This window comes from Sander lucioperca, chromosome 14 (genome assembly GCF_008315115.2).
Source record: "Sander lucioperca isolate FBNREF2018 chromosome 14, SLUC_FBN_1.2, whole genome shotgun sequence".
NCBI lineage: Eukaryota > Metazoa > Chordata > Actinopteri > Perciformes > Percidae > Sander > Sander lucioperca.
This window is the reverse complement of record NC_050186.1, coordinates 31,923,178-31,994,911: the sequence shown is the minus strand read 5'-3', so window position 1 is coordinate 31,994,911 and position 71,734 is coordinate 31,923,178. Positions and strand designations below refer to the sequence as shown.

Below are 71,734 nucleotides of genomic sequence, written 5' to 3'. Positions count from 1 at the left end.
CCTACACTCTGTCAAGGTCAAGTCATATTGGAAAAACAAGGTAAGGATGAGAGAAATGACAGAGCACTGCCAGGGGCAAAGACGAACGGGTCAAACTCAGCCACATACATCCAGCCCCAGTGAAATGGAAACTCGGTATGCTGGCTACCAAAGCCTACCACCTAAACAAGGAAGGTGGAGACAGACAGCAGAGCGTTTCAGAAATTAAAAAGGAAACATCCTGTGAGAGAAGCCCGTTGTCACTGAGTTAATGAATACATGGTGAGAAAACACGAGGGTGGGAAAGACCCAGTTTCACTGTGTGACAAATGTGAAGACAAAGAGCGACAATATTGTCTCGAAATGACGGTGGATCTGTAAAACGGTCTCAGGAAGGAACTTGTTTTGGTGGAACCTTTGCACCTCACTAAAGAAAACGCCACATACAATATTGAATGAAGGCAACAGTTCACACGATACAGTAACGTGAGCTATATAAATTAGCTGGATACATGATTAAATGTAATTTGCTCTTACCAGTGTATCGCCGTGTGTATTTAATTTCAAAGCGACCGGAGTTTAGAACTTAAACACAGAAAGCGGAAGGTGAGGGACATTCGGCGGAACGTCCGGCGGTGCCGGAACTATCCGGTAAATGAACCGTGGACGATCCAGACTAGCCTTATGTTGTCTAACCTATTTGCGACTGGAATTTAAATCACAGTCATTCTATAAATTAAACTATTGGCCTGTATGTGTGGTCTATTAAACAGGTTGTGCTCAATAAAGCATCATCACAAACATATCTTGTTTCTATATGAACAGAATCAAATCAAACGGCTTGTTGTTGACCTCACCAAAATCTTTTTTTTAAACCTTCAGTCCGAGTCCTGTGTTAGCGTACCCTACGCTGTGTGTGTTGTGCGACACCTTCTTCTCAGAAACCCAAAACACTTAAAGGTTTTATATATTTAGAGGTCTGGCCCCGGATATGTCGAGGCAACAGAACACTCCATCTTCACAGCACTCACTGGTAAGTCACGTCTGATAATGTTTTGACATCTGACTGACAGCTGAACGCTGAAGAAATGCTGCTTAAGCTAAAAGTAACAATAGCTTCACAGACTCATGGGAATAGCTGCTCACAGCTCTGAATCCCTTGGGTCCTGATTCAGGGATTCTACAGTGATAAGCTGAAAACAATGATATAACCTTTAATAGGTGATTAACACATCTAACTGTTACGAAGCAACATTATCAGTCATCTGGAATGATCAAGTGTCCGCCCACGTGGCGATGGGAGTTCAATAGTCACTCTCTGCTATCTCTGTTGTTGGTCTCCACCAACTCCTGAGGGAAATATCTGGCTCTTTAGCTGCTAAATGCTCCGCTGTGTTCCCCGGTCTCTAACCGGGTGTGCCTGCTGCTTGGTGCCGAGCAGCTGGTGTACAGTGGGCTTTTTCTCTGAAAACAGCTGCCTGCTGCTGCTGTAAAGGGAGGCTACGAGAGCGGTAAATGTGAACCAAAACAGTGAGGTAAAAAGACAGTCGAAAGTTTCTTTGTTGGTTTTGTTGCATTGCCATCTCACAGAATTGACAGTGATTCCGCTACAGCTGAGGGAATTTGCCCGCGAGAGTTGTCATTATGACAATTTTATTATAACAGTTGTATGTCATTTATGTCGCAAGCTTAAACTTTTAAATGCATTGGTACATTATAATTAAAACTGTCCAACTCTTGCAATTTGAAAACCGCCATCTTTCATATGTGATGTGATGTAATCTGACAGTGTACAATTAAACATTAACACTGTACAAAAACAAGGAGCAATGCATTGTACCCGGTTAATTGCTATTTTTCGCCCGTAGTCCCTATACATACACAATTGTTAATAGTTCAGCCTTGTAAAAGTAAAAAGGATATACCCTTTTAATATGTTTAAAAATGCCAATCTTGGCCCCAAGTACCATAATAACCACTGATTTACTACCACATCTCACCAATAAAGCAGAAATGGTACATCATTTGCATGGGTTTTGGGGAAACATATCCTCTGGATCCAACCACTGTGTCTTGACATGGCAGATGGGCCACTTAACTTACACAGACGCGGGGGGAAAAGAACAGAAACTGAAACAGACACAGTTGAGTTAAAAATGCAAATATAAAAGTGTAGTAAAAGCAGAAGTTACTCAGCTTTATTCAACAGTTCTAATTCTGGCTGCAGCACCTGCACAACAAACTCACATGGGATCAATGATGTAGAAAACGCTTGTGTGACATAAGTATAGGGAGGTTTCGTTCCGAAACCTGCGGTTTGAAGTTTTAAAATGGATTGCAGAAGCTGGTGAATACAGTACTTTTACTGTGATCTCAAGATCCACAGGCGTAGAAAATGTTTGGAATGTATTTTTTTAAGTGATGGAGGTCTGAAGTGAAACACCACTTGAGATGTGAAAATTAGTGAGAAAACACACCCTGAAGAAAACCTGAAGATGTACAGCATTAAAACCTCTGGAAAAAAAAACTGTTTCCGGTTGTCAGGACTGGAATGTAGAGAGGAAAATAGCACCTTTTTACCCCACTCAGAGAAAGAAAATTACACACTGTGCAGAATGAGCACTTAACAACTGAATACACCCACACATTCTTCTCAGAAACCAGCAAAGTCATGATAAGAATGCAACACATGCACTGGGTTTGGTAGGATAACAGTGCAGTGTCCAGACTCCAAGTGCAAAGTCTGAGCCAAGCATTGTTGGACTCCTCTAAGGTGGGGATGGGTGCGTTCCCGAACTCTCTGTTCTCCATCCAGATGTTTCTTGTTGTCTGGCTAAGTGCAGGGGAAGGGAGGAGAGGGGATTACACAACTCTTTCTCTCTCTCTTACTCACTCACTTTCTAACCCACCGAGGGCTTATGCTAAACAGCGAGTGGGAAGCCGTGAATATCCTCGGAAAAAGGGAAGGAAAGAAAGACTAAACAGACCCCAAAAGATTAGTCAACCTGGGATTGCTAATTGCTAAGGGTGTGGCAAGACACCCCAGCTCACGAGACGAGACAGAGATTGGGGGCAAGACGAGGCGAGACGAGATTTTAACACTATTTCAAAGAAAACTTCACTGAAGAAATAAGACTGGAAAAATAGTCCTTTATTCAATCGAAAGTCACAAAATGAAAAACGAGCGCTGAAAGGTTTTGCCACAAATTTAAATGACTGGCTTCTCTCCTGTATAACTAACTGTTACTTATTTCATATGTACGGTGGACTGATATATCGGTGGGCCGATATTATCGGCCGATATTAGGCATTTTCCAAACTATCGGTATCGGCATTTAAAATGGCCGATAAATGAATATTTGAAAAATAAAAACACCCTTCAACCATGTTCTGAGTCTTGGTGTTGCATAGTTTGTCCACCAGAGGGCACTCTACAACGTCCCTGTTGGCAACACTTAAAGGGTTAAACCCCTTTAAGTTTCATATCTTAAGTTTGTATTTTTATAAATTTTATTTATCAGAACTTTAATATATTTTGATGTTCCTCTGTTCTGTTGTGACAATAAAACAAACAAGTTTATTTTTAAACTGCATTATCATATTATTTTAGTGAGGACTCATAAATAACTACAAATAACTAATGTTAGGGAAATCTGTTTGTTTTGTTACGCGACCTCTGGATTTTTTTTTTTTAAATATATATAGGCCGATATATCGGAATATCGGATTTTTAAATCACAGAATATTTTTATCGATATATCGCAATACGTAGTGTACAAAATAATCATTTTGCTCGGTTACTCTGTTTCTGTGATTGTAAGAGCCAAAATCGTTATCGCGATTCACATTCGATTAATTGCACAGCCCTAGTTCTAGCTTGATGGAGTTATACAATCAACACCCCTCTAAAACATGACATTAAAAGGTAGGATTTATTCCAGTAATGTTGCATTAGACCGCATTAGTTTTAGCTAGGTGTAGCCTACCTACTAAACTCAACTTTTTACCATTGAGCACTATTTCTATATAGCAGACCTGTGTGTAAAACTGTTGACAGGACACCTTGATTGGCACGCTAATTATTACTCTTTGTATTGTGAATTAACAAACCATGAGCGTTCAATATTTGTAAAACCTTCTCAAAGAAAAGCGACTTGATGTGGCACCCAGGACTGTGGAAAGAGACACTAACCGGGATGTGTGAGGCGCAATGCAGAAAGCCAACAAAGGAAGAGAAATAACTTTTTGGCCATAACATGCGGGTAAGCAACTTGCGTGGGTGCCATGTCATAATAACACACCCATGATTCAAAACCATGAAACAATCAGGCTAATGTAAAGCCAGGCTAGGTGCGCCCCCGTCTTTTTTGCTAAACAAAGCTAGCCTGCTGGCTCTATAGCTTCATTCTTAGCACACAAAAGCATTATTAATGTTCTTATTCAACTCTGGGCATGAAAGCAAATTCAATTTGATTTCCAAAGGTGAGAATAAGATCAATACTAAACCGTAACCAACTGATCAAAGTTCTTTGGTTATTATTTGAGGAAGTACCAAATGTACCAAATGTAAGAAGGAAATCAATGTGTATAAATAAGTGTATTAATGACTGACTATAACTAACAACAACCTGATCTATATGATTGATAGTTCAGGAGCATCGAAGAGATGTAAGCTCTTCTATCAATCAAATGGAATCTGATCAGATTCAGAATCAGTTTTAATGGCTGAAAAAATAAGTGTGAACAGATACAATGAATTTGACTCTGATGTATTAATTATTGATTATAAGTCACCAAGCACATTATGAAAGTCCATTTTTCAAACAGAAAAAAACCCACCAGGCCTAATGTCTCCAAACAGAAATGAGAGTTCATAAAGAAAGTATAAACAGACAGATTGGTTGACCCAGAGACCACCCCGGCGTCTGTAAATCCTGCTTGTTGTCACCGTCTGGTGTAGTTAAGGCAAATCTATGTGTGCGAATGGAGGGTCCGTTGCAGAGGGCCATATGAGTGGTGCGCGTCAGTGTGAAGGACATGCTCAATTTCACAGGAGAAAGCTCCTAAAAGCTTCCTCAAATCAGATTCTCAGTGACTCCACCTTCTGTCTGTGTTTTTCTCTCTCTTTGTTTTCCCCAGGAGCTTCCATCATTAATTCTAAATTGTTTAGCTCTCGCGTCTTCACACTCCGTTGCTTTCATTATGCTAACACCCAACCGGTGGCAGGTTTTTCTGCACCCTTTTAGATGGGAAATGGGATTGAGGAAGCTCACCTGCCGTCCTCTAGCTGGCACGTATGAGAAATTGTTTTTTTTTAGAAATATCATCAATCACAGACGGCCGGGACAACTTGTCTGTGTTACAGAAAATGCGTAAAGATAGTCAATTCTGTCTGGGGAAAAAAACAAAACACTTTACTTTTCTCACCAGCTGAGTCATATGTCTGAAGTGGGGAGCGTGTTGCCAGATGCTGAAACAAATGCAGTTTTTACATGGAAACTAAATAAGATGGACATGGCTGCGATCAATAATACATCAACTCATAATCTCTTGCATGAACCGAGAGTGCAACCACAATACAACTCTAAATGTGCGACAGAAAAGGCAAACAGGGAAACTCTACAAATGGGCAACGAAAAAGTGCAATGTTGCACTGAGAGACTGCAAGATGAGAGATAACAGGCCATGACACGGTGCTGTATGACAGTAGACTAAATAGAAACCCAACTACACATATACAGTTCTGAGGAATGTTCAGTGTTGCAACACGCTACATCGTCGTAATATAAAAACGTACTTTCTCAGAAATGTCTATTGTCTGATTTCGGTTTCCCGTGTTTTTTTTTTTATTTTTCTCCCCAAAGCTTTTTCTGTCTCATCGCTCCTGTCCGGCAGAAAGGATTTCTTAAAAAACTGCTGTGACAATTCAGCAAGATAACTTCCAAAGCCCATAAATGCTTAAAGTAGGTTTTCCTGGCTTTTGTTAACGGTGGCAATTACAATTCCATTAGTATGCAAGACGACAGTTTATTTCAGGTTAATGGGGGGGAGAGAACTTGGTTTGAAACCTGCAGAATACAAATGAATGTCTGTTAAAGACTGACAGGGTGGTTTGTTTCCTCAGCATTAGGATAGGCCAGTGGTTAAAGTGGCCAACCTTCAACTGCACAGTTTGGGTTTACTCCCTGCTGACAAGACTACGAAGATGCCAAAGTGTCCTTGAGATAGATACTGGAGCTGGTGGTGGTGTTGGGAGGGTATTTTCAACAAGTTACACATCCCATTAAGATGAGATTATTTCACTAAACCCATAATCACTCACTGATTCATTTCATGTACATGGAAACCTGGATTAAATAACCAACAACGAGAGATGTGAAATCACAGGCCGAAGTTCATACTGTACAGTTTATTGGTGCTGAAACAGACTAGTTGATTAGTTGAACAGAAAACTGATCTATTATGATTTTGACTCATCATTTTAGTTAACGGTCGATGAAAATAGCAACACCTGTTGGTTTCAGCTTCAGAAATGCTGAGTTTGACTCGCTTTTCTTTCATTCTTCTGTCATTATGTAATACATACTTTCTTACTTGCACATCAGACTAAAGCCAATTTCACACCTGCACTGCAACCCTGAAATGATCTAGACATTACCTGGCTGATCTGTATGTCAAAAGGCAAATGTCCAAAACTGGACACTAAACGGACTTTACCCTGCCAGCTCCCTAGTACAAAGTCCACGTCATGTCCGAGCGAGCGAGTGGCCGTGTTGATAACATTTGGAAGAAAACAAACGGGTGAAGTCAGTGGCTAAAGAAGATCAGTGATTTAAAAGAAGACGGCAAGGAAAATGTCCAACTGGAGAGACGGCGAGATTCTGGAACCTGAGATTCTGGAGCCGAAATCGTCAGACAAATTCCAGGAACGGCATGAGACTTGGTTGTCTATGACCAAATTACGAACCGGCTAAGTGACCACGGTGTAATCCGCAACACGTCCTGCCTCCTGCGCGCTCTAATCAGGCGCCACCCCTCGCCAGATTTGGAAGTATTTGGGGTATAAGGGACAATCTCCTGTTGTGTGCTCCTACATGCGAAAAAGGTAAACTTCAGACAATGACCGCACCTGATTTGTCGGACATTGTCCAGAGTTCATCAAAAAAAATATTTAAAAAACGGCTTATAAGATACTAAGATAATGGGCGCCCAGATAGCTCAGTTGGTAGAGCGGGTGCCCATATATAGAGGTTTACTCCTCGACGCAGCGGGCCCAGGTTCGACTCCGACCTGCGGCCCTTGGCTGCATGTCATTCCCCCTCTCTCTCCCCTTTCACGTCTTCATCTGTCCTGTCAAAAATAAAAGCCGAAAATGCCCAAAAAATTATCTTTAAAAAAAGATACTAAGATAAAACCGAACGCTTAATTAAAAAAAATGATCAACTGACTCATCAATTAAGTCCAGCATTACATTGTATGAACAGCAAATTATTCTATAACTGAAATAATGCAATGTATTTGAAGACAGTACTGATAAAAACACAGCATGTTTGAATACTGTATTTTGGTACTTTCACAAAACACTACAAAAGACTACAACTGGGAAGAGTTTAAATTACAAATCACAGAGCAGTGCTCCCTGACCTGAAGGTGGAGCATGAGGAAATGATCTCTTCCACCGTCTATAACCCCCAACACACTGTTCCACTTTGTTTGCATGATTAACAAGAGGCTGAGCCGTGGAGAGAATCAATACGTACTGGCCTGAGTCTAACGTCGTAACCCTACCTCTGTGCCCTTCCTATTCCGCAGCCAATTATGTGACATGATCAATACACGTCCGTAATTGGATATCGGAGCTTCTTGTGGCGATTCTGTGGCAAAGGCCTGGAAAATCCATGGCCAGTGCAACATATAAACTCCTCCTATACTGAGCTGCCACCAGGCAGTGCGTCACAGGGGTGCATATTATCTGTTATCTTTGGCAAAGAGATAGAGAAAATATAAAGCTGTTTATCTTGCCCCCAGAAAGAGGCTGCTAATGTATTAGAGTGTGTGTGTGTGTGTGTGTGTGTGTGTGTGTGTGTGTGTGTGTGTGTGTGTGTGTGTGTGTGTGTGTGTGTGTGTGTCCAAAGGGGGGGGGGCTGCTTTGCCTCTCCCCGGAGCTCTATCCGGATCCTAATCTGTTCTCTACCGCAGGAAACAGCCACAATCAGTCTACCACCACAACAACTTGAATTAGACTCCCGGCAGCAGTACTGTTCTGACAACAGCTCACCATGTAACAGTCTAAGTGTCATTTCTGACAGTCGTGGATGAAGCCAGATGCCAATCAAAGCCTGGAAAGGAAAACTGACTACCGATTAACAACTAAAGAGTCAAAATCAATTAAAAAGGAAGGAGAAAAAAAATCAAAACATCTTCTGTGGTCTGGTTTGAGGAGAGCTGCAGGGGAGAGATTCAGCCATCTGGCTTGCCACCACAGAGATGGAACCGTGGCCTCCCTTTTCTCATTTCTCTGTGGAGTGATGGCGCCCAGCAGAGCATAGCTGGCTCCAGAAAGATTCAGGCGCCATTCCACTGCATGCCCATGCTAATCACCCCCAACAACCACTATGCAGATGGAGCCTCTTTAGAAATCAGACAGCGTCCATAAGGCTCAATGATCTCTTTGTCCATCTCTAGTGGAATGGTAAAACTGGCAACATGTTGTCATGGTGGGTCGCTTTCCTCAACGTGCAATGTGTCCCCTGAGGTTAGTTGGGTAAGATAATTGTGAGAGGATACTAACAGAATGAGACTCTTCTCCACTGGATGTTTTCACACAAGCAAGATTTTAAGCTTATTCTACTGTCAAACGCTATTCACTCTTGACAGTGAAATGCTCTTTACTAGATTAGCTATAAGATGCCTATACATGACATCACTTAAATGATCCCTCTCAGTCTGAAAGATTAGGTCAACTCGGACTTCCTGTATAAACTCTGTGCTCGCATTTCTGACTAACACCATTCCCTGAGGAACACCAGGAAGAGAAAGAGGGAAGAGGCAGATGAATGTTCCACAGGCTTTTGGTGGGGGGGGGGGGGGGGTTAAGACACAGGATAAAATGCACAGCTCTGGTTTTCACGGCTGAGTCACATTCAAGCCACTGTAGAATACCAAATGAAAGAGGGTGGGATGATACACAACAATATGATGTTTTGCAATGTGGTTAAAAAAATTGCATAATTGGGCAGAGCTGCTTTGCTGTATCTGCTACAGGCTTCTGATGGTTCTGCTGCCAGAGCTGCTTTGCCTTTTAGATATTAAATAATTAAGAAAAACTCATCTCCAGCCAATAACACAGGAGTGAAATATTCTTTCCATCTTGCCTGGTCCCAAATTAATTTTTTCCCCTCACATGCTGGCACGAGAAATGTTGTCATTTTGTACCAAATCCAACCTGTTCAATTATAGCCGACTGATATTTGAGGCCAATACGGATATTGATATTTGAAAGTTTATCCAATCTGATAATGATATATCGGCCGATACATAAAATCCATCTTAACTGCCATCCATCCATTACGCTTAATTATCCTGTTTATCAGTCCTCTCACGAATCAAAATGGAGCCGTGATATTAATACATGGTCACATCCCTACAATACGCACTCTGTCGATGTTAGAACTCAAAGCCTTGATTGTTCTGCGACAGCCTTTTCCAGCCCGATTGTCACATCATGGCCCACATTCAAATCGGGGGGGGGGCGGTGCAGCTGAGTGCTTTACATTTGGATGCAGACCATTTGGACTTGTGGACTTACGGTTTGGAAGGAAAGAGTTAAGCTGTGCACCAATCAAGAGTAGGGATTTAAAAACTGAATTCAACGGACCAAAAGTCACCAGTTAAGCTGTAGCACTTAGCATTTGATCATTAGTATTCTATGATTATTTAATAATTTATTGAATTTAGTGATTCATAATCCACGCTTGAAGCTGCATTTGCGCTCTTTCTTCAAATGTTGGGTTATTCACAATGCAAACGCTGGAAGGGGGATTTAAGTGTTTGCATTGAGTCTACAATCTGCTTCAGTACCACATCTTGTGGTAGCTGTGGTTTGTGTTACATAAAGCACATACAAAAGTGAGAAATAATGGGGCTTGTTTGAATTCCAGATTCACTTCCTGTTTCTTTCTCCTCTTTCTGTTTCAGCAGCCCCGCAGAATTTGAAGCTGTGTATGTGACCACACATTTACACCTAATGAAGATCAACCTCAACTACCACACGATTCATTTAACGGCTGCATAATACAGCGACCACGTAACTGTTTTCCTATTTATGTCTGTGCTGTGCATTCTTCCAGAGCCGTATGCCTTCACAGGCTCATATTTATTTATTTCATCAGAGCCTATGGCAGACTGTGAGATGCTATCTCACTAATGAATGTGTAGATGAGCTGAAAGCTCGCGCTCTGCTGCATTAAGAGGCAAACCTCTTCGTCTGAAAGAAATAGTTCTCTCTTTGAAATCAAGAATAACAAAGCATTCTTTGTACGGCACTGTAAATAAAAAGTCATTCCATAGCCATATTCCATAGTTTGCTTTCACCTATCTATAATAACTATATAGCAAGTTGTTGTGGTGGTGGTGGGGTCGAGATGTTAACTACTACTTGATCATGTATTAAAAGCAGAAAGCATTTGCGTAAATAAGTAATAAAAAGCAATGCAAAGTCCAACACAATATCAATTTAATCAACAGAAGGTGCTTTTGCTCAAGTCACATTTCCTTGTCTCCACAATAAAATAACCAGGAACCAGGAAGCAGGAAGGCTGAATTTGCAATTAGATATTATATGTTGACCTTTAGTCTCTGCTCTAGTCCTTACTCTCCTTTATGGAAAGTGCTTTTCTGCATGCACTCATCTCATGTTCTCTTCTTGTTTATCAGACGCTGACAGGATTTTTTCTAAAGTGGTTGAACGGCGTCATTTCTCTTTTCAAACTTTTCCAGTTGCTGTCAGAGTTCAGAATTCTTCCACATTTATGACACAGAAATACAATACAGTAATGGTTTTCGGTGTGCGTCATCGTGCTATAGTTTTTCAAATGTCTTAAACTGTTTTAAAATAAGACAGATGTTCACACCTGGATATTAACACTAGACTATGGTTACGGCATAAACCAGGGATTTAGCAGGTGAGGGTAAGGGTTTTTCATAACAATGAAGCACTACAGAGAAGTAAAGGAATTCATGTTTTTAGTCAAGTGCTTAGATGGTGTGACGGTATTACTTTTTTTGAAGAATAGGTAGTAAAGTGAAAATATTTTCTTACACCCCTTGTTCACCCAATCTTTCCATGTGCTGAATGTCATACAACCATTACACTGTGGAAGCAAGCACCACAGAGATACAAACTAACTTTTTAACACCTCTTAGCGGTTCTAACACTGTTCACGTCAGCTCTCAGTTTCTTTTGAGACATTCAGGATATGTAGATGTTCTGTGCAGCTGACCCATGAGGTACATGCCAATTCCTTTATTTGATCGCCCCTCGCGTGACCCGTAAATCATTCTGGTCCGCTACCACGAAGGCCGTTCCAATGCAGCGAGGATCGAGTAGGTATAAAGCAAGGACAAAATTAACCAGCCTTAGCTGAAGTCTTTTACAGGGCCGACACACCCTTTTTTTGGGGAAATCTGTTAGTGATTGATCGCTGCAGCTGATCAGACCGATCTGAAACCGCATCACAGCATCACCGTAGCATTATATCGTATTTAGACGGTGCATTCAAATGCACAAACTCAAAACCAACAAAAGCCACAGAGCTGTAACAACAGACTGACAGCAGATCCAGCTGTGCCGTCGTCATTGGAAACGGACATGGCTTCGTTCAGATGACAAAAGAAAGGACGTCTCATTTCTCTAAAAACAACTTTTTCTGCATCTCTCCTCGTGTCTTCGGTGGGAGGATTCAAGGGGGAAAAAATGCAAGTGAGGGAAACATGGATGCAGTTAAGGGAATTGGCATGGACCCACAGATATACTTTATTTTAAGAGGATACATTCTTATTCGGCAGAAGAAAATGTCATAACTTGAACAGTAGCAGCTGGGCAGAAGCGTCTTAAACCTTAACTGTTGTTTCTAAGCCAGGGATATTTATTTTTTAGGCCAAGTGGATTCCAAGCATGTCCTTCAACTCGACAATGTTCACGCTCCCTCCTGCTGCAAGGCATCCACATCCTCCCTTATCAAGAGACCTTGAACAGGACACTGAATTCCCACCAGCTCCGGGAACACGGCTCTGTACTCTGCTAAGCAAGCTTACCTCAGTGTGAAAAGAGGTATGATCAACCTATTGATCAACACATTGCTTTGCCCTCTGATACATCCCCTGGGATTAAAGGAATAGTATTTATTTATTTTTACAACATAGATCATTTGTTGTATTCCTGTTGGTTATGATATTATCTCGCCATGTTGATTACTGGTCTACGGATGGGGAAACTCAAATAACTGGGGGGGAAAAAAACAGGGTCATATGGCCACACAGGTTGTCAACGAACCTCCACCTTTCTCCATATTTGGAGGTGAAGTGTGTATGATTGTAAATAAAAACTACAGTAAGTACAGCAGGCAGCCTATTTTGAACCAAGAAGGTGGTCTGGATGATCAAGAGGGGGTGTTAATCTCAACCTTTACCTTAGTTTCGTCTGCTAAATGAGTTTGGTAAATTAGGCTACATTTGAAGGAGCAGAAAAAAAGAGACTAAGTTAATGGACTATATATATATATATATATATATATATATATATATATATATATATATATATCCCACAGGTTGAGAATTTACTTGCGGCAATGTGTTGCGCGGGATGTGACGGTGCGGCGCGTAATGGCTGGGTTTAGTAATAATGGGTTCAGTTATAAACTTGTCAAATGAAGGTGAAAACAATGACTACATAACATGATCAGGTAATTTAGAAAGAAATAACTATTTACATATTAAACAAATTAGACTAAACGATGATACAGATGAAAATATTGCGACACTATGCAGCATCTGAAACAATTTCAGGGTAGTTATTAACCCTTGTGTTGTCTTCCTGTCGACCATGCAACTTTTGATTTTTCTGGGTCAAAATTGAAAATGTAAACTTTTTTTTTTTTTGTCACTATTATAGCTTTGGTCGTTTTTGACACTTTTCCTGATGTTTTTGTCACTTTTTTTTTTTTTTTTTTCTCTCGACATTTGTCACTATTCCTAGCATTTTTCAAGCTTTTACGATGTTTTTGTCGCTTTTTTCGATGTCTTTGTTAATTTCTTTTCAAATACTATAAAATTGACTAAAACACCCAAATTCAATGAAAGTAGTGAACTGATGAGGAGCGTTGAATGGAACCATCCATGTTATTTCTTTTGACAATTTGGTTGAAAGAAACCCACATTTTTGATATAGAAACCTTTTAAAAATAGGCCAAATTTGACCCGAGGACAACAGGAGGGTTAAAGCTGCACGATACGAGGAAACTTTGCGATATGCCCTAACGTTGAATATCGCGATAATTATATAACCTGTGATAAATAAACAGATATTAAAGTAAAGCCTACTCAGTTCTGCATTTCTGCTGCTTTCAGTATTTTTGCTAAAATACAACAAATAACTTGTTTTTAGTTTGGAATTGTTAAATACTTAGTTAAAGTTACAGCCAACTGTCCCTGAACTGAACATAAGTCAGAGTGAAAGACACATAGCGTGACACTGGCAAGTTAAGACACAGGATATTCCCATCCCCTTAAGAAAAGACACAGTGTTGGAAATTGCCAGTTGTGGAAATGTCAACACACAAGCCACATGAATATCAAAAGTTACAGTTAAAATGATTTGGTGACCTTAGGAGCAGGATTAGCTCACACAAAAGGTTAGAAAGCCCCTGGCCTATACCCATTCCCTCCTTGTCAATCCCATTAGCTTCCAGTGGCAGCACCGCAGCTGTGCGACCCAGGACGTGTCCCTAACGAGGGCCATTAGCAGTATTACCTGCATCCGGCGCACGCTGGGGTCACCAGGTCAGCAGTAGACCAAACGCTGAGATTAAATTACGCCCGAGGGAGGCCGGGGTGGGTGGTTGTCTACAGTAGTCACCGACCCCCTCCCCACAGTGGTCACAAACAGAGATTTTAGAATAGTAAGTGGGCTGGCATTTACCATGTCGTTTCCTGGTTCATCCACTCGCTCTGATCTCATTTCAAACCCTGCAGAGCTCTTTGAGACAGGGCGGTTTAGTGTTCAGAGGCAGTAGAGATCTAAGGCTTAGCCCTGAAACATTTCAATAAGTCTACCTTGCTGACAGGTAGATAGGGCAATATTTTTTAGGCACCGACCATGCCCTGTGATTCAATAACAAATTTCAATACTGACAATAAATCTTGTCAGCATCAGTGAGCCAATAAAAATGCAGGATGCTTCGACCAAGATCTAAAAAAGCTGCCGATTGGCTGTCCATTACATGTCGTAGAGACACGCAGGAAAAATTCTATGTTACGCACAGAGACTGGGCTCACATAGTAGGATAAGATTAAGATAAGATTTGTGCCGCAATGTGTAACGTTATAATTTGTTTTTTTGTTAAAATGGATTTTTATAAAATTGGTATCTATCTAAAATCGTTCAGGAACCGGTATCGGTACTGGTATTAATTTGTTTTTAACCATACCCAGCCCTACAGGTAGAGCCCTCATATTTTGTTGAGTCAGGAAGGACTCAGCCAGCAAATGTCGCACCAGAGCGCAGCAGCATTACACGCGACTGCTCACTGCATTTACCTTCATTAAATCGTCTGAAAACATAGCCACCTCGGTTATAATTCCACTCAGCCAAACATTTCTCTGTTCTGAGCTGAGATGGGCGGGTATAGCGCTGCAGTGTTTCCGTGTTTACACCATACAGTCTATGGTTTACACTATATAAAATAGCCAGCGGAAATTAAACACCCAAAATTGAACCTACCCAATGAACAATATCTGGATCCAGCCCTACTCTGTACTATGTGAAATATGCCCTACTAAAAAAGTTAAAGGTACAGTAATAGCTGCAGTAAATAGCAGTTACCACCATGTATATTGAAAGAACCAGAAGTATACCAGGATATTTACCATTAACGTCTGTGCACCGTACACCATGATATCAATTTTAGGCCATAATTTAAACAATGCATGAGTAATTGAGTAAAATTAATATGAGTTGATTTCTGTTCCATCAGTGCTTCACTCCAACCATTCGATTTAAAACACATAGGTGATCTGGGTTTATTATAAAACAAAATGCAACAGATGATGAACAGTAAAAGATCCGGGGCTTTGCTGAAAACATTCGGGGCTTAAGCCCCCATAAGTCGCTGCCTATGGTTATAAGCATGACCTACAGAGAACAGTGAGTGAATGCTGTGATCGTGCGACTATGATCAAGACCGTAACTATGATTGGATCAGGGGTCTTAATGCAGCTGTCCAGGAATTACTGTGAGCCTTGCGGAATTTCTGACCTCTATCAAGCCGCTATATTGTGCAGTCGACTCCAACAGAAACAGAAACGTATGTGAAAGAGAACACTGTATGAGTTTATCAGAAAAAAGCTAAATAAGAGATCACAACAGTCTGTCAAAATAGGATTGATTATTTTGTCAACCAAAACAAGATAATAACAATATTAGGACTTGCTTTAATGAATACTTTTGACAATAACATTGGAGACGGCTGTGTTATGTTGTGCCAAAATAACAGAACTGCACCAAACGGTCGCTCCTGGGAGCCTTGTAGCCTGTTTCAGCTCTTTGTTTTGGTTTTACGGTGCATTTATTTTATGGTTCAGTCTCTAATGTCTCAATATTCCCATTTCAAGCAGAAGCAGGTACCTGATTTTGGCAAACAAGCTGTGGTAAACCCACTGTAGTCTACCTACCCAGCATCCAGTAGCAAACAGGAAAGGTTAGCAATTAGCTATTGAAGAAAGTTGAAGAGCTGGCAAGCTAAAGAGACAGATTTTCTCTTTTTTTTCTCAAACGTTGATAGAGACCAAACAACAACCGAAAAAAGTGATGGTTTTCAGAATAAGGCTTAACTTTCCGACGCACGGCTTCCAGCGCGTCCCCGCCGCTGCTGCTGGTCCAAAGAAAGTAGTTGTATTTAAAGAGGAACTAAACACTAAAGTACTTATTATTTTTCACTATAAATACACTTCTTGTTGAGAAAATTCATATTGTGTGTAAAGAAACACTTTTTCTAACCGTGACTAAATAGGCAAGATTTGCTATTGCGTATGTATAACATCACAATCGATTTACAAGCAGCGAATTTCGCCGAAAAGCCGTCAAGTTTGCAAGATATGTACTGTATATAGCCGTTGTAGCAGTATGAATAGCAGAATTTAACAAAAAGTAAAATCCAATTCAAATCAGCTCCTGTTACTTGGCAGCAGCAGCCAATATTTCTGGTGGGAGCTGGACAAAGGAGAAAGGACCTCAATTACTGGGAGTGGAAGCAGCGGGCTCCGTGTGAGATCTGGAGTCCTGTGGAGCGCTGAGACGTTCCGGGAGACCTCTGGGCTCAGCCAGCAGTGATTCAGTCTGAGCACAGGTACTGTAACATCTCTCACTCACACTATATACACACACACACACACACACACACACACACTAACACACAGAAACGAAACAGCAGCACACACATACATATCCGCCTCGTCATCCCAAAGGCATTCACAACCACCTCGCTAACAGGAAGAAAAAAAAAAAAACGAAGAAAAAAAGAGTGAGAAAGGCTGAGTGAAAAAAAAAAACCACACTGCAGAACACACAAAAGGCTTCAGAGTGCACGGCTCAAAGTCTTGTCTTTCAGACGCAGCCTGAGGAGCTGGATTCTGGATATATGTACACTTTGAGCTCCCAAGCACCGGTGCTCATTAAGAATCCATTTACGGCCTTAAGGTAAAGAGGCAAGTCTCGGCATTCTTTAAAAAAAACAACCAGGGATTTATTTGACCATGTAAATGGAGGTCATCTTGACAGCTTCTTTACAAGAGGCACTTCGCCTCCTCCACAATAACGCAGACGCATGTCTGTGAACTCACAGTTACATGAGACAACCACTTCTCACAATGTTTTTCGAGATGTTCACTGTCCACACTGAAACATAAAAAAAATGTGTGAAAAGCCAAATCTCCTCCTTTTCAGCTAGCAATTCTAAGTAGGGTCTTTTTGCGAATGTACCCGAGTCAAACTTTCGTTTAAAAGCATATTTAGGACGGAAGTGCCACTTTTAAGATGTACCGTATTTTCGTTTTTCGGGCAAATGGCCTTTTGAATGGGAGTCCTAGGGGCACTTTTATGCTAGCCTCAAAATAGCTATTTTTAAAACACTAAGAAGGCTCGACACAACATGAAACTTTGCTCGAAGTATCACCAGGGGCTCTACACATGAACTACACCGGTGCACGAGGGATATACTAAATCTGTGGCTACTTGTTTTGATATTGACTCGTTTTGACTGCCGAGGTAGTAGCGGCCGGAAACAACAAGAGCTACGGTGAGTTGTTCAAAACCTCTCTTTTTAGTAAACTCTGGGTACACAAACAATGTTGTCAATGCTTTCGTTAAGGTGTAGAGCCCCTGGTGATACTTGAGCAAAGTTTCATGTTGTGTCGAGCCTTCTTAGTGTTTTAAAAATAGCTATTTTGAGGCTAGCATAAAAGTGCACCTAGCACTCCCATTCAAAAGGCCATTTGACCGAAAAACGAAAATACGGTACATCTTAAAAGTGGCGCTTCCGTCCTAAATATGCTTTTAAACTAAAGTTTGACTCGGGTACATTCACAAAAAGACCCTAGGTTGCATTTTGGCGAGAGTTACGCTTTAACAGCCACACAAGCGTTCAAAATGAGCCATCACTGGCTGGTTTCTGGACGTGTACCTGGCACTGTCTGCAAAACAAATCTGAGACCAGGGTTTTCAGTTTACTTAGTTTAATTAATGTGGAAAGAAACCAAAATGGAGAGGAGGGGAAAAAAAATGCATTTTCAAATTTAGCCTGCTTAGTTTTGGACGTGGTCTGACACTCACCCCAACATACCATCTGTTACTATTTGTTTTCCATGATATCTACTACTGAAACAGTTTTTGCGCAACACAACACTACTTCAGATGTTCATACACGTTTGGTTGACATGTTTTATGTGCATTTATAGTTCACTGCTTTATAATTTACTTCATGAATATCACAATAAACTGTGCAACTTCCTCACTGTGAACTGGGAAGACGCAAAGGACATTTCCCTTTTGAGCCACATGAATGCACATTGTCAACCGTTATTTATTCAGTAGATTCTGCAGAGTGCTGATTTTGCAGTGCCCTGACTCATTTTCATGCCTATGACATTCCCACCTGAAAGTGAAGCAGAGACTTCAGTAGGTCACCTTTCAGTTTGGCTCAAGTGGCTGCTTATCGGGATTGTGTCTTGCTCAAGGGTACGACAGCGGTGCTGGTGTTTTTGCACAGGCAGTCCAGGAGGTCAAATGTTTTCACTCACTTCCTAATAGCAAACGCTGAGTGTTTTTTAAACTTGTTTGACTTGCTATTGCTGTGGTTTATTCACAGTTACAGGTATCCATCCTTCCACTTTCTATCCTGTTGAACATCACAGGGTAGTGGATGTATCTATCCCAGCATGCACTGGGGGAGAGGCAGGCTACCACAGGGCTAATACATACAGACAACACTCACATTCACACCTATGGGCAATTTATGGGCCAGTCCACCTAACCGACATGTCTTTCAACTGTGGGAGGAAAATTGAGCACCTGGAGGAAACCCACTAGGACAAGTCATTATTTTCAAATGTTTTGTCTATAGAATAGTCTGAAAGGTCATCAATAACTATCATAAAATCCCAGAGTCCCCAGATTTTGCACCTATAACAGTCCATAATCCTCACAATCGAGACGTAGGAAGCAATGTTTTTTCGCTTGATAAATGCCTAGTACATACAATTGGTTATCAAAACTGAAGTCAAGTTAATTTTCTGTTGATCGATCAGCACTAAAACCCAATGCCGACATGAGGAGAACATGTAATCTCACCACAGAAAGCCCCCTTGGTTGTGTTTCAACCCAGGACTTCCTTGAGCCACTGTGCTGGCCAAGTACAGGTACGACAAATCAAACGACTACTCAGAATACTTGCCAAAACATCCACTGTCAAACCATTTCAAATCTCAACTCATAAAACCTATTGCAAAGCTATGGTTGGGTGGGTACACTCAACATGGCATTACAATCACACATTCAGTGAATCTTTATAAGCCATTTTATGGACACTTTGATCAAAACTCCCTTTTTTACAGTGCAGTAACAATACAGTATGGCCTTGTGTTGCCATGATGACTTCCCTATGAGCTCCACAGAATGCACTAAAGCACAATGTTAATGCACTGGAGGACAAACTGGGATCAATGCCAAGCGTTTAAATTGGGATTAGGGTCTGTTAACAGCAGCCACTGAATAGAGTGGGTCAGTAGAAAAAAAAAAGAAAAAGGAGAAGTACATCCCTTTTTGACTGGCCGTTACTCTTTCACCAAAAGCCCCATCCTGATGCAGGTCACACAGCTTATAACACCTACTGCCTGTGTCAAATACATTTGCAGATAGTATTCCATGACTAACTGTTTAACAGCGAGGCATACTGAAGACAAAACTCCATTACAGAAACTATTAATCACCGAGGCAAGTGGATCCTTTGAGGCAGAGGAGAAAGTTTTGTCTCGAGCAAATAATGTGATCACTCCGCTTTCACCTAGTGTTCATCAGGCTAAGCCACGGACTCTGTGTGTTCCCAGTGTTAAAGCACACGCGCTCTGACCTTTTCCTGATCATAAATCATGTACGACTGATCTGCTGCCAGGATTTTGTTTAACCCAATTTGTCACTGAGGACACCCCCTTCCACCCTGACTGCAGATTCACGCAGTGGGACCGGGAGCTTGGGATTAGTGGGCGGATCAAAGTCTCTCTCTCTCTCTCTCTCTCTCTCATCATTGTAGCCTCTGGAGCTGATAAGTCCAGACTAGTGGTGGTTAGTAGGCAAAGCAAGAGACTAGAGCGCCAACTAACATTTATTTCCAATGATCTGTCAAATTTTTTTTTTTTTTAAGCATTTAAATAGAAAAAGATGTTCCCAGAGCCCAGTCCTGGTCCCTTCGGAAAACTCTTGTGTTTAACGTCAAAAAGTCTGGATTAGTCTAATGGCGTCTTTCCATTACATGGTACCTGCTCGACTCGCCTCAACTCTACTCTACTCTACTCTACTCTACTCTACTCTACTCGCCTTTTTTGTTTTTCCATTATGAAAAAAGTACCTGGTACTTTTTTTTTTTAGTACCACCTCTGTCGAGGTTACAAGCAAGCTGAGGCGATACCAAAAGGTGAGGTGAAAACCTGCAGACTACAGATTGGTCAGAGAGAATCGTCACTAATCACTGCGTCATAGTGACTAGCGACAGACAGGGTTGTCCTGAACAAACCCGCTGTTTTTTTAATAGTTTAGCCAGCGGTGGGTTTTTTGCTGCCTCCAGCTTCTTTGGAAACCAAATGTGTCTTCTGGCTGTGGCAACAGCCACATGCCGAGAATCGACACACATGTATATATCGACATGTATATATATGTAGTAGGGGGTCCCTGCTCCGTCTTTCTTTCAGTTAAGGGGTCCTTGGTTTAAAAACCATTGAAGACCCCTGTTCTAAATGATACCGGCACATTTGCAGAAGCATAAACATGACAAAAATGTATGTTTTCGTGCTCTGTGGCGATACAATGTTGAGGCTCTGTGCTTCCAAATGATGTATAATTTGTCAGGGTTGTGTGAATATCCAACTGGAGGCCAATCCAAATACTGGAACAAACCCCGCTCTCAATCATAATAATCATAATCGATTATCAAAATAGCTGTCGACTAATTTTCTGTTGATCGGCTACCTGGATTGAAATATGCAGGAAATGCAAGGAATATTTAATATTAGAAAGAGGCAGCCACCAACCACACAGACTGAAAGCCAGACAGACAGACGCAATACACACACACATACACACATTCACACATTATTATGACAGAAACGGGTCACGGAAGGTGTGCCAAGAATGCCAGACAAATGTGCTGTCAGAGGGCAATTGCTCTGGTGTGATCGCTGTTTCTGCCTCTGCGGGTGTGACAATAAGAATAACTGAAAACATTCTGCATGCGGGCAACCCTGATCTATTCACAGTGCCTATTCCAAGCCTTCTCCCCATACAATAATGAAGGCTCAGTGGTACTTGAGAGCAGACTTCAGGGTGAATAAAAGTCAATAGAAACGTTTGCCACAGCACACTTTTACTCCACTGCTGTGGTCATGTAAACTTCCTGTGGCACCCGATGCTTCCTCCTCATATTGGCTTTGGAAAACATAAATGAGCTCAAGGTTTAGAAGAAGCTTTAAGGAAACTGAGGCGGTGTGACATCTACGATCCAAACCTCTAATCACACCACCATGTAGACTAAAGTTTAGTTTGAGTATATACCAAGATGGTTATTCCTCTTCAAATTTGTCCAGCAAAGGATTTACAGCAATCTTAGATTAGATTTGGATTTTAATTGCTAACACCGTACGGGTGGCGTTAACTAAATCAAGAAGATTGGCGGCTAAATCTGACGACTTTCAAGGATTTTTTATTTATTTATCCAACTCTATAACGAGCTGCCACACCCGCCTGCTACTCCAAAAAGGTCAAATCAAGTAAAAGCAGATGATTATCTTTGGTCGGAGTGGATTATACTCAATTCTCACCCTTCAGTCCAAAGCAAATGTGATGATGGTGAAGCCGTCATTGCATAGCAACTACAAATTACGGGCACATTTCATCTTGACAACCTGACAATGAGCAATCTTACAAAGGTTACAATGCAAAGTGTGCTTAAGTACCGCTACATAGAAACTTGAGAAGTTCTTGTTTGTAGAAAATGAAAAAAAAAACAGCCAACAAAACACAGACCTAGAGACATGATCGACTCGAGGTGGGGCAGTATCTAACCGCCACTTTTGTGCAGGGATGGCATGGCACCTTGCTCCTTCATCACCTGTGCAAACCTGAATGGACCCCTGCATGTGTTAAAGCGTGTAGCCTACTGTATACACCATACACTACTGTTAAACAGCTGTATTATCACAGATATACTGATAGTGGCTCTGCACTGGGCTCTGGCCAAGAAGTAGGCTTGTTGTGACAGGAAGGTTCAAATCTGTGGACCAACTGGAAAAAATCCAGGAATGAGACGCTGTAAAAATTATAATAATAATAATTCAGATTACCAAACAATGCATGGAACATGTTCTCATTCACCCCAAGGTGTGAATAAGAAGCAGATCAATGAATATATGAGTGTGTGTGTGTGTGTGTGTGTGTGTGTGTGTGTGTGTGTGTGTGTGTGTGTGGTGTGTGTGTGTACAGTCACAAAACATAGCCTGGAGGTGTAGTAAATCAAACAACCGAGCGTCTGCTGGCTTGAAGTTTGCAACTCACCTGTGACATCTGGGGTCTGAAATTTATCTCCTTCAGGTCCACTGATCCCGGCGAGAGGTTGTGCAACATCTGGCACAAGAGCACCCCATCTCGAAGGGCCTGTGCCAGGTCGAAGACGGCCGCCGAGGGCCACACGACCCGGTGGTTCGGGGGCAGGACCTTGCAGTCTATCAACCACCGGCCGCATTGTCTCCACTCCTCCATATAGGCTCCGGAGACTCTCCACACAAAGTAACCGAGTCCTCGAACTGGCTCACAGCGGGCTGAAAGCGGCGTTTCACGGCGCACAAGCAGGCACTACAGTCGGTTCCCTACCCGCGCTGGATGTCTTAATCATTCACTATCAGCTCGATCAGGCAATTTCACAACTGTATGTTAGCGCACTATATGTCCATCCCAGACGCATGTCATTTCTCCTGTCTCCACAACATGGAAATGAAGGCTTGGAAAAGACTCCAATAATAACACAGATCCAGTTCAGCGGACGGCGGCGATGGAACCAGACAACAGAGACGTCCTATGGGAATTTTCTTCTCTTCATTCTTAAAAAGTTTGCTTCGCATATCCAATCCAAAAAAGGCGTGAAAAAAGGTTTACAGTAGGCTAGTGGCTAATGAAACAGCTGGATGCAGCAGTTTGTAATGTATCGACTTCACTAGTGTCTCACATTTCAGTGAACCAAACAGCACAGCCTACTAACCTACAATGTGGAGAGAGAAAAAAAAAACGGCGTTTCAAGTCTGTTTAGTTGTTGAAGCCAGCGGCCGGAGTCACCTACCGCATTTGCATTTACCCTTTCCTCGCAAGTTAAACGTCAAAAACAAGAACTTCCCGTAATTTCCACAGCAAACAATAAAGAAAAAAAGAGATAGGCTAATACACAGAGCAGTCTTTCCACAACGCCGGGGGATAACGCTCTTGCCACAACACAGTCTAAACAACGCTCTCCGAGCAGTGGAAACAAGTCCAGGGGGGAAAAAAAGAAATATTAGTGTTTACATTTATCCGCTAAATGTTACTTTGTTTGGCGCCTTACTGCACGCCCAAATAGCGTTGCGTGTGTACCGCTTGGCTTGTCTGTGATTTCTGCCTCCCTTCCGCTCATGTCCTCTCTCTCTCTCTCTCTCTCTCTCTCTCTCTCTCTCTCTCTCTCTCTCTCTCTCTCTCTCTCTCTCTCTCTCTCTCTCTCTCTCTCTCTCTCGCGTCTTCCTCTCCTCGTTTCCCTCCCGGACGGTGATGTTTAGCGTTCCCAACTCCCGACCAGAGCTGCACAAATGTGAGGAGAAAGCGCCCAGGCTGCTCGCGCGGTGTTGACTCAGGGGGTTGAACGAGAGCTCGCACGTGCTGATTATCTCGCGCAAAGGTAAAACTTGAATAGTCCACACTTTCGTTAAAGTGGCTCCATAGCCTGCTCCAAGAATGTGAGTTTCAGGGAATATTGTGTTTTTTGTTTTTTTTTGAGAGTTGTGCACGCGCCCTCTGACGGATGAAGCGCACACTGCACGTGCAACTGAAACAAGGGGATTAAAGGGTCAGTTCAATCAAAAACACAAGTGGAATTATTTGGCAGGTGTTCTCGTGCTTATACATCCCTTAGTACATTCATGTGGATGTTTTATTTAGTATCTTTTCTTTTATTGTACATATTATTCATGTGGATTTGTTATTTTATCATCCTGTTTATGATGTATGTGTCTGTTGTGTGTGATGTATTTAAGATACTGGGAACTTGAATTTCCCCTTTTGGACCAATAAAGTATCTATCTATCTATCTACCTACCTATCTACCTACCTACCTACCTATCTACTTACCTACCTACCTAGCTATCTACCTACCTACCTACCTACCTACCTAGCTATCTACCTACCTACCTACCTAGCTATCTACCTACCTACCTACCTAGCTATCTACCTACCTACATACCTATCTATCTACCTACCTACCTACCTACCTGTATCTATCTTTGGTAGAATGTAGCCAACAGTTTTCAGTGAATCTGCTCACTGTGAAGTGGATTATTGTGAACAATCACCTGAATATATTAAAACAATGATTTTCGATTGTTTATTAAAGGGACAGTCCAACAACTGTATATGTCAAAATCAGTGCATTAGTCTTGGCAAGTAGTACCAGCCAGCCTTTTGGCAGGGCCTAGGGCCAGCCCTACAACCTCAACTCTCTGTTGCTTTGTCACTGAGTGATGAAGTTCCACCATTGGTCAGAGTGAGGTGACATGGGTGTTGCTGTTTCACCATTGGCCATTTACCTTTCAATATGTATAGGCGCTATATCCCCCATCAATCAGCTGATTAACTTCCTCAGTACACAGTTGTTTCTTTGTGGCTGACACCCATTTTAATGCATGGGTTTAGCAGCACGGGCAGAGTAGGCTACATGCAGATGTACGGCCCACCACCGTGTGTGTGTGTGTGTGTGTGTGTGCGCCTGCTCCTATCTGTCGCTTTCTCTTCAAAACACAAATGAATTTGTGTGTGAAACAAGTAGACATATGGAGTTTAGAAAATAAACACTCAATATAATAATAAACCAATATCATTATTAGGATATTTCATCATGTAAAAATCAGAGGAATTAAAACTCCAGGAGAACAGCAGGGAGAGGGGCGTGAAAATCAAATGGGTTGGCAAGCAGGGGATGCATATCTGATCATTTATCAGAATCCGATCATTTATATAATTTATAGTATGTCTATAGAGTTTTTGATGTTGTTGCAAGATTCACTCGTGGATGTAAAAAAAAATGGACAAGACGCCAATGGCTACAGATCTGTGAACGGAGCTCTGTGTCGCAGCGCGTGCTGTGTGAACAGCACAATTGCATGTGGTGACTCTCACCACTCTCATCAGCATCATTTTCAGTCACAGGAGGAGGCAGCTATTTTCAGCAAAAGAAGCTGTGAAAAAAAACCAACGTACACTACCCTCCAAACGCACCAAACAGCAGACAGACAAAGTTAGACACTGGCTGGTGAACACAGTGGAGCATTTAGCAGCTAAAGAGACAGATATTACCCTGAGGTGTTGATGGATGGAAAGCAAGCAAATTGAATATTGGACTTAGATTCATTAGGCAGCAAGAAACACAACTCCAAATGAATGCCAATGTTGCTTCATACCTGCTTGATTTGTAAAAAAAAAAGTTTGACATGTCAATTTAAAAGGTTATGTCAGTGTTGTGTTTACGGGTTGGCTCCGTTGCTCTCAAATGGCCAAATTAACTAATTTGTTAACCAGACATTTCAGCTTTAAGCTAACAGGTCAATATCTTTTCAGGCTTCACTTACTTTAATGGAAGGCAATTTATTTCCCCCCTCTTGTATCTCTCTGGAATGCAATTGTCCGTGTTGTTGTTGAACACTGACCCAATCCCCAGCCAACATCACCCATTACAGTTTTTTTGCTACTCCTTTTTTTCCCTCCTGATTATCTTCTGCCGTTTAGACACTTTTATTTCATTATTCCCTTCTATAATTTTGCACTTCCCCTGTTCCTTCCCCAATCTCTCTCCTCTTCATGAGATTTCCCAATGTCAGCCCTTGTTAGTGAAATAACCACAATTGGTCAATTAATCACTTAATTGTCACGAAAATCAATATGCCACCTGTTTGTTGTTAAACCCTCTTTGTCACGCCTCATTACTTTCGCAACTCAGTCATAATCGTCCCTTCCCACCTTCAGATTTCCACCGGGACATAATAACACATTTGGCTAATTTATCTGAAGGCATAAAATAGAGCAGCACAGCAAAATGTGATGTTCTGAGCGTCTGAGGATTTCACTTTCACGATTGCAAAGCTGGATTTTGCAGACGATGTACAGAAGGACGCATTGAAATCACCACTATACTACATATGGCTTGAGGAAGGATTCAAACGACCACTGTCAGCTCTTTACAGCTGAATATTGTGGACTCTTTGCTTTTCTCAGTCTTCTTTGCTGCTTGGTTTGGGACTTGCCAGTAAAAGAAATGACCCCCCACCTACATATGTTACAACCAAGGGGGTAAGCCAGCTTCCACAAAGCGTAGCTCCTATGGCGCCATTTTGATGCTACCTCGCACTCACCCGCCGTTAGCATCCCATTGACTGCCATTCATTTTGACGTCACTTTGACAGCGAATAACTTTACATCTGAAGCGTTTAAAGACTTTATTTGTCCATTGTTTATTTCTAAAGAAACACGACAATGTATAAAAGGCTCCATTACCTTGTATCTCACGTTATGGCTCTGTAGCAGACGTTTTTATAAAAATAGGCTAACGATTGTGTCATAACCACGCGACTTACTGTCGCATAGTAGAGGAATTACCATACAGTACAGGAGAAGCTCGCAGGCAGTTTCGACTTACATTACTTGTTTAAGTTTAATTACTAATGTTAACTAGCATTTTAGTTAGCAAGAATTAGCCTGTGCCTATGTTATCTCCTTACATATACCTACGCTCTTCGTCTTTGCAAGATTGGGAATGATTGAGATTTCTCTTGGCACAGCTACCAGAAGACTTCCAACTTTCAGACAGGTTGCTCACGTCACATTTACGTAGTCAAGCTCAGTTGGAGGCTGCGCAGTAACGCTCAGCCCTCACTGGAAAAGTGCTTCTAATATCCTTCGCTGGTCTCTGTCGAAAACAATGGCGTCACATTGTCCATTTCATTTACTGTCTATGGTTACAACTCCCCTGGATGTCAACAGGGTATAGAGATACAACACAGTGTTTTAAGAATGATGCGGCAGAACTACAACAGAGGAACCAAAAAGTTTAGCATCTCTTTTTGCCATCTCCAGAAGCCAACTCACCCCACTCAGGGGCTCTGTGGCTATTAACTAGTTGCACGTGTAGTGCAGCAACTAATAGGGGATTCACTATGAGCTGCACCTTTCTCTCTTTGGCTGCCAGCTTCACCTCACAAAGACACACAGACGGTTCACAGCTTTACTTCGGCATCAACTGTTCCCATGATGGCTGCCGGCCATCATTTCGGACCCTGAGGTCTGAGCCTGCAGGTCAACAATCAGAAGCCCTCAACTAACTGAAGTCCTGTTTGACACAGGCGATGTTCCATTCATGGTCAAACAATTCAGGGTCTTTCACACTCAGGCAGAAAAGCCTTACCCCTGCTCATGTTGCAGAGTTTGCAGGGATATGGAAAGATCTACAAGACTGGACCATGACCCGTATAGAGAGCCTGTAAGCTAAGTTCAAGTCTCAGTTAGAACTATTCAAGATGCCTGAACAGAGGTTTGAGCATTTCAGTTTGGCTCTAGTGAGACTCCTTCCCATCTCCTGCAGTTTCACAAATCTACAGACTATGGTAGATAGGACTGCCAGGGAGCCCGAGGCGGTTTTGCTAGAATTTACAGCAACAGTGGATGTGCTCAGTCTTTTTAAGAGCCGCTGTATTACAGGTTCTGAGTGCTGGCTGGCTGGCTGGCTGGTTACCCCCCCCCCCCAAATGCACCTCAGGCTTCTAGGCCCCAGGGTTTAATTGCATCAACTACCAGCAGACCAAAAGCTGCCACGGAATCAGTCAGTGTCAGTGGGGTCCGGAGCCTTGTTGGTGAGGCTTACCGCTGAGGGGAAAAACCTATTTTTATGGCATGAGGTTTTGGGGGGGAGGGGTTCAAACCGTTTGTGTCCGGGGTGAAATGTCATCCCTCGTGGTGTTCCTTTACTTTTTTAACGTGACGGTTCGATATGTGGGGGTTGGATCACTATTAAGGAGAAGAAACAGGAACGCCTGGGTAGCTCACCATGTGGAGTGCGCGCCCATGTATAGAGGTGCACTCCTAAAAAAATATAAAAATATATTAAATAAATAAAGAGATGAAACAGCCAGATGGAGACGCATAACTTTCTTAAGCAGCCCTTGGCTGTTCTCAACATTTCATCAGCTCCACAACAACCACACTTCCAGGTTGTAAATAATAACTGTGTAAACACAAATATGTAAATAGCTAACTGTATACACATTGGACATGTATTTTTAAGAAAAATTAACTAATAATTCACTAAATAACTAAAATATATGAATGGACTTGTAAACCTTACACTCTCATTGGTCACAACATTTAAGTGTGTAGTAAGCAGACAAATACCGACACCGGCCGTCAATGTGAGGGGAAGCTATGTTTTAATGCACCATTTGTTTAACATTATACCAGGTCTGGACTCGTAATGGTTAACTAAGACCTTACCTAACTCTGACTTGGGGCATATCAAAATGTGGGAGCTGGGTGAATGGCGGCTGATTATGTTCTTTGCACAATGCCTGTGACGCACAAATGGTCTTTGAAATGGCCGATGGAGCCATGAGATCACTTAACCTTTAAAGGCATTTCGAACAGCTCCATCAGCCTAAAAATAAGGCTTTTGAATCTTTTAAGCAGGCCCTTTTTCTCTGGGGTGGAAACTGCACTGCAATGCTCAAACCAGCTTCGGAGCAAAGGGTAGAGAGAAAATGGTAGCATGAGCTGAGAGTTTGGAAGAAAAAAGAAAGTGTTGCATGTTCCTATCCTCGGATCCGAAGAGAAACGATCTTAACACTCTGCAGTTTTAGGGGAACTTTACAACAACGGGCACTCTGTAAATCCTGCCTAGTCAGATAACTAAAGGTCAGGACATTTTAAATACTGTAGAGATGCTGCTGGAACATCTTGTGTGTGTGTGTGTTTTTTTTTTTAATGCAGTACAACAGTAATTCCTCCTCCTTGCACTTTACTGAAAGCCAACAGATAATATTCAAGGAAAACACACAGCATATAAAAATGAGAACCTTTGGGACATCTGTAACATAAATGGTAAAGTAACAGGCAGCCTAAATGGAAGAGAGACAGGGTTATTACGACTAGGCTGCCTCATCCAGTTATACAGCTGAGTATAAGCTTACAGTAAGCTCCCACAATTGAATATATGTATGTACCATATATATGATGCAATACAGTGCTGCAAAATAACATACTCAGCAATCGTCTTAGATAAGTAATGGTTTTAAAATAGATTACTACGCGCCATATATTTTGTTACAAATTGAGCATTAAAAAAGAGGTTCTCAGTTTATCAAGAACAGTAGCAGCTAATTTGCAATTAAGATTCTTCATATATAGTATGTTACATTAGCATAAATCGTTTACGGAACAGAAAGTGCACACACGTGCAGGTCATTCTACATACCCTGATTCAAATTGACTAACCCTTCTTTTCTGAATGTTCTTCTACGAGGTAGAGAAAATGAAAACCAGAGATCCATTAATCAAAGCAAACACAGCCTGGTGTGATGTGTCTGCAGAGTTGCATGTGTGGCTTTTTTTTTTTTTTTTTTTTTAATGTGCTGTGAGCGATGGCCACAAGTGGCAGAAATGACTAGATGTCATTGAAGTTGTGGCACTGATCAATCACGCCCCAAGGTTGTTGTAGGGTGCCGATTGGCATGTTCTATGTGGCACGATGGGAGCAAAGAGCAACCTGCGACATGCACAGTGCAAGGATTTAACCAATAGTGCAAATGATGAATGGCCCCACAGTGTGCATGCAGTTGGGGCTTCCTCTTAGCATTAGGCCTGTAACAGTTATTTAAAGTGCTCATATTATGCTTTTTGGCTTTTTCCCTTTCCTTTATTGTGTTATATATATATATATATATAGGTTCAAAGTGAAAAAGCCCAAAGTCCACCCCAAAGGGAGTTACCATCTCCCACAAAAAACACTGTTCACAAACTGCTCTATTGTAGTCCAGCCTTTACTTCCGTGACAAACATGCATCATTTTGCATCACTTTTTAACAAACGTTATAATGCTGCGTTCCAGACACAATTTTTAGCCTGTAAGTTACAACTTCAAGTCACGACTCACGACTTGGTAGTGTTCCACGGTACAGGTTAGGCTACCTAACGTTAACTTTAGCTAGCGGCTACCTAACGCTGACGTTAGCTAGCGCTAGCTGATTCTAGCAATTTCTAGTCGGTGACATATTTTGGGCTTCATTTAATAAACATAACCTGAAAAAAAAAATAAACAATACTCCACTACAAGTAAAAGTCCTGCATTGAAAAGGTAGTAAAAGTATGTAAGTATCATCATGAAAATGCACATAAAGTATTAAAAGTGAATGTACTTGATGCAGAAAAATCCTCACATTTTAGAAACCAGAAACGATCCAAACGGTTCCAAATGAACTAAGTGTTTAATCAATTGGCTAATCTTTGCAGCTGGACTTGTAGGCCTCTATATTGTTGGGTAGTTTAATTTATAATAAAACATTGTATTTTATAAACTACATATGTTTTGTGTGGAAAAATCTTAATTTGTAAAGTAACTAGTAACTAAAGTTGTCAGAGTTATGTAGTGGACTCTGAAATGTAGCGAGAAGACTCAAGTCAAGCAAATTTGTACTTAAGTACAGTACTTGCGTAAATGTACTCAGTTAAATTCCACCACATATAACCCATCCCAACTGCAGTATTTTCTTAAATACAAGAGACACCATGCAATGTAATCTTAATAAAGCTTAGGATAGGGCCGGACAGCCATCTCCTGGTTGACTACAGAACTGCAAGACACACACACACACACACACACACACACACACACACACACACACACACACACACACACACACACACACACACACACACACACACACACACACACACACACACACACACACCAGCTGTTTGAAGTGGTCAGCTCTGGGTGTGCCAGTTGGCAGGCCAGCTGATAGTGGGGGGACTGGCAGGAGGGCTCTCTTTCCCCAGAGGTGCACACTGTTTACCAAAGAGCAAAATGTTACAGGCATGTCACACCTACTCTGTTAAGTAAACACGAGGCCATCTTTGTGTTTTGGCTTTTATTAATAAAAAATGAACACAAGAGCCTCAGCCCAGGTAGTAAATAAGTAAGTAACTTCATTTACCAGAAACCAAATAGTTAAAAAAAAGTGTTGGAAACAAAAAAACTTAAAATAACATAATGGGCCCTTTCAGTGTTTTTCTTTTTCATGCCGTGGTTCATTTACTAGAAATTACATTCCTGCTTCCTGTTTGGGTTTCAGTATTTCAAACATGATTTGTCCAGGCCCCAGTTGGTTGTTTGTTCATACTGATAACAAATCTAATTGCTGGCTTTTGTCTAAGTTGCATTATTGTTGCCAGTTTGAAAGGTCTGCACGGCATTCTCATGCAACAAAGCAGCAGGAGACAGGAATAACAGTGCACATGGTGTCCACTTTGATGGATTACTAAACTCAAATTTCAAATCTCTGCAAGTTGACTTTCATACCACCATGTTGAGAAGCCTGGATGGAGGGCAAAAACACAATTCAAACACTACATCATGCTGAAAATATTCAGTATGCAATTTATAGTAAATGGACTACAACATGCAAAACAGGTGTGGCCCTTCACAAATGCCATTCAGCAGGATTGTTAAACCGTTGATTTAAAGCAGTGTCTCTACTGCTCTGCTGCGAACAATGAACAATGAAGAAATAAATAAAACAATTTTAATGTAAAAAATAAAAGGCTGAACTCGAATTGTTAACATACATTAAGTGCAACACTAAAATAAAATAAGTAAAAAATAATAATAAATGTAACAGTAAAATGTTACATCTGTAAGACACATTTTCAAGGACCCTTTGACAGATTTTCCTCAACTTTTGTCTTCAGCCCTACCTAAAAACTGTTTCAATTGTTAGAGAATGTATGTGGCCGGGTTGGCTCAGTGGTTAGAGCAGGCGCGCATATACTTGGAGGTTTACGCCTCGACGCAGAGGTCCAGGGTTAGAATCCGACCTGTGACAATTTCCTGCATGTGTTCCCCTACTCTCTCCCCTTTCTCACCTGGCGGTCCTATCGAATAAAGGTAGAAAAGCCCCAAAAAAAATCTTAAAAAAAAAACGTTAAACACTTTGATCACAATGGCAGAACAGTAGTTTGTTAGAATCTATCAAATGTTTATATACTGCTTATAAATGCTAACTGGAAGGCAGGGGTTAAAATCCATAGTTTGATCTAATACAATCTAAAATATAACAGACAGCATTTCTATAAAGTATTTGAAAAAGGCCTAAGGACAAAATCAGTGACAGAGACAGGATATTGGTTGAAACTCTGATGTTATGAAATGTGCCCCAGCCCCAGCAGCATGCCATCTAGCAATGTTGTGAATTTTTAGTGTCTGATAAGAGAGAGAGAGAGAAAAAAAAAAAAACACGTGACGGATATTGCGATTTATAAAGAAAGTGAGAAAAGCCACACTGAATACCAAACACGGTGTGGGAACTTCACCTTTCCAAATATTTGAACATATAACAAATACAAAAATTTTGTTTTTGAAGAGCCACTCTTGTTCAGTCACGAAAGAAATAAAACCATTCCAGTTGTCACGAGTCACTGTTTTCTGAACTGGAGTCAGTGGAGGTGCTGCTGGCCGAGTCTGAAGAGCTGCTGCAGCTGACGGGATGAGACACAAGCTGACTGCTTTTCTCTGGATGGAGGCAAGTAAAGGAAGCACCATCACTCAATCGATGATACACAGATGCTGGCTGCATTTAAATGTTTTGGGTACTTAAGTATACGTAGGGCTGGGTATCCTTCAAAAATATTCGATACCAGTACTGATACCAACGCTGGGGACTTTGATACCGGTACTTTTTAGCTCCTGCTGCGTGAGCCCTGCTCTGTACGTGACGTAGAGTTTTTCCTGCATGCCTCTGCGAGGTGTAACCTTAGACAGCCAATCACAAACATTATTAGATCTTGGTAGAAGCGTGCTGCGTGCTTAATGGCTCACTGACGCTGATGAGATTTACTCCTTAGGTATTGAATGACGAGGCGTTTTTTCGATCCTTTAGAGGTAATTCGGTCGGTGCCTAAAAAGTATTGAATTCGGTACCCGGCCCTTCTTAAGTATCACCTTAATATCAAATTGTTCAAAAGGAGGGACAGCAACGAGGTTTCATACTTACTTTGAAATTTCTTGAACTTCTTATACAGACACGACTTGACGTATTGCTCCAGCTCGCGCAGAGTGGACGGCTTCAGGATCTCAAAGTCGATCTCGATCTCGTCGGGGCTGGTGTCCCGCATCGAGGGCTCCCGCGTCTGAATGATCTGCACCACGCGGCCCAGCTTCATGCCAGACAACCGGTTGATGTCCAGGCTCAGCTGGTGCTTCTCGATGTACGTCATCTGCAGACTTTCGTCATCCGAGTCCCAGTCTTTGCTTACCCTCCACGACTGCCTGAAATTCAAAGCAGAGCGAAGCACAACGCGGTCAAAAGGTCTCTAAGCGGAAGTGACACGCTATGAAAACAGGGTCCCTCGGTTGTGGGAAAGGTCCTACCTGGAGCTAGGTTTTTTCCGGCCTTTAAGTTGCCTGCTGTCCTCTTTCTTGTCCTTTTCTCGTTCCTTCTTGGGTTTAATCACAGGGACTTCAGAGAGTGCAGAGAGCTGCTCGTGAACAGCTTTAAGCTGGGTAGAGTGTCAACAGAAATGGTCTTTTGTGGCGTCACATAGTAGTATCAAAACTTTTGAGTGCCAAGAAAAACGGCAGCACTAAGAAAACAAGGCAGAGAGTAGTTGCTGTGTGCTCTCAAGTTGAAGGAGATGCAAATTAAGGTGTAAGAATAAAGACCAGGAAGTCTCTTTGAGCGATTTTACTGTACGCTAGGCTGAGTCTATCTCAGCATGCGATTTTATCAGTCAACAATATCCTCTCCAAACACTGAGAGGAGTCAGAAGAAAAGCGAGACATACTCTATGCATCGATTTCTCCCTGCTGTATATTTAAGAGCCAGAAAGTGAGGTGACAGAAATATTGTTTTGTGATGGCAGTTCAAATCTCGTCGCACACCAAATCGTTCAAAACTGTTACTCCCTGTATTGTGCATAGTTTGTTGGTCATGTGCACCCACTGTGTTTCTATACAGTACGGTGCCAGTTACATGTTTGCAAATGAATGGGCCGGCCATAAGCTGCTGCATACAAATCGTAACGTTTGCTCCAGAAAAGTCATTTAGAAATGAAGAAACACATCTACTGATTTGGTGTGTGGTGAGATCTAACCTTACACCAAAGCCCTATTTCTTTGTTGTATATTACATATACAGAATGTTTTTACAGGTAGCGTGTGAGCAATGCCAGCATTTGGAAAGAAGGCGACACTTTAGATAACTCAACAAGTAATCAGTAAAGCGGGGGTGTTGCTAAACTTAAAGAGATCAGTATAGAAACCCACCTGTTCTGCACCCACCTGTTCTTGCAACTCGGCAAGTCGGGTGGCACGCTCCTCTGCCAAGTTGGATTTGTCTAAGTTGGAGGAGCCGCTGCCGCTTATCCCGCCAAAACCCGCACTCTTCGGGGACACGGCACTCATTGGTGAAAGCGACTCCACCGGCTCGTCTGGCATCTTTGCAAACCTCGTCTCGAACACACCCTGAAGCAAACACATGCACAGTGATCAAAGGACAATCGAGTCCAATAGAAAGCTGGGCCTCAGGAACCGGTAACACTCAGTTTAAAGTCTTTAATTAGTGAAGTCAATCATTCCAAAAAAAAAAAAATACCTGGAGTTTTCTGGCCCCCGTGACAACAAAGTGATTTGGAGGGTTGTATTTGTAGCAATTGGAAAAAACTAGCCTAACGTCTGCAGCGAAGGCTTGTGCATCCTGGTACTCTCCTCCATTCAACTTTTTCTGGAAATTAAAAAAGTCAAAGTTATCAAGACCACATACATGAAAACTAGATGAACCCTAGGGGAAATGTACTGGTATGTGTAGGTGTACAGCTCATACTTTAACAGTGCCGAGATCCATGGGGTATTTGATGATATCGCGGTAATCGTGTAGCCCCAGAGCGTCGACGTCGACGGGCTTGTAGAAGGGCCAGGCGTAGGCCACGTATTTCTTAGACAGCATTTCCGTCAGGATATCGTTGCAATACCTGAGCTGTTCGCTCAGGTTGCCCTGTTCAGTTTCAGGATCAGAGGTGCCGCCTACCTTCCGCCCTTTCTTCTTCATTGGCACACACAAAAACAAAACAAATTTCAACAAATTCGCCTCATGCTCTGGGGGTATTTGAAAACAATACGACTGAGGGTCAGAAGCATGAATGGCTACTTACTTTTGTGGCGTTGTGTGAATGGTCTTTGGCCGTTGACGATATGCTGGAGGGCGTGTAGCTGTGGCTTGGCTGAGGTGTGGGCGTCGTAGCTGAAGAACATGTGGTCCCACTTCCTGCATACATGTATTAAACACAAATTTAAGGAAAAGAAAACATCTTGATATATATATATATATCTTAGTATAAGTTTCAAGGTGCATTTAGATTTTTCTCACAACATTATTTGTATTTACTGGCCACAAGAAGCTTGATGGTGTTTTAAGCCCCCAACGTCGCCTTCCAGGCAGCTAACCCAAACCAAACACCCCCCAAGAAGCGGTCACAAACATCCAGTGTATGCCTTCAATCTAAACCAGGTTTTTAGGCCAGGTACCCCTTAGCTCAAAGAGAGACTAGTGCATATATTGCATACAATTGAGTTGCATATTAAACTGGGCCGAATGGATGAAAATAAATGGTCGTTATTTATACATCATGATTTAACGTTAAACATACATGTGGAAGGCACAGTGAAATCTTTAAGCTTAACTGTATGGCTACCCTAACTATAGTAAGCTTATCTTCAATATGTAATTGTTTAGTTTTTTTCACAAATGGGCAAATTTCTCTTTGCTTTTAACATGTTGGATTTATATTAATGTATATTTTCAGACATATTTTAATTTTTGAAAATAGAAACTTTCCAAAAAACATTTTTTTTTAGGATAATTTGGCGGCCCCCCTCCGCACTAACTCTGAGGACCGCCTAGGGGTGGAGGACCCCCTGTTGAAGATCTCTAAACTAAATAAATGAGATCTTTCTGTGTTGCTCTGTGCAGATCGTTTTCCCCTCTGATTTCTAAAAAGCACGCACACAGATCAGTTTTTCTTGGTAGCAGTGAATTTGTGAAAGTGCGCACTATACACGCAAATGAGCAGAGACACATCCACAATGACCACGTTAACAGCAGTATTTTTCACATTTCCAATGTGCATTATACATCGGGCAGAATGAGAAAAACACGCTTAAGAAGAAACCAGAATTTCAGTTACTGCAAAATTCAACCTTAGTAGAGGACCTAGAAGGGTAGAAATTATGTAGTTTGGAGCAGTGTCATTTCAAACGGAAAGAAAAAAGAAGAGAGGGCAGAGGAGGGTCACTGATGCAGTTAATCTCAGCTGCTGGCTGAGCTGTCAGAGACTTTAGGGTGGCACTGATGCTCATTCAGGCTGAAATATGAGGCTATAAAGTATAATAAGATGGAACGACTGCAGTGACAGACGCAACGCTTTGCACACTAAATTAAGGTAAAAACACATACTTCGAGGGAGATCTTGGCGTAACCTTTTTCATTTCCTCAACCTTCCCGTTGTCTAGGAACGACGTCACAAATCCAACTCATCCCGTTGTCCCTGAACAACCTTTTACACACTGTACTGTAGAGCACTCGGTTCACACCTTCTCACGTTCTATTTATCGCTACCACTTCCAACCTCTGTGTACCAGGTACTCGGCATCGCCTCAATGCATGCACAACCTTCCTTTATGTGGCCCCTGGCTGCCACATGAGTATGCTGTGTGCAGTTTATTGGATTCAAGGGACCGGATTGATGAGATTCAAATTCCTGTTACCTCTTAACTGTAATAATGTGAAGTAGCCTGAAGCAGCGTTACCTGTTCCTACATGCAAGTTCGTTACCTGGAGTGCTACTTCTTCGGCCTTTCCCTTTGGCAGCATGAGGGGAAATCTCCACTTCCCTCTGGGGCATCTGGGCAACTTTTTGCAAGAAAATTTTTTCCACTGCGAGGGCCATCAGCACTATGTCATCTGTAGGCTACAGGAGAGGGAGGTCTGTGAGGATCTAGTTTCTGCGAGGCGAAACCAGCGTGCTGCATTTCCCAATCATGAAGCTCCTCACCTTGTTATAGATGTAGCAGTTGGTGAACATGGTGTTGAAGTCTTGCATACATTCACTCGCGCTCCAATAGTAGTTGTTCTCGAGCCGTTTCTTGATGGTTCCCAAGTCCATGGGAGAGGTTATTATCGTATGATAATCCTGATTAAGAAAGAGAGTCAGCGTGTCAGATGAATGGAGTCTTGCTTTTGGTTTCTGTCCCACATCTTCAAAAGGATCTGATGAGGAAACGGTTATTAATACATCACTTTTATTTGTCACATGAAATTGTACGAGGCACAATGAATATTAGTGCACAAGTCGTGCATTTTATCACTTCATTAAAAGCTTTCTCACTACCAGGATCATTTTAGTTGATCACAAATTGGACCTTATTTTGGTCATAGTTCCTATCTGTTGTAAAAACACGATACCCACCAAGTTAATATGCTGTGATCTGGGAACACGGCGGCATTGACAGAAGGGACAAGAAACCCTGGCACTGAGACGATCAGACCGTTTTAAATAAACTCCCAGATTATCCAAATTTACAGGCAAACTGTTAAATGACTACCAATCTTTCTGTTGGTGTACAGTAGTCCATGCACAGTGTTCTTGTGCAAAGAGGGATTATAACCAACATTTCAGTTTTACCTCTTTACAAAGTGTTTTAGATAATGTGGCTAAAACGATTGCTTGTTTACAACCCGTCTGATCGCCTGACCAATCGTGTTTCTGACTGTGTTGTAGTTATGTCACCATGGTCCCAGATCTCAACAAATAATTTAAGTGGTTACAATGTTATCATCTGATACAAATGATAGACAAAGCGATGTAACTAACACCTCAATTGTAATAAACTGAAATTATTCTGTCACAACGTATCCAGCCATGCAGATAGTTGTCGGGTTTTTTTGCCCACCTGAGAGATCGGTGTGAGAGATTTCTACATCCAACCCCAACAGAGGTGAATGGAATTCCATTCCAAATTCTACTTCTATTCAACACCAACATCTCACTCCAAAACAGTGTCTGGATTATTACTCTGGATAATCCCACTGCTTGAAATTAGGACTAATAAAGAGTACAGTAGTATTAATTAAATGAGGTAATCAAATTAGTTAAATTCCATAATTAGAGCACCTACTTAAAAGTATTAAGTCATTCATTAGATACTGACTAGCATGTACAGTCATGCATAAAATGCAGTAACATAGATTCCAGGTTTTTTCAGAAAAGGGTTATTTGTTATGTATATGGACTTCATAAACATTGGATGAGATTGAGGCTGAGTGTAATACCACATTCCTGCAGCTCTATACTCATTGTGTAGTGTTGTTTAAATGGGGTGTGCGTGAGGATTAGGAGACAACCAAAACCAAGGGAGAAACAAAACAAAATAAAAAATAGTGGTGAACAAAACTTAAGACAAGATCAATAGCTGCATCGAAAGAATGACAAAAACGGGGGGAAATTTAAGGATTTAGAAGCAGTTTTACTTCAGTGAAAGAAAAGAGGAAAGCAGACACTTCCCAACAAGTAAAGACAAACGCACATATGTGACATTTTAGACGGATGACAGACAGTTACACAGTGGGAGTTCCTGTGTGAAAAAATGTACCTATGTCAGGCGTCCAAAGCCTATATGCTACTTTAATGTTGTTGTTAAAGGTCCAGCGTGTAACGTGTTTAGTTGCTCATTATCAAAATCTGTGTTGCCCGTTCACAAACTTGTCCTTTTTCATGAATATTTACCACCGCCATCAATTCCAAGTATTCCTTTTGGCTTGAAATTTTACATTTGCATTCGCATGAACTGGGGTAGACGCTCCATATTCATGCGCCATCTTGAAATGCTAGCCGGTAAGGGACATACAGGACATACTGCTCCGCCTTTCGCGTTTTCACTGTCACATGATAAACTCACAGGCGCTGCTAATGGGTACCGTAGCTTCCCGGCCCCGGCGAGTTTGAAGAAGGAAAAATGGAGGACCGGCTTTTTGAAGCGTAAAGGCTACTGTAGCTGTAATACGTACTTTGAACTGCGTGGTGCGAGAGAGTTGATTGCGATATATGATCTCGACGCGAGATGGGAGAAATTCCTACACATTGGACCTTTAATAATATGGTTGGTATCAAATACGCAATACGGGATTTTTTATCACAATTGCAGTTAGTAAAATACCATGTTACAAAGAGCAAAAGAATTACAACTTTCTAAAGCCACTATGGAAGCTGCAGAGGTGGGTTTAATTCAGGGTTTGAGCTTGTGCTTTTGACTTGCAAAATCAGGGCACAGGGTTAGCTACGATCTAAATGGCAAACGAGTACTTAATGTTAACAATCTGTCCACTTGTCATTGAATTTCTTAATTGCATTAAGTGATTTATTTGTTTTTGAATACAATACAAACAATAATTACTAACAACAAGCACGACATACTGTAATGTGCTGTGATAAATGCTGGATTGAACGCATCTTTAAAAAAAAATAATAATTGAAGAACATTGACAACATGTGCAAACTACTCACTGGAAGTCCAAGACTGACTGCATCAACAGGCTGGTGAAAGGGCCAGGCCAATTGGTGCCGCCACAGGGATTTAATTACTACATTCTGCATGTACTTCAGCTGGTTGGTCATTCGGCCTGGCCTGCTGGGGTTGGTCACCTCAGGAGGCGGAGGATTCACAAAACGTGGATGGTCCGGGTGCTTGTCTGCTGACATGATGGCAGCTGGCAGCGACTGGTTTTCAACGGGTGAACGTCTGCTGGTTGCTGTTATCATTGTGAATTCTGTAGCTTCCGTCTGTCAGCTTATCAGCGGCTCTGAGGGACTGGTGGCTCCCTTCATTCATAGTTTTCATACCAGCCAATGGGATCTGTTAACATTAAAACAGAGATCATTCCTATGGTCCAGAAATACAAAACCAGCAGCCTCTAGGGCTGCACGATATTAGGAAAATATCTAATTGCGATTATTTTTGACTGATATTGTGATTGTGATATGATTCACGATATTGGAGGGAATGATAATTGTTGTATCATTTATTATTCTCATTGAAAAATCCCCCCCAAAAAAATGATTGAAGTGTGATTTTTTGCAAGGATCTGTACCAAACAAAGATTTTTTCTTTAGTCTGTAGGATACGATTTGTAGGCCGGGATGTCTCTGCAACACCACAATACTTTATTTTAGAATGGTTTGACACATATTTTGCCTTTAACAAATATTGCGCCCCCCTGCGATTTGGATATTGCACTAGTTCATATTGCGATTTCCATAAAATTGCAATTAGTTGTGCAGCCCTAGAAGCCTCTACTAAAAATATAGCCTAATGCAACTATGGTTGACCTACTTTCAAATTTGGATGCAGCACAGGGATGGTGGGGATGGACTCTCAAAAAAGATAAAAAAGGTCATAGCAGAATACATACATACATACACACACACACACACACACACACACACATATATACATTTGGACAACGGGCACAGACAAAAACACAACAGACTCCATACCAAGGTAAACTGTCAAAGTTTTGACTTGGTATGTAACAAGACATAACTGAAGTTGAAATTATGCTTATGAACAGCTCACATGAATACATGTCTGGTGGTTCTCTACATTCACAGCTAACGTTATATCATACTGAGCTGTCCGTCCATGTTGGTATGTTTTTCAACTGCTGGGTTTAATTCAGGTGTTATATGAGTGCCTATATCAGTGATGACTGGAATGTTTGTTCCTTTGTTTGTTATTAATACTGTAAATGACGAAAAAAAGTTTTTAATTGTAGCTTTGTCTAAGTATAACATGTGATTCGTGGATATTTTATTGTCACTTTGTACGGGAATTAAACAAAGAGAGTGGCAAAAATTCATCAAGATAGAAGGGTTATAGTTTAAGACAGGACGGACATAGAAAGTGTGTAGCGACACAGGTAACCTAAGTTACAGTAAAGTTTATAGCAATAAATAAACCTAACGTTACTGACTTTAACCTCTTTGCATTGACATGTTAGCATAAAGGCTGACTTAAAGCTGGACAGACAACGACTTAGCTAGTAAATAATTAGCTTGACAGGTTTAAAAAACAAAAAAGTAAAGCTACGTTAGCAAGGTAAGCTAACAGAAGGTGCAAACGTTTGGTGTGGGAAGCTAACGTTAACAAAAGTGGTAGCTAGTGTAGTGAGTTGTTAGCTTTACTTAAGTTAACGTTAGCTAGCTGGGGAAAGCAACGTGCAGTGCCAAAAACTTATAAACACAAGTCGCCATTACAAAACAATAAATAGTTGTTAGAATAACTAAGAACACTGCCCACCGTTAACGTTATTCGGGATTTTACATACAATGGTCAAGTCATACAGTCCTGCTTTGTTTTGAGGAGGTCGTATTTTAGCACAGGAAACGTGATCCGCACAGGTTAACGGGAGAGTCACAGATAACGTTAAAAAAACAACAACATTCAGGACAGCTAACGTTACTGGAGTTTTTAATAACTCCTTTGCATAAGAAGGCACGTTGAAACAAGAGTTCAGGGGGTGCTCTCATTCAAAAGAGGATACACCCAGCACACAGAGGCCCAACACAAAAGCCCAGTTAACTCCAGAGGGCACCGCCCAACAAACTTTAAAAACTGAAAACTTTCTTACTGAAACAAACCTGATGCAAGGAACGTGTCCGCCTCGAACGTTCTCTCCTCCTCCTTTAACTTCACTGGCGGAATGTAAACCAAGGTGGACAGCGCTACCTACTGTTCTGGAGTGTGTCGAGCAATTCTATTATATTAAGGTATTGACGCTGATTAAAAGGGATATATCTAACTTACTCGTCGACATTTGACCGTAATATTGTACCATTAATGTTATCTAACTGCCCTGAGCAGGAAAATTATAAAAATGTTGATATGACTAAATGAATAAAACGAATGTGCCCCTTACCATGATGTTAAAAATCACTAACCCAAGTACACATAACACATTGTCATTATAAATCAGAAAACAACATTCTCAGCACGGTAAACTAAAAAATCACTACTGAAACCAAAATGACAAAATAAATATATTTGCCTTTGACCTGCTTTGTCCCTCATTAGCTTCCGTTACGTCTGAGGGTGACACGCATGCGCAAAGTAGCACCACCACACCACATTCCCCGCTTCTCGCAGGCAAACATCCAGGAGCAAAGCCAAGTGATTTGTGCTTTCTCCATGATCGCCTGAATAAAAATACGCGAATTTCTCGTTCCGATCTTTACGAGGAGTAACAATCTGACCGCGAAGCTGCAATAAATCCCTGTGAGTATTCGGCGTATGTCTGATTCCTCATTGTTTGAATGGAGGGCCCCTCCGTGGCAGCTCAACCAATTTGTCAACAGCATCAATGCATGGAGCTAAAGCAGACGACTAACGTTAACGTTATGATCAGACTGGTATTAGCTCTCGTATTAAACCAGTTGATATACGTTTGGGTTGGTATTTTCTCTTTGTCTGACTTCAAGTCCTTAATGTTGAATTAAATATATTACGTTAACGTTACAATATGATAACGATAACGTTAACTTGTTAGCTAACGTTACTGTCAAAGTTGAACTTCCCAGCGAAGAAAATCCGTGTCGCCCTTTGTTTAATAATTATTCTTATCAAATGTATTGCAGTTAAACACGAATTAACGTTAGCGTATTCGTAATTGATTACAACTGGCTAGCGTTATAGTCTTAGCTGTCTGTATACCATTTTTACATTTAGCTAGCTAGCTAGCTAGTCGTTTTAACTTTAACAAGTCCAGTTAACGTCATCTAGCTAATTGCTAACTAAAACAAAGCTACACGTAACGTTATAGAGGAGAAAGCAGCCACACAGTTCATGGGATTCTAACGTGAACATCTAAACACTAGGCAAAAAAAAAATGCATCCTGTGCCAATAGATTTAAAGACAGCATTTACTGAGAATTACAGCATCCGTCCCCGTAATTTCATAGTTATGACTTGTCTCTAACGTTAGCTAGCTGAATGAAAAAAACACTGGTAGTTACAGTATAAGCATAAATACCAGTTTGCTCATTTTGTCAATTAAATCTTGCATATCACGTTACTGTACAGCACTCACCTGAGTTACATTATGTAAGGATCCATTGGAGAAACAAGCGTTGCACTTTTAATTAATTTGAAGACCAACCAATGCAGACAGTGATTGAAATCACACATTGTGTAATGTACATAATGCACTAATCATTAATGCATTATTCACACCAGTGACTAATGTATCACAATGTGCTGTCATGTGGCACTGTCTCCTTAATATAACGCAGACCTTTTGAAACCCTGTTTGGCGATGTCACGCTGGCCGACGTGTAAAGCCTCCATGTTGCTGTGTCTTCCTCAGACTATGTGCAGTTGGTTATGCATCGTTCCACTTTGGTTGTGTAACGTAACAGCACTGACTGACTTCTAAAGAATTCCCTTCTTCGTTTATTTCAATATCTGTGTTTTCGGTTTCAGGATCGTGCTCAATAGATGCTCGTTTCCTCACCATGGCAACAGAAGACAAGAAACCAGAGACTGACACCAAACCTCCAGTTGTTCCATCAGCATCTGCCAGTCAAAGCAAGGTTTGGATTTCTGTAATACCTTCAGCGTTTCCTGCAGCTTCCCATTCTATTGCAACTACAGCACTTATTGCTTTATTTATTGTCATTGATGTCATGGTGAGAACATTCATGTTTTTCTTTAAAGCTACATTGTGTAAGCATTTCTCCCATCTAGCAGTGAACTTGAACCTGAGGGCTGTGTTGTCTGGAGCTTTGTGCTCCTGGTAGGGTCTCCCAAGGCAAAGTGGTCTCAGGGGAGGGGCCAGACAAAGAACGGTTCAAAAACCCTATGAAAAAACGAGGTAGAGATGGAGTGACCCTGCCCGGAGGAAGCCCGGGGCCCCCGTCTGGAGCCAGGCCCAGATGGAGGGCCCGTCAGCGAGCGCCTGGTGGCCGGGTTTGCCACGGAGCCCGGCCGGGCACAGCCCGAAAAAGCTACGTGGCACCTCTCTCTCCAACCCATGGGCCCACCACCTGTGGGAGGAACCGCTGGGGTCGGGTGCGCTGCCACATGGGTGGCAGTGAAGGTCAGGGGCCTCGACGGACCAGACCCGGGCAGCAGACGCTGGCTCTGGGGACTTGGAACGTCACCTCTCTGTGGGGGAAGGAGCCGGAACTTGTGCGGGAGGTGGAGCGCTACCAGTTGGATCTGGTGGGGCTTACCTCTACGCACAGTCTCGGTTCTGGAACCATACTCCTGGATAGGGGTTGGACTCTTTTCTTCTCCGGAGTTGCCCAGGGTGTGAGGCGCCGGGCGGGTGTGGGGATACTCACAAGCCCCCGGCTGAGCGCCGCTACGTTGGAGTTTACCCCGGTGGACGAGAGGGTCGCCTCCCTACGCCTGCGGGTTGTGGGGGGGGAAACTCTGACTGTTGTTTGTGCGTATGCACCAAACAAGAGCTCGGAGTATTCGGCCTTCTTGGAGACCTTGAATGGAGTCCTGTATGGGGCTCCTGTGGGGGACTCCATAGTTCTGCTGGGGGACTTCAACGCGCACGTGGGAAATGATGGAGACACATGGAGAGGCGTGATTGGGAGGAACGGCCTCCCTGATCTAAACCAGAGTGGTTGTTTGTTGTTGGACTTCTGTGCTAGTCATGGATTGTCTATAACGAACACCATGTTCGAACATAGGGATGCTCATAAGTGTACTTGGTACCAGAGCACCCTAGGCCAAAGGTCAATGATCGATTTTATAATCGTTTCATCTGATCTGAGGCCGTATGTTTTGGACACTCGGGTGAAGAGAGGGGCAGAACTGTCAACTGATCACCATCTGGTGGTGAGTTGGGTCAGAGGGTGTGGGAAGACTCTGGACAGACCTGGTAAGCCCAAACGGGTAGTGCAGGTAAATTGGGAACGTCTGGAGGAGGCCCCTGTCCGACAGACTTTCAACTCACACCTCCGGCGGAGCTTTTCGTGCATCCCTGTGGAGGCTGGGGGCATTGAACCTGAGTGGACAATGTTCAAAGTTTCCATTGCTGAAGCTGCGGCGGGGAGCTGTGGTCTTAGGGTCTTAGGTGCCTCAAGGGGCACGAACACCGTGGTGGACACCGGTGGTCAGGGAAGCCGTCCGACTGAAGAAGGAGTCTTTCCGGGATATGTTATCCCAGAGGACTCCGGAGGCAGTTGCAAGGTACCGAAGGGCCCGAAGGGCTGCAGCCTCTGCCGTGAAAGAGGCAAAGCAGCGGGTGTGGGAGAAGTTCGGAGAAGACACGGAGAAGGACTTTCGGTCGGCACCAAGGTGCTTCTGGAAAACCGTTCGCCACCTCAGGAGGGGGAAGCGGGGAACCATCCAAGCTGTGTACAGTAAGGATGGGACGCTGTTGACCTCAACTGAGGAGGTAATAGGGCGGTGGAAGGAGCACTTTGAGGAACTCCTAAATCCGACTAATACGCCCTCTATGGTAGAGGCACAGCTGGAGGATGATGGGGGATTGTCGTCAATTTCCCTGGTGGAAGTTGCTGAGGTAGTTAAACAACTCCACAGTGGCAAAGCCCCAGGGATTGATGAGATCCGTCCAGAAATGCTTAAAGCTCTGGGTGTGGAGGGGTTGTCTTGGTTGACACGCCTCTTCAACAGTCGGGGACGGTGCCTAAGGAGTGGCAGACCGGGGTGGTGGTTCCCCTTTTCAAAAAGGGGGACCAGAGAGTGTGTGCCAATTACAGGGGTATCACACTTCTCAGCCTCCCCGGTAAAGTCTACTCCAAGGTGCTGGAAAGGAGGGTTCGGTCGATAGTCGAACCTCAGGTTGAAGAGGAACAATGCGGATTCCGTCCTGGTCGTGGAACAACGGACCAGATCTTTACTCTCGTAAGGATCCTGGAGGGAGCCTGGGAGTATGCCCAACCGGTCTACATGTGCTTTGTGGATCTGGAGAAGGCGTATGACCGGGTCCCCCGGGAGATACTGTGGGAGGTGCTGCGGGAGTATGGGGTGAGGCGGTCCCTTCTCAGGGCCATCCAATCTCTGTACGACCAAAGCGAGAGCTGTGTCCGGGTTCTCGGCAGTAAGTCGGACTCGTTTCAGGTGAGAGTTGGCCTCCGCCAGGGCTGCGCTTTGTCACCAATCCTGTTTGTAGTATTTATGGACAGGATATCGAGGCGTAGTCGGGGTGGAGAGGGGTTGCAGTTTGGTGAGCTGGGGATCTCATCGCTGCTTTTTGCGGATGATGTGGTCCTGATGGCATCGTCGGCCTGTGACCTTCAGCACTCACTGGATCGGTTCGCAGCCGAGTGTGAAGCGGCTGGGATGAGGATCAGCACCTCTAAATCTGAGGCCATGGTTCTCAGCAGGAAACCGATGGAGTGCCTTCTCCAGGTAGGGAATGAGTCTTTACCCCAAGTGAAGGAGTTCAAGTACCTTGGGGTATTGTTCGCGAGTGAGGGGACAATGGAGCGGGAGATTGGTCGGAGAATCGGCGCAGCGGGTGCGGTATTACACTCAATCTATCGCACCGTTGTGACGAAAAGAGAGCTGAGCCAGAAGGCAAAGCTCTCAATCTACCGGTCAGTTTTCGTTCCTACCCTCACCTATGGTCATGAAGGCTGGGTCATGACCGAAAGAACGAGATCCAGGGTACAAGCGGCCGAAATGGGTTTCCTCAGGAGGGTGGCTGGCGTCTCCCTTAGAGATAGGGTGAGAAGCTCAGTCATCCGTGAGGAGCTCGGAGTAGAGCCGCTGCTCCTTCGCGTCGAAAGGAGCCAGTTGAGGTGGTTCGGGCATCTGGTAAGGATGCCCCCTGGGCGCCTCCCTAGGGAGGTGTTCCAGGCACGTCCAGCTGGGAGGAGGCCTCGGGGAAGACCCAGGACTAGGTGGAGGGATTATATCTCCAACCTGGCCTGGGAACGCCTCAGGATCCCCCAGTCGGAGCTGGTTAATGTGGCTTGGGAAAGGGAAGTTTGGGGTCCCCTGCTGGAGCTGCTACCCCCGCGACCCGTTACCGGATAAGCGGAAGAAGATGGATGGATGGATAGCAGTGAACTTATATATGACAACCAACTGAATATTACTTTCTAGCCCCCCCATTCCGAGCGCGTTCTAACTCCTACGGTGGCCAAACCCGAAATTAGCACTTAGTATCTCCATCGTTTACATGCAGCTGTTCTAGCTGTCTGTGTTACAACTGCATGATGTGAGTTGTCTGACAGGGAAATCACGACGTTATGCACAACCATGCTATAGTTAGCCAAGCAACTATGAAACTTCGAATTTACACAAATAGTCAGAATTACCTGTCGAGAAGAAAGCAGGCAACTTCGGCGTCCCTTTTTAAAATCCTTGCTCCTTATGAGCTCTTTCCATCTTGGAAAAGCCACTCCAATATTAACTTTGGTCTTGTTGCTTTGCCTGTCGCGTTGTCGTTTTAATTCTCTTTTTAACTTCCTTGGCGCCTCCGTTACATGTCCTCGAGAATAGGTGTGATCCTCCATTTTCAACAGGCTTTCAAATCTGCCGGCAGTCGCTGAGTAATCTTCTCCCCCTCCCTGGCATGCGTCACGGTGCCACTGAGTGTAAAAGCGCGAAAGGCGGAGGTATGTCCCTCTTTGGCTAACGTATTTTAAAGATGGAGGCGCAACATGGCGGCCGTCATTCGAGCGACTCGCTCCTATGTGTTCTGAATGATTCTGAATGGCAGATTCTACGCGTACGAGAATACTTTGATTAGTTGGTAGGGCTGGGCGATATGGAGAAAATCAGATATCGCGATATTCTTGACCAAATACCTCAATATCGATATTGCGGCGATATTCTACGGTTGACTATTGGTGCTTTAACAAAATATCTTCACACTTAGATTTTAGATAAATAATCATCAGTAATGTGGACATAATGTCTAAGTGGGGAAAAGGCAAATAATAGAACAGCTAGAACAGTCTGGTAAGTTCAGAAAAGTACATCACTTTACTGTAATGCAGCCTTTAAAACCAGGAAAAGACAACACTTATGTCATATTACGATATTACGATATCCAAAATCTAAGACGATATCTAGTCTCATATCACGATATCGATATAATATCGATATATCGCCCAGCCCTATTAGTTGGTGGGAGTAATTACACATGAATGAGCACATATTTGTGAAAGAACAAAGGGGGTTTTTACACAATGTAGGTTTAATGTCCTTTTTGGATGAAATCAATGTTTTTTATTTTTTTTTAATGTCTTAATGTTTTGTTTTATTTTACAGTCTGCACCTGCCAAGCCAAACTACAGCCTGAAATTCACATTAGCGGGCCACACTAAAGCCGTCTCCTCTGTCAAATTCAGTCCGAGCGGAGAATGGCTCGCCAGCTCATGTGAGTTCTTCCTCCTTTCTCTGTCACGTTTCCTTTAAACCACAAAAGGGCATCAGTAAAACAATTAGGGCTGCAATAACAACTATTTTCATTTTCTTTGATCTGCCAACTATTATCATTTAGTCTATTAAAAGTTAATGTATGGTTAAAAAAAATGGCATTCACAATGTCTCACGTCTTCATCACAGCAGCATCACAGCAGAAGCACAGAATGTTTGGCGTTTTTGCTTAAAAAAATGACTGAAGTTAATTTAAAAATAGTTGCCAATATATTTCCTTTAGATTGAATAATCAACGTATCATTGCAGACCACTAAACATTATATTTTAAGATATTTTCTTATTTGCCTTTATCAGTAAATATGCGTGATGTATGAGTAGTGAGCCTGGCTTTATGGGAGCTCTAGCGACACTGAACACGTTTGTTTTCTCTTCACAGCTGCTGATAAACTCATCAAAATCTGGGGGGCATATGACGGCAAGTTTGAGAAAACCATATCTGGACACAAACTTGTGAGTTTAACAGCTTGTCATCTCTGCTGCTGCAGCGTGGCTGCTCTTAGGTTATGGTTTGATAGGTGGGATTGTATTTGCCATACGTTCTTACCCATCTGAAGTACTTGTGGCTTGGAAAAAAGAGGATTTAAACAAGGCTATTGATCGTTGAGAGCTTAGGTACCACATCCATTTGATCTGTGAGTATCAGTTGTCACTAGGGCTGCTTGATTATGGGGGGGGGGGGGGGGAAATCAATCACGATTATTTTGGTCAATATTGAAATCACGATTATTTCATTTTACAATTACTCATTGACTTTTGGAAAGATGTGGCAGTTGTTGAATTTAAAAAAAACAGTTAAACAAATCAACAGTGAAAACACCTTGAGCTGCCAAATTTCCCTTTTTCCATTCAGAACACAAGACAAAATAATAGTTTCCTTGCAAAACGTAATGTCTAAAATAACAGTTTTTCTCGATTACTCTGTGTTTGTGATCTTTAGGAGCCAAAATCCTAATTCAAACTTGATTAATTGCACAGCCCTAGTTGGGAGTGAGGCACGGTTTTACTGTTTTTCCTTTCCTTACATTGATTCCATCCTTGCTGTCCTACTCCCAACCTCGTGTACGGGGTTCCTAATCATTCCCCCTGAACCTGCAGGGTATATCTGACGTGGCCTGGTCCTCTGACTCCAACCTCCTGGTGTCTGCGTCGGATGACAAAACCCTCAAGATCTGGGACGTCAGCTCGGTAAGAGAGCGGATTGATCGACTATCTTACTTTGGGCTAAATGAAACGAGTTGTTGTATCACTGGCAGTACAGTCAGATCCGTACGCTTCGTGCCCCTGCTGCCTTCCAGGGGGCTTCGCTATATCGCCGAACTAAGCACGCACCACTATAAATAAATGGTAGAAGACGCAAAGGCTGCAGCAGGGGCTGACACAGTGTCTTTTAGCATTATATTAAGTATGCTACAAGTGCAGCTACAGTGTCGTTACAGTCATTCCCTGTCTGCAATGACAGTGCAGAGAGTGCAGATGCGGAAGGCCCGGAAACACTGACCAATCAGAGCATCCTGGGCTTCTTCGGTAGGGGGGCTCAAAGAGACAGGCGCTAAAACTGAGCGTTTCAGACAGAGGGTGAATGTGGGTATATTCAGACAGACAGTATGAGAGAAGTACACATTTATAAAGTATGAAAATGAAATCCATGCACACTCTTCACGATTCATCTCTGTGGTTTCTGTTGAAGTTAAATTTTGATCACCGTAAACGCTGCAGTTGCTCCCAGCGTTGACTAGCCGAAGGTAGTCTAATGCTGGCTGGGCTTTGAGCGTGAAGTCATGTTTTACCTTTTTGTTACCAACTCATTTTTTTCTTCCTTCTTTTCATCTAGGGGAAATGCTTAAAAACTCTAAAAGGTCACAGCAACTACGTCTTCTGCTGCAACTTCAATCCCCAGTCCAACCTTATCGTGTCGGGATCGGTGAGTACGAAGCTTCTGGCATCAGACGAGCTGTAAATGGAAAGCAGACGTTAGACCTTTTCTAAAGCACTCACTTTTGAGCATTTTAAGAATGTCTCTTGTGTGGGTTTGGGGGGGAGTAAAATGTGATTTAATGTTTTTTTTTTTTTTGTTTTTTTTGCTTGCAGTTCGACGAAAGTGTAAGGATATGGGATGTGAAGACCGGGAAGTGTTTGAAAACATTACCGGCTCATTCTGACCCTGTCTCGGCTGTAAGTTTGTTTTTATTCTTAAAAGAACCCATATTGTAAAAAGTGAGATTTCAATGTATTTTTTGATTATAAAGCAGGTCGAGGTGCTATATACATACTGTGAAAGTATCAAAACGCTCAGTCCACAGAGAAATGCACAGCCCATATTCAGAAACTGTCTTTAAACGAGCCACCAGGACTTCTGTACGGTCATGATTTCACGATATATATATATATATGGGTAGAAAGTGCAGCTACAGTGTCGTTACAGTCATTCCCCGTCTACAATGACAGTGCAGAGAGCGCAGATGCGGAAGGCCCGAAAACACTGACCAATCATAGCATCCTGGGCTTTTTCGGGAGGGGGGCTCAAAGAGACAGGCGCTAAAACTGAGCGTCGTAGACAGAGGGTGAATGCGGGTATATTCAGACAGACAGTATGAGAAAACTAATTGAACATTAAAACATGTAAACAAGTATGAACCTGAAGATGAGCATGCCGTGGGACCTTTAACAGTAGAGGAATCTTCTAGACTTGAGACTAACGTGGTGCAGTAATGTGATGGTGTGTCTCGGCTTGCAGGTTCATTTCAACAGAGACGGCTCCCTGATCGTGTCCAGTAGCTACGACGGCCTTTGGTGAGGACAAACAGAATTATTACCCCCCCCCCCCTTTCTTTATTTTTTTTTAACGTCCACTTGTCTCCGTCCACTAGTTCACATCCACTAATCATGGTGCATCTTTGCGCTCGGTAATGGCACATTTCAAAAAAAGTGACACAGTGAAAAATGCCAAGCTGTGGTCCTCATTAGCAGATTACTGCTCAGTCCGTTTAAGACCTAATGGATCTCATTTGTCACAGTTCGGCAAGCAATTACGTGCCATTTTGTTTGTTTTTCTGCTTTCAAAAGTCAACAGTGAAGACAATTATTTGGGGTCTCATAGCTGCTTGAATAAAACCAGGCAGGATGTGTGCTAAATAGAAATTTCCCACCTGAGTGTAAACGCGCATGTCGTAGTTTGACAAATAGCACACGTGCAGCCTGCAACACAAAGAGAGAAAGTTCTAGCAGATGTAATTTAATAAACCACATTCTCATTATGTTTCTATGCAGAAAAGCTCATTAGCATTGTTAACACCAGTATTCTAAAAATGATAACGCTATGCTCACATTCAGTATCTTTTATTAAAGCGTCTAAACGACGCGCAAATAAATTACAACTCTACGCATGTCATTAAAATTGTATCACAAATTGAGTGTGTGTGTGTGTGTGTGTGTGTGTGTGTGTGTGTGTGTGTGACTCTTAGACAGACAGGTACGCCATCGGGAGTGTGTTAAAAAAAATAATCCGAGTTGGTCTGGTTCGCCTGGCGACATTTCCCACAGCACGTATCTGTGTTGCTGAGCTCGATCCAGGGAAAGTCTTTCTTCCACCAGGGTTTCCCCCAGTGTAAAACCCCCCCCCCAACCAGGCCTAAGCCGCTGTGAATTATCCTGTAATGTATTGTAAGACATTTTTAAAACTACAGTTACAGCGGGGCGGCTCGGCTGGAAACTTAAGACATAGTCCTCTTTTCAAATCTCCAGTTAGCTTTCAGCACTGACTTAATGTAGGGCCCCATGGAGTCTGTCTTAGAGCTTTCTTAACCCTTGTGTTGTCTTCCCATCGACCATGCAACTTTTTTTTTTTCTGGGTAAAAATTTAAAATTCAAACTTTTTTTCTGTTGTTGTTGTTCCGATCCGATACTTCTATAATATATAAAGAAGAGCGAAAAAACAGATCCAGGATGTTCCTTATTTTTTATTTAATTCACCTTACTTTCAACAACTTTCAACAACTCTGTTAACAAACAGAGCACTTCTTGCTTCCGTGTTCTACTTTGCCGGCATTTAACCAATAGCGTCTCTGCAACAAAGTGATGTCATGCCGCACGCGTTGCTGTTTCTGTGGAGTCAAAAGGGTCTAACTCTGTGCCACCGCATAACTATAGATGTGTTAAAAAATAATGAGAATATATATACATATATATCCGAGTCCTGATCGGGAGGTAACGTCCGATTCCGATCGAGTCTGAAACCACGTGATCGGATCTGGACATCCCTACTACTTTCATTGACAAATTCAATGAAAGTAGTGAACTGATCATTTATTTGACTTGAGAAGAGCGTTGTATGGAACCATCCACGTTTATATATTTTTGACAGTTTGGTTGAAAGAAACGCAAATTTCTGATTATAGAAACGTTTTGAAAATGGGTCAGATTTGACCCGAGAGTTAAATTCTCAAATTTGCAATTCCATCCATGATACGGTTATCACAGAAACAGAACTTTTGGGCTCTACATTAATAGGCCTGGCCTTCGTCAAAAAAAGAAAAGAAAAAAGAAACTTGCCAGGCTGAACCGGGCTGAACAACTTTTCTCTACCGAGGAGTACGTACATGTTCTGCTTCACATTTGTCATCGCTTTCTCTCGCTGCTGACATTCCTTTTCTCTTATCCTGACAGTCAACAGAACCAAAAACACGTCTGTTTAAACAGACAGTTTTTATATGTATTTTCAGACTAAGCATGAACCCAAAACTCGAAGATGAGTTGTGACAGAAGCTAAAAATGTGCAGCAGATGAGGGCGACTCGCATCTCTGCTAATACCTTCTGTGTCCGGTTCTGTCCGCATGCTTCCGTTTATTCAGAGTGTTACCTAACATTTGATATGTCCTAATAATAACCCCTGATCAAATCAATGAAATGTCCTAATTATAACCCCTGATCAAATCAACGTGTTCTTTCTTCTATTCCCAGCCGGATCTGGGACACGGCGTCGGGCCAGTGTTTAAAGACACTCATAGGTAAGATCAGCCAGTATGTGCGGTGCCTTCAAGGCCCTCTTCAGTCCCCATTGACATTGTTGCATTTTGTTCAGATGTTAACCTCATCTTTATTCAGTTTATTACCGAATATAAGTTTCAAGATGATGTCATTGTGTATTGCGCGTTGGTTAGTGATCATCATATTGGAATGAATTCTATCTGAATTGAGGCATCGTCAAATGTGGAGTCTCTCTGAAGATGCTGTGTTATATTATATTTTAGATACTAGGGGTGGGAACATAAATAGGAAATCAGATGGATGGTGATTTGTTTCGCTTTTTCCCTAGAATCAATATTTTCTATTTATTTATTTTAACCAATGATTCAGCTAAATATTTTCTCAGGGCTCGACAGTAACGGTTGCCCGGTGTCCCTTGGCTTCCAGATTGAGTCAATTGGCAACCGGTTGTTGGTCTCTGGTTGTCCCCTTTGGCAACCAACTGTTCAATATTTGTTTGTTTTTTTAAATATAAAAACAAAACAAATCAAAACTTAGAAAACTGGAGAAAAAAATAAATAAATCCAAAGAAGTCAATATTGATGATACAAAAACGGATCCGATCCGCGACTCAAAAGCGTGATCCGTTGCAGCCCTATTTAAGAGTGATGGGAAATTATATTGCAAGCCATTATCTCATTGTTTCATTATCAAAACGTGTGGTATAGTTGCATAGGAAATGAATTGCTCCAAATATAGGCAGTTTAAAACATGGCAACCGTATTGTCAATTTCGGCAACCAAAAGCTGATGCCTGGTTGCCAAGCCGGCACAAAGTTAGCGTTGAGCCCTGTTTCGGTTTCTACTCTTACTCCGTTTCCAGCAAAACAGAGCGACATCAGAAAATCCATGTTATGTACTTAAATAAATATAAATATGTAATATAAATGTCTGACGATATATGTCTCATGATATATTGTAACATATCATATGGTCCCAGCCCTGTTAGAAACTATTGCGTGTGGTTTGTGCGCTGACGCGGCTGCTGTTGTTTGTGTCTATGTCAGATGACGACAACCCTCCTGTGTCATTTGTGAAGTTCTCCCCCAACGGGAAATACATCCTGGCTGCTACACTGGATAAGTGAGTGTTAACGTACCTGCACTAGAGTCAACTCAGGGCTGCTTTCCTACTTTAAAGTGAGAATTGTGTTGTTTTTGATTTTCGCCAGCAGAGGGCGGTAGAACACCGTTTCACAAAGCTGTCCTCAGCTGCAGTTTGTGTATGACTAAGAGACTATGGGGGTTTTTACATAGTTGTTTTGATGCTTGTTTAACACATGCACTGCTGTATTTGTGTTTACTTTTCAGCACGCTGAAGCTGTGGGACTACAGCAAAGGAAAGGTAAGCAGCTGTCCACACACTTTCAATTACTTTCAAAATACAAAAAAATCAACTTGCAGGTTGTCTTTTTTTTTTTGTTTTTTTTTTGAAAGGCTGCAAAAAATGTTTACAACAGAGAGACAAAGTCCCTCATCTTCCGGTGGACCTCCACGGGATGCTTATTTCAGAAAAAATGAGTGCGATAGTGAATGGCGAGAGACAAATAATAGTTTGATCCCGTTTGAATTGAGCCATGATGTTCCTCAATATACAAGGTAATTCTGAAGACGGTCTCAGTTTGTCTTCAAACTGTTGAAGTGTAAGACTAAGGAAATGCGTAATTAGGAAGACTACTCACCCCAAAGTCGCATAAGTGACGTCTCGCTGAAGCTCCGACGGCGGTGGCTTTGGTCCGGGAACGTAACGGTACGCGGGTCTCGCTCGTTCTTCGCTGCCCGGCTGATATAAAGACGCAGGATGAAAGCCATCCGGTCAGATGGCGTTACATGTGTTATGGTACAGATCCATTTGTCCGACACGACTGAAGCGTGGCGTCGCGACGTCATACATCCATGGTTGATGCTCCACACCCTTGACCGGCAGCTGATTAGACGAACGCCTGACGTGGGTTTGGCTTCTCGAGAATTTCAACAGTGTCATGGCGGCTCGTTGAGAATACGATCTAGTATTTTTACGAAAATAGTTCACCGAAACGTGTTTCTGAAAACATTTTAAGCGAGAAATAGGCCATGCAGTTGCTGGATCTGTCTTTATTTCAGAATCGACAAAGGTCAGTTTAAAAGATTTTTGTCTACTTCTACTGGATAGTCGCGTCGCGTTTGGATTCATTTGCATAAAGACGGACATCGGCCAGCTTTTGAACGCGCAGCATTTTTTCAAATGCAGCTCCGCCTTCCCGGAATGCTTTGCGTGCACGTTGAAGTCGCTTGACGTTACCCATAGGAATAGAGTGGAGCGCGGCGCGACAGAAGCGCCGCGCGGTCAAATGGATCTGTAAGCTAGCGACGAGCAAGGCATGTTCGCGCGCGAGACGAGAGATGCAGTTTACCGAGCGGTTTCACACAAAACTAAGTGCCACTGCGACGGACCTACAATGGACCTTTTTCACAGCAGACATTTTGACTTGTCATAGTAGGAAAAGCACAACTGAAATTCATAACCTTAACGATGGCTCAATTCCATCAAGTGTCCCAGTAAGTTATTTCAGTGAGTCAGCATGCACAATACCAGGGCCTCGCCTAAGTGGAATGCAGCCATCATTAATGGCTTTCAATACACCTGTGCTTTTCCTACTATGACACGTCAACATGTCTGCCGTGAAAAAGGTCTATACATGGCTCAATTCAAATGGGATCACATATAATATTTTGGAGAGCCCTGTTCATTACTGTACATATATTTTCTCGAAATAAGGTCTCCCGGGGTTCACCCTTTGCCTCTCTATAATGTCTCGTGTGTACACGTAGATAAATATACCAAGACGCAACTCGCTCCCCTGGCATCTTATTCCTGAGTCCAGTTGCATACGAGGATAACAAAATTGGAATACATGTTTACTAGGAAATACTTGAGTACGTCTGCTGCTCATGGTTCTAGTTTTGACCGTGTGATACCGAGAAATTAACTTTTCATTGTTCCTCTAACATTTCAGTGCTTGAAAACCTACACCGGCCACAAAAACGAGAAGTACTGCATATTCGCAAATTTCTCCGTCACTGGTGGAAAGGTAAGACAGAGTTTGTGCAGGTTTCACCAAGTCAAATTTAAGACCTTTTTAAGACTATTATGAATGAAATTTAAGACCTTCATCACAACATCAACTAAGCCCTAAATTCAACTTTTTTTTTTTTTCTCAAGCCAAGTATCGCTAAACTTGCACTTCCCCGTAGCTGAAGAATAAAGTCTGTTTTATGTCCGTGGTACAATCCCAAAAGAGACTCGCGCCAAATAACACGAAAGCTGATTGGCTGCAATATAAGTTGCATGTTGGTCCCATTTGTAGTCGTAATACATCGACATTATATTTGGACTAGCGAAAGAACGTCAACACCACTGGATCAAAAAAGAAAATGAGCATTAGAGGTAGCGTCGCATGGACGTAGGGAAATTAAGACCTGTTTAAAATGATAGATTTTAAGACTAGAACACAATACTTCCCGCGGAACTCTACGAGCATGTGCGAGTTAACAGCTGATGATGTAACACAGGATTTGTTTCCTTTTTAAAAACATTTTTTTATTCCTTCCTTGTTCTAATAACCCCTCCCCTGTATTTAATGCGTCACTGGCGCAGATTGTGTATTTATATGTCATGCTTTTGAAATGATTGTGACCGCCACGTGCAGCTAAACGTAGCTGAAGCTAAATGGCCGCTGTCTTGCAGTGGATCGTGTCCGGCTCCGAGGACAACATGGTTTATATCTGGAACCTGCAGACCAAGGAGATTGTGCAGAAACTCCAGGGCCACACAGGTACAGGAAGACAGATTTGTCGAAGTCTTAACATGCTTAAACACTTTGTCATAACGCAGCAGTGTCGGCTGTCTTTCACTAAGCAAATCGATTTTTTTTTTTAAGACATAGATGTATTTGTGGCTGTGTGTGAATACGTTGTATTCCAGGTGCAATATGTTTCTAGAAATTGTCGTGCAGTTCTTAGCACCCTTTTCAATTTTCCTTCTTTTCAGACGTCGTCATTTCGACCGCCTGCCACCCGACAGAGAACATCATCGCATCGGCAGCTTTAGAAAACGACAAAACCATCAAGCTATGGAGAAGCGACTGCTAAGCCCTTTTTTTGAATCTTTTGGGTCATTGGATTTTTTTTATTTTTTTATTTTCTTTCTATGTTTTCTTGTAAGAAAAGAGGACTTTTATTCTAACAGAGAGCTCCTGTGCGATGCAGAGGGCTTTCAGGTAATGAAATTGAGCAAGGAGAAACCAAACGAGACCCATGAGCCACGTACAGTATATCAGCCCAAACCAGAGGCCCCATCTCACATCCTCCATGTGTGGATGTTAACGTTGCCTCCACAGGGAAGCTGGAGACTTTTGTCATACTACACACAATGTTGATGCTCTGTTCCGGTGCTTCAGTAAAAAAAAAATCATTTTTTTTGACATTGCATTAACTCTGATGTCACAGCTTCCATACCAACTCCAACACGCGCATTTCTGGTCGTGTTCAATAAATGTAATAATGCTTATTTGGCTTTTCTACGATTTCTTTTGCCTTTTTAATTTGTCTGTGTAATTGTGTAGTGTTGTCTAAACGGCGTCAAGGTGATTTGCTTTGACATCAAGCTTTAGGTATAAAAAAAGAAAGAAAAGGAAATTACATCTAAGGATCCTTGTGGCTTTTATTTATTCAAGTTTTTTTTTTTCTCCGTAATATCCAATGCCAGATCTCAAGTGTGCGTGGTGTGCCATCACAAGATATATTCAGAGTTTGGAAGTCCTATTAGGGCAACCAACCTAGTGTTGGGCAAGGACGTGAAACAAAAAAAAAGATGTATGATACCACAGTAAAAACTCAAATGTGATGCATTGTTTTACAGTCGTGTTGGAGAATTGAATTAAGTCGCCCCTCCTTGACGGTTTTTAACAGTGACCAAATGCAGTTATTTAGTGTTCTAGGATTTGTACATATTCCATTGGCGTACTGTGCTTTGATTCTTTTAGCCGCCTTTGTTGTTCTGGTCTCTTGTGCTTGATTAGCTCTTCCTGTAGTTCTGCTCAGGACGCCGGCAGCGTCTGTCCTCTGTAGCTAACCTGGAGTTTTGTGGAATACATGTTTTGCATTCGACAGCTATGAGCCTACGACTTAATAAAACCAGTTTTTGTATGTTTAATGTTACCGAGTCGTGAGTGAACGTGATGTTGAGTGCATTTTCTATTTTGTTTTTTAACACAAAATCAACCGGCAGCAGTCAATCTCACTTTGAGTTTTTTTTTTAATAACCTTTTTTTTTCTGTCCATGAAAGATAGAACATCAGAGAACAACCCACAAAGAACAGATGACAAAATTCCATCTCTTTAAAAATTGACAAAAATATAATGAAAGAAGACATTCCCATCGTGCAGCGACAGGTTGAAAGACATGGCCAAGTAAAGGCGACACAGTTACCGCGGTGCCAAAGACAACAATTCCCCGGGCACCTTACATTTTCAATCTGAAAATTGCCTTGTTGATAAGCTTATTCCACAACGTATACAACAGCCCGCAGAAGAAAAAAAAAAAAAGGGGGGGGGAGGGGGGGAGACAGAGTACACAAGCAAGGGATAAAATTACCTTTGTACAAAAATAGATCTTTTTTCCAAGTGTTTTTTTTTTTTCTTTAACATTTTACCGTCGATGCAACAAAGAAAGCAGTGATTGTGTCACAAGCTCAGCTTTTCCTGATTACACTTTTTCAACATACAATTGCCAAGCAACACGCACATTTTGGAGGGTTTAAAGTCTTAACCTTGTTTTTTTATCCCTTTAATATTTTTTTGAGGTCCCATAAACTGCTGAGAAGCTGCGATTCTGCTGGTTGATCAGGAGCGATTTGTTTTTATAAAGTCACGATTGATTGCTGCAAGAAAAAAAAACACCTCAAATATTTGTGGGAAAAAACCCCCACCAGCATAAATCTCTGAGTTGTTGAACAGCTTGGTCCGAAAGATTTCAATGTTGGAAACACTCGAGGAACAGATCGGTCGATATATATTTATAAATATATACACATATACATATTAACAAAATAGAGCTTTATGTTATAAAGCGTTCATGTAGTTGATCCTTTCTTTATCTAGTCAAGAAGATCCTTGTCTGTTCATTTCCTCGCACATCATCCACTTTATGGCTTAAGAGACCTGCGCTGGCTAATCACAGTAAACTAAGAGGAAAGAGACATAAGGGAGCGGGGTCCTCGCTTTAAAGTTTTCTTTTAGTCACCCAGTCGGGAAAAAAAAACAAACGTGGAATCGCTTAATATCTGCGGCAACAGTCCTCTTATTAAAAAAAGAAGAAATCAGCAAATCTAAATTAAAGTTGGTCTTTGCCAGAATGCTTAGGCCTACGTTGAAAACATATGGACAAATCAAGATTTTGTTTTAACAGACAAACAAGGAGGTTGCAGAATATAAATACTGTAAACGGAGCTCAGACCGGCAGTCAATACTGTCACCTGGATACTATCCAGTGGATAGTCAATGTACTAATACAGGCCACCTCACTGAAACAGTCGAGTAATGATAAAACCACAGGCCAATATAGGTCATACTCAAGTTATTGCTTCTTTTTTTAACAAGCACAGACACCGAGGTTTTGTCTGATCAAAATAAACATTAGTAATAAGTGAGAAAGTGCCGTCTTTTTGTCTGATTAAATACTTGTAGAAAAAAAGAAAAAAAAAAATGCAAGTAATGTTGCAGTGCTGCTTTTCCTCCACTAGAGGGAGCGCATCCCTCACTCTCATCCAAACTGCTCTCCGACTGAAAGGGAAATGTAGTCCTGCTTGTATCGAATGCTCAGTCCATGACATTTCAACTCTTTGCTTTTTCTTCATAAAGTAAGAGGTCACTGGGCGCCTGGGGATCACTTTCACAGAGCTGGATTAACATGTGTAAAGTTGACCCCAAACCCCAAATCATGATGAAAAAATTAACACATTGTCTTTTATCACTGGTGTTTTGGACGGATTAAATACAGCTATGGAGTCCTGATGGTGCCACCTGAATAATTCGACTTTTTCAGACTTTATTATTATCATCACGTTGACAAACGGAAGAAAAAGAATGAGCGCTAAAATGAGCTCTGAGGGCAGATCAGAAGCCAACAGCTTGCTGTTGCTGCTCTGTGGGCCGGACTTCATCTCATTATAATGTGGCGCTTTCAATGAAAGCAAGCACAAAAGGAAAACTGTAAACTGTAAAGCTGGAGACAAACTCATTTTGATATAGACCGTTAGGCACATAGTATACTAAAACTATTTAAATTAAAAGCCTTATCGAAAACAGCACTATAATTCCATTTAAAAAAAATCCAATTATTAGCGAATTGTTCAAATAGAACAAACAAATATGCTGCATTTTGTTTCAATGCATAATTGAAATACAAATCTAATCCATATGACGTTAACTGTATTAAAACTACAAGTTCATTATAATGAAACACTGAAAAAAAACAAGAATTATTGACGTGGCACACTCAGGACTCCGTACTCCTCGGACCGTTCACCATCTCAGTTTATGAAAGGATGATGAAAACACAGTGCTCAGGGCTTTTATGAAAAGGATGATGAAAACACAATGCTCAGGGTTGTTCTTCTTCCAGGTCTCAGGGGGGGGAGAGAAGCAGAAAATGGGCATAAAGCATATTTATACATAACATGGAGATATCTAACATTTCAGTTCGACTTGAATGACTCTTGGTTGTCCAGAGAAGTGCAGAGAGAGCGAGCGTGGCTGTCCCTCTGAGGAGGAAAACAATCGGGGCGTTCCTGATCCGGCCTGGGCCGAATTCCACCTCAGGAGGTCCATTACATCAACACCAGCTCTCCGTTTAGGAACCCGACTCCGCTGTCATGAGGTTAAGTGCCAAGTAACAAAGAAATAAACACAAATAATGGCTCTGCTGCAACGACGAGCACGACTCCCGCATACTGTGAATGGTTCGATGAGTGTCAAGAGCTGACGGTCGGAGGGATGGAAAACAGAGGTAATTGTGCATCGCTGCTGTTAAAATAACGTCAATACTGTATACGGTTGTAACTTTATGTACAGGTAGATATGAGGTGTTTCGGAAAAGAAAAAAAAAAAAGAAAAAAACGCTAATACCCGCTGCGTGAAGCCAGAAGGGATTTCTGAGTGTGGAGGTGTAAAATGGTGTGCTGAAATTCACAGGAAATGAGAAGTAGAGAGGCTGGAGAAGGGACGGGGGGAAAAAAAAAGGAGCTTGAAAGGCCGGGTGAATCCACGATATTTCCCCAAAGACGAGGCCGTGCGCTCGCTTTCCAGCCGGCCCAGTTTGCCGTGATCACCTGTAAGGTTGCAACAAAGGCTGCTGGTAGCCTTTTAGAGCATCATGGATGTAGCCTACAGCTGACGCCTGGCTAATTCACTGTGTGCAGAAGGACCGCACAGATTGTACTTAACAAGCTCTCCCGACTCTCGTCCAATCAATTAACATTAAGCGAAGGGCTGATTGGTGAACTAATAGGCCATGTCCTCCGCGGCGCTGCACAGTGCTAATAGAGTAAGACATGGTTTCGGATGTGTTGGATTTGGGCAGAGACCTGAGGTTTTTGAGCTCTTGCAGTCTTGTTAACCCACATCGGAGTTCTACTCCAGAAAGCTCACAGCTAGTGCAAGACCTGACGTGTTCATTAGAGTCCCGGCAGGAGCAACACCCCCCACTGATAGTGAAGTCCAGTCCTGAAAGAGAGAGAGAGAGAGAGAGAGAGAGAGAGAGAGGGCTCGGGTCCGAGGCTCTCCCAGTCCACGATTGTCCCGATCACAACGCTGAGTGTCCAAATATGACATCATTTTTCCTTGTCAAGGTGCAGGAAAAAAGCAAGGATGAAAACGATGGCTCAATACGTTTCTTTTGTCTTCTGTCCGACCTTATTTTAAGTCCACGGTTGTCACTCGTGTTGCCGTGTGATTTTCATCTATACATATATGTATATTCCTTATTTATATATATTTTTTTACAAGATATTAAACAGACCCATAGGCATGATGAATTCATTGTTTGGAAACACATCAAAAGGGAGGAGGGGTAGAGGGAGGGACGGGAGGAAGGGAGAGGTTCTCCATCCAAAGTTGTCACATCATCTGTCCCTTAGCTGGAGACGGGAGTTTTTTATTTTATTTATTTTTTTTTTTTTTTTTAAAGGACTCTGCTCCTGATCCAGGGCTGGTGGGAGATGTTTGGGGGAGAAGTGGGAGGGCGAGGAGGGCTCTGCTATTATGTCATTTGATGGGGGGCTTCTAGCATCTCCATGAGGAAGGTGTCGATGGGCGTGTCGCCGATGAGCTTGAAGAAGAACAAGTGCTCCAGACACTTGAGGCCGATGGAGCGCAGCGCTGGTAACCGCAGCAACAGTTTGGCAAATCTGTCACAACACAAGACCAAAATTAGACACGAGAGCACAAGACTAATATACATCTGACAAGAAGGGGGGAGGGAGATATGTGGGAGAGAGATGTGTGGAGATGATCCTGATGCAAAACAACAGCCACTGATATGGCACGTACGTACAGTGCCTTCAATGTAATGTGCAGCAGCCTCATGCTAAAGCTACTTGTATGAACAAAGGGATTCTCAAATGGCAGGTAAACATTTTCTCTTAGCAAGCAACGGAATTCAAGAAAGGATTGATTTGTGCAGTTGGGAGAGTCCCCCCCCCGCCCCCCGGAGCACTCATACAAGCAAACCTCACACATTTGAAAAAAAAAAGCAACAACTTTGTTTTCGTTGCTCATTAATACAATGTGCAATGTGTTAAACCGTGAAGACGAGTGTGGAACCATTTTTTGTATGAAGAGAGAGCAAATGAGGGAGAGTGTGGGGATTTGTACGTGTCATGTCTGTGTTTGTTTTCCTACCTGCCAGGCTGGTCGGGGTACTTCTGTTTGCAGTAGGCCTCTAAAGACGCGTACACTTTTTCTCTCAGAGCTTCTACCTCACCGGGATTGGACAGACCTTTAGAGTCTGTGGAGACACACACAAATAATATATATATATATATATATATATATATATAAAAACATACAGTATAGAAAATAACAACAACAGCAACCCTACTGCTATTATTTCTATACAATTAGACAGGAACTGCGTTTCATGTGCATGTATACACTCTTTTTGTTCTTAACATTCTTACAGTTTGTCACTTTTTTTTTTTACTTCATTGCTCATATTAAACATTGCGCATTTTCACAACACAACACACACACCCACACCCCCCCCCCACCCCCCCACACACACACACACACACACACACACACACACACACACACACACACACACACACACAAACACTCTCAAGGAGAGGTTAAGAGGGTCACCTTGTGGTTGAACTTCATTCAACACATATATTGACTACATAGAAGCAGGTTATGTTTGTCACTTTTCTAGAGACAACTCGAGTGAATCCCCTGCTCGGGGGCACGCTGCAGTAGTTTAGGACGGAGAGCAGAGTCTTACTAACTCCCGAGTTGAGTTTTAACCCTGCAGGCTCGTTGTGGACGCGTGTCACCTCATTCTGGGTTAGTCCAATTAGCACTGCGCTAATTTAAGCTCCACTGGAGGACTCCTCTTTGATTAACGACACAGGCGCGTCATTGATTAACATTTCTGATGAACAAAGCGCCGCACAAGTGATCAACAATGACTGAACATTTGTTGGTAATGGCTGGACTCGATCACACAGTGTGGGAAAGGAAGGACTGTTATTTTTAGCCTCGCTGTCCCCTCCTCTGCCGTCCCCTCCTCTGCCGCCCCCACCCTTTGCTTTCTCCGTCAGACCAGTCTTGTGAACCCCTAATTAAACAAGGAATCAGGCCGAGACGTGAAGGCCTGGATGTGGCCGGAACAAAATGTGGAAACACAAGAGGATCAGTGTGTGTCAGGGGTGAACAGATCCACAGTGGCCCCCAGAGGGACGGAGGGAGTCATTAAAAACCCGGGTCCCATTCATGGCGTTGGTTTAGTTTACTTTGGTGCCATGTGGATGAGGTTCAAATACAGAGCAGCACACTGATAGCAGGCGTGACACATGGCTTGGCCGGTCATTGGCCGTCATAAGCTTTCTTTGGCCAGATTTTCACAGGAGGATGTCATTATTATTTAATAAAGGATTTATTGGTTTGCCCCCTGCACATTCATCAATCAAATATGGGCTGTATCAGCATTTATTTCGGGCTCTCTACCTCAGTGCTATGCAGAGGTCAGAAGCACATCCGTCTTCATTTCTCAAGAGAAGTCAAGTTCAAAGACAACCCCGGCAAGTCAAAAGCCAGTTCCCAATTCTCCAGTTACATTAACGAGGTTCAAGCTGAGGCAAAAAAGTCAAAAACTTAAAGTGATACTCCACCCTAAATGTCGACGTACAAACTGTATATAGTTTCCTCACTCCAGAAATCTGCTCGTTTCCAAAAGATCCTGATGGTGACACGTTTCATTTGCTCTGCAGCGTAATCCCCCTTCTCCCTCGGCATGCTCAGTACATTCAAACATACAGTATGGCTGAACTAGAGATGTTCCGATACAGATACTAAAATGCTGGTATTGGTATCGGGAAGTACTGGAGTTTATGCACCTATCCGATACCACGTCATAAAGCCCTGAAGCAAATCTACATTAAAGTAGTTCATTTAAGTTCTTTTTCCGTTATAACTGACTGTCAAACTGTAGAATAAAAGAAAGTTCTGTGGCATTCATTGTTCATGTTTCATAAAGAGTTTAACCTGAGCCAGACTGACAACAAAGATAGAAATCATATCACATCCATACAGGGATAGTAGTATACAGTTGTTAAAACATAATAAAATATATGACACACTGGTATCGGATCAGTACTCCGTATCGGCCGATACGCAAGTTCAGGTATCAGAATCGGTATCGGGAAGAAAAAAATGGTATCGGGCCATCTCTAGGCTGAACACACTGCCTCTGTGCCCCGCTATCAAAGCTAGAAAGCTCTACTTCAAGTAGTGCATTTATAAACATTTGGGTGAAAATATGAAATGTCAAGAGACAGTGGAGAAGTAGATTATGCTTTGGGGGTGGATTTGAGAAGAATGTTTTGAGACTTTTCGTCCCACTGTGAAAAGTTGTTGTCGTTGGAATCAGTGTAACCGGATTCCGGCTGCGTCAATAAAGAAACTACAAACTCTTTACAGCCGTCTGCCAAGCAAACTGCAGGAGAGATTTTGATACTTAAATATAGATTTAACGGTGGAGTATTACTAAGCTTAATGAGTCCTATTCTATTTAAGCAATATTAATATCAGTTGAATGCTGTTTTTTTTCTTGGTTATAGCTAGAAAAAGTAGTAGGCCTACAACATATAAAGATCTTTAAACTTTAATAGAAGTCCCACTGCACTGTAAAACACCGATGTTCAACAAACATGTCTACAGTGGTGTGGATGCTTATTATGTGGTTTGGGAACCCTTTAAGCTGTTGTTTCAAACAACCGCCCCCCCCCACAACAGCTTCCACACATGTACCTGCTGTATTCTGACTGTTTTGGTTCCAAGTGAAATTGAAACTAGAATAAACAGAGCTCATTTAAAATCACACATCTCTCAAACACCTCATTTACAGCTTCTTTGAAGTGCCACCGCAAATGCAAGCTTACATATAGTGATATTTACCTGGGTTGAAAAGGACTATAGCTCGAAGGCACCCCAGTTCTGTCTTATCCATCTGCATGTCCCTCATCTTTGACACCAGTTCTGTGAGCACTCTGCACAAAAGAGACAAAGAAAATGAATAAAGTCAGAGATGCGGCTCATTCAAAGTCAGGCAACGTTTTTAAGCCTTCTCGGCTACGGGTATATATGTGTTACATCAGACAACCGAGTGCCAGGGAAGTTAAGATCACGGGAAACCATTTGAGTCTAATTGGTACATTTTTGTAAATGACAAACTATGCTTTGTGTGAATTATCCAGACTGGGACATTAAAAATATATATATTTAACTACTATCCAGCTCAAATCTATTTAAAAACACCACCACACACACACACACACACACACACACAGCCCACATAGGCACCGTTAGATCAGTGGAAAAGTTTACAACGCTGCAAAGTAATTATATTTAGTACGTGGTTTTCATAAAAAGGAAAGCCACAGAGTAAACACAAGCTGTAATCTAACACCCGCGCCCCCACTGTCTGTGTGTGACATCACTGGTGGGAGTGTCGGTGCGTGGAGTAGCTCGAACTCCTCACCCCTCTTTGACTCGGTCACACCCTCTCCTCGTCGCTCTTTATTTTCCTTCTCACTCAGTTTCTCCCCCCCCTCCCCCCTCCCTCTCCGGATAGTAAAGTCAATTGTGGCTCTTAGCTCATTCTAATTCAATTTGTTCCGAGGAGGAACAACAGGGCTAGAAAAAAAGAAAGAAAAAAAATTGGAAATAGAAAAGACTCAAGTGTTTAAGTTAATCAGTGTCTTCATTTGTATGGTGAAGAGAGAGAGAGAGAGAGAGGAGTAGATAAAGAAACATTATCGGCCCTGCGCATCTTAATGCTTGCCACGGTTAATGCCAGAGATGAAATATGTCCTGTGGCTGTGAACGCAGATGATTGAGCACAGAGGCTCAGTGATCAGAGGGGCGGAGGCACAAGAAAAGAGAACAAGAAGAAAAAGAAGGAGAGGCAGTTATTCCAAAGATAGACTTCTGTTATTATGGGTCTGATGGCACCTGTAACTGATCTCTGATTCGTCAGGATTTACGCCAAGGACCCCTTAACTGAAAGAGAGATGAAGCAGGGACCCCCTACTACATATTGTATCAAATTAAGTTGCATATAAAACTGGGCCTACAATAACGTGTAGGGCAACCTAAAGCCTTTTTTGCATAGAATACTAAGCTATTAAAATAGCATAATAATTGTTGGCGTGATTTTATAAATCATGTTTTAATGTTAAAATGTGGCACAGTGAATCCTTAGGATTAACTGGATCTGTGAATGGACACCTTAGTGACTATCTTCTTTCTTATAGGCCAGTAAGCCTATCATCAGTGGGGATTTATATTTGCTAATAATATGTTAGATTCATGTTAAGACTTTTTAAATAAAAAAAAAAAAAAAAACTTTCAAAAAATAACAATTATTTGGAGGCCCCCCTGCATTGACTCTGAGGACCCCCTAGGGGTCCCAGACCCCTTATATATATATATATATATATATATATATATAGTCTCTTCTACAACGTTCGTCAGTTGAGCTGAAGGTGTGACGCTGCTGAAGTGACAGCGCAGACTCCTGGGAGATCTCAGGCTGTCAGACAGCTGGAATGTCAACAACAGTCACCATGGTGCTTCCTGCGCACGCCCCATTCCACGGTGAGTGACTTGTGCATGGATTTTTGGGGTTTTTGACATTTTTCTGAGCAGTTCAGTGTTTGTGTGAGACCCCTGATACCTACTGGTGTACATATTTAGTAAACTGGAGTCGATCAATAGTTCCTGTGCTGCTTTGCCTTTCACGACTTACAGTCTCGATGTAATATTTCAGTGGAAACCAAAATGTCATATGCTGCAAAAACACAAAATCACTTTCTAGTAAAACACACTTCTTGTTTGAAGAACAAAGATACTAAGTATGCCTAAAATGTTACCATTTAGAAAGTGGTAACATTTTAGGCAGGTGGTGTACAGCTTTATAGTAGTCACCAAGTCATTTATTAATGCTTTATAGATTAGTAATAAGGCATTATCAAGGTCAACTTTTAAGCGACCTAAAAAGACAAAGCAAATCATGCTGGAGTAGTATAAACACTGGTCAAATTAATTTTTCAAAACCATGCAAAAGTTGTCATTATTAATAGCTTATTACTGACGGATAAAGCATTTATGAATGATTTGTTAGCATTAGCAAAACTTTTACTTATAACTTATTAAGTATGCCTAAATGTTACCACTTTCTGAGAAGACTGTCACTAAGGGGTACATACATTTACAATAGTTAATCATTTATTAATGCTTAACAGACCAGTAATAAACCATTATTAAAGTATGTTATAACCCAAAATAAGTTATGTTGCCCGCCAAACATTTCTTTCATAATCTGGTTCCTCATGTTGTCCCTAGTAATGGCTCATTATTAACCTGTAAAACATTTATAAATTATTTATTAACCACTAACACAGCAATGAGTTGCAATTTACAAACCACCTATGAAACATATTAGCTGTAGGTTACGCACAGATTAGTTTAAAGACAAGAAAGTTTAGCTATATGATAATAATGACCTGTCAAAGATGGCTCCCACTCCAGCACTATGGGCGCTGTTGCGGTGGACGTGCAGCCCGGTCGCCAACAGGATCCCGTCTTTAATCGTTATCGAACGGTGCGAAAATGATGCAATGAGAAGTTCATTCCAACCTGTGGCAGAGATGGGGAGGAGGATCGAGGGTAAGTATGAGGGAAGAAAAAAAAAAAAAACACAGGCAAATCCCAGTACAAAAGTTCACACAGCATTCAAGCAAAATGAAACTGACAACAGAGGGGGAATTCCAATGAATCAATTAGGCTGCGCGGTAAAAGCGTGCAGCTTTCTCAAGCACAGGCATCAGGTTATTACGAAGACATTTGAATCATCCTTTCTGAAGAGACAAGCGTGTAAAAGGGATGAACTGCGCCTGCCATCACAATAAATACAACAGGCTTGATGTGCCAAAGCAGGGGCTTGACACAGAGAGCACTGAAAGACACAAGACGCTGCCTTTTGAGTGACAGGGCTCCTTTAACTGTTCTGCCTGGCAACACTCGCCTCTTTTCCCCAGAGTTGAGTTGGGTATGAGAGGAGCCGCGATGCTTTTATCCGTGATACAGCAGAACTAAAGCGGTTATTTATAGAAAACCTGAGAGCCGAGCTCTCCAGAATAATGTCTCTCTCTGCTTTGCTGACGTCTCTCCATCATTATATGAAATGATGGGAGGACTTTTTTTTCAGGGTATGGGATGGGTGTGTAATAGCATTTTTTTCCCCCTCAAGGTGGATTTAGAATATAATGGCGTGAAATTCGAGCGACAGGCAGGCAACAAGGGCAGTGTGCTGAAAACCCCCCAAAATACCTTTGTGCATGTGATGTTAGTGATTGTAAGAGAAGTGACAGATGATTCACTCTGTGTTTTACGTGGATGCTCCTGTGATCCTGAGCGGTTAGCTTGCTTTCCCACATACAGCAGATACACAGAATGAGCTGTTCTGACCTTGGTGAGTCGAACTCTCGTCTCAGTCACATAACCAAGACAGTTATTCATGGTTATGGCCAGATTAGTGTATTCACGTTCTGTTTGGCTAAGATTATTCTACCTAGATACAGATAAAGAGCTAGCACTAGCATCTGTAATTCAGTGTGTTTTCTCAAAGAGGGTTTCTTTCAACGGCTAAGTCTAAGTTTTTTTTGTCTATATTCTAAAATCAGTGGGTATCTACTGTTGTTCAGGATCATACTAATTAAGCACTTCTTTTTAACCAAGATAAAACAATGGTTATTTAGCTAGCACTCAACAGCAACATAGCCTGCCCTATGGTTCTGGTTAGCTGTTAGCACGCAGTCAAAGTCTAATGGAAGCTGTAGCTGTTGAATGCTAACAAAAAGCTGCTGTTTTACCTTTGTTTAAAGACAAGGTGATCATAATTTACTATTTAGAACAGTAATATATACTCATTTATTCTCTTTTCAGCACTGTGCTTGATGGACATTTCCTATACGTTCAAATAACAATGGCTAGATTCAAGTAGTCCCCCCTCCCTCCCAACAACGATGTCATCATCCATCGTGATGTTTCACTGAGGACATTGTCATATGCCATTTGCCATTGACATTGCCCAACCCTACTGGAGGGGCCATTATGGAATAAAATCATAATCGTCATTCATTAGCCATGTTTCCATTCAACTGTCAAGCAAATTTTAAGCAAACTTTTGAAATGTCCCAAAAAAACGTGAAGGAAGTAGGAGGTTGCTAACCGGAAACAAGTCACCTAACCTGGCCATCTAACCTATCTACGAGAGAAAAATAGAGAGAGGTCTTCAGGATTTTGGTTTAGCCGGGCAAGTTTTAAATGTTCTTTCATGTCAGCCATGTTGTCTGGAGACAAAGACACATATTGAGAATATCCAGGAAGACGCCGAAAGCGGAAACAGCTTATTTTATAAACAGTTATGTAAGTTAAATGTGGTGAGACCTCTAGCTCACCCAGTAGAGTGTGTCCTTTGCAGCGGCCCGGGTTCGGATCCGACCTGCGGCCATTTGCTACGTGTCATCCCCTTTCTCTCTTCCCCCCTTTCCTGTCTATCCACTGTCACTATCTAATAAAGGGAAAAGCCCCCCCACCCCAAATTTTCTTATTTGGCCAAAGGCGTTTCCATATCCTATTTAGTGCACCAACTCTTTTTTGACAAAGGCAAAACACACCTCAAGGGACTGTAACATTTTTTTTGCACAATCAAGGAAGATTGATAGAATTTGCCGATTCCATCCAGCTTTTCTGATACTTCAAAATGCACATACAAGTATGTGAATGGAAACACAGCTAGTGTCAATGTTTGGTTGGCTTTTTTATGACTGTGTTTTAGCCTTTTTTGACAGA

At 42.2% G+C, this 71,734-nt stretch overlaps 4 protein-coding genes across 20 annotated transcripts in view; 1 reads left to right on the top strand and 3 right to left on the bottom strand.

The window, feature by feature from the left end:
- The window catches only part of vav2 (vav 2 guanine nucleotide exchange factor), a 234,543-nt gene extending 210,809 nt beyond the window's left edge, over positions 1-23,734 (bottom strand). For 7 of the 11 annotated variants that reach the window (XM_031277509.2, XM_035991526.1, XM_031277513.2 and 4 more), the window contains exon 1: positions 22,571-23,734. In XM_031277509.2, coding sequence (XP_031133369.1) covers positions 22,571-22,774 — 204 coding nt within the window. In that variant the 5' untranslated portion in view covers positions 22,775-23,734. The remainder of the gene's footprint in view (positions 1-22,570) is intronic. The other 4 variants (XM_031277516.2, XM_031277512.2, XM_031277517.2 and 1 more) reach the window with 2 other exon arrangements.
- An 8,950-nt stretch (positions 23,735-32,684) lies between these two features.
- LOC116034780 (bromodomain-containing protein 3-like) lies at positions 32,685-42,234 on the bottom strand. 4 transcript variants are annotated; one of them, XM_031277518.2, is made up of 11 exons: positions 41,910-42,234; positions 40,118-40,466; positions 37,610-37,747; positions 37,390-37,525; positions 35,711-35,823; positions 35,383-35,601; positions 35,155-35,283; positions 34,827-35,024; positions 33,933-34,060; positions 33,556-33,830; positions 32,685-33,074 (listed from the first exon to the last, which is right to left on the bottom strand). In XM_031277518.2, exons 2-11 carry the CDS (start codon positions 40,370-40,372, stop codon positions 32,971-32,973), a joined length of 1,695 nt encoding a protein of 564 aa, XP_031133378.1. In that variant the 5' UTR covers positions 40,373-40,466; positions 41,910-42,234; the 3' UTR covers positions 32,685-32,970. The 4 variants fall into 4 exon arrangements, with proteins under 4 accessions (XP_031133378.1, XP_031133380.1, XP_031133382.1 ...); XM_031277520.2 differs by having other exon boundaries at positions 34,842-35,024; XM_031277522.2 differs by lacking the exon at positions 41,910-42,234 and having other exon boundaries at positions 37,610-37,824; positions 40,118-40,248.
- Positions 42,235-42,693: 459 nt separating this feature from the next.
- On the top strand, positions 42,694-59,260 carry wdr5 (WD repeat domain 5). Its single transcript, XM_035991534.1, has 14 exons — positions 42,694-42,884; positions 44,089-44,197; positions 48,870-48,978; positions 49,417-49,490; positions 50,136-50,225; positions 50,872-50,961; positions 51,129-51,212; positions 51,775-51,830; positions 53,998-54,044; positions 55,070-55,145; positions 55,373-55,406; positions 57,058-57,132; positions 57,789-57,876; positions 58,092-59,260. Exons 2-14 carry the CDS (start codon positions 44,120-44,122, stop codon positions 58,190-58,192), a joined length of 1,002 nt encoding a protein of 333 aa, XP_035847427.1. The 5' UTR covers positions 42,694-42,884; positions 44,089-44,119; the 3' UTR covers positions 58,193-59,260.
- Positions 59,261-63,096: 3,836 nt separating this feature from the next.
- Positions 63,097-71,734, bottom strand: part of rxraa (retinoid X receptor, alpha a) — a 117,799-nt gene continuing 109,161 nt past the window's right edge. For all 4 annotated transcript variants that reach the window (XM_035991531.1, XM_035991530.1, XM_035991533.1 and 1 more), the window contains exons 8-11: positions 69,385-69,517; positions 66,776-66,867; positions 64,001-64,106; positions 63,097-63,507 (exon numbers count right to left, since the gene is read on the bottom strand). In XM_035991531.1, coding sequence (XP_035847424.1) covers positions 63,360-63,507; positions 64,001-64,106; positions 66,776-66,867; positions 69,385-69,517 — 479 coding nt within the window. In that variant the 3' untranslated portion in view covers positions 63,097-63,359. The remainder of the gene's footprint in view (positions 63,508-64,000; positions 64,107-66,775; positions 66,868-69,384; positions 69,518-71,734) is intronic.

Bases quoted from the DNA above. Each gene is read 5' to 3' on its own strand.
- LOC116034780 (XM_031277518.2), bottom strand. From the start codon at position 40,372: ATGATAACAGCAACCAGCAGACGTTCACCCGTTGAAAACCAGTCGCTG. The intron at 37,748-40,117 runs GTGAGTAGTTTG...TTTCTTAATCAG, and splicing joins CAGTCAGTCTTGGACTTCCA to GATTATCATACGATAATAAC. The intron at 34,061-34,826 runs GTGGGTTTCTAT...CACTCTACCCAG, and splicing joins AACAGGTGGGTGCAGAACAG to CTTAAAGCTGTTCACGAGCA.
- wdr5 (XM_035991534.1), top strand. From the start codon at position 44,120: ATGGCAACAGAAGACAAGAAACCAGAGACTGACACCAAACCTCCAGTT. The intron at 48,979-49,416 runs GTGAGTTCTTCC...TTCTCTTCACAG, and splicing joins AGAATGGCTCGCCAGCTCAT to CTGCTGATAAACTCATCAAA. The intron at 54,045-55,069 runs GTAAGATCAGCC...TGTCTATGTCAG, and splicing joins GTGTTTAAAGACACTCATAG to ATGACGACAACCCTCCTGTG.